Below are 72,089 nucleotides of genomic sequence, written 5' to 3' on the forward strand. Positions count from 1 at the left end.
ACAAATATTATTTGAGAAAATCACATTTAATAAACCAGGAAATAAATTGTCGTAGACAAAAAATTTAGCTTAATTTTCTTAACAACTGATACTGTCACTAAATCATATATATAATACTACGTAACCCATCACAGTCTAAACAGACACGAACAACCTATATTTTTATCATTAACGTTAGGGTGGGATGGAGAAGTAGAATTTTAAAACATGCCTACACTTCACGGCAAATAAAATTGAAAGTGAAGCGTTACTTAGAGACATTGATGAACATTTTATAATTTCAGATTTATTCAAATTGACTGGATGCGTATGACCCCTACCAAGAGGATGTTGTGTCCCATGATTGTTTACTTCTAATTGGAATATAGTAATTTTGATGTACGCAATACCGGACGTTATGAACTTGAGAAGGGAAACGTATGTAAACCATGTAACTTTGCTTCCTGCCATAATTAATAACATATCACCACAATAATACATACAAGTAAAACTCAATATGAATTCCTTAAAGAAATATATTCGTTGCATAAAACGTAAAATCTCCGTAAAATAATGCAAATACGTATTATAAGTATAAGTTGTTTTATGCAATTTATGTTGTTAACATGAATCAGCATATCAGGGGATGCTCATTATCTATAATTCTACTAAGTTTAAGAGAGAGCACAGAGGACAACAGCAACAAAATTGACGTTTACACTTATTAATAAACTTCAGTCTGGCGCGTAGGAATTTCTGTTACATTTTGGGAACTTATGTTTTTACAAACTGATGCAAATCAAAAACGATATGCCATTTGAAGGTGTAAATGTTAAAATATCTAACGGGAATGGATAAGACAACTTTATATCTGTTTTACTTCTTTGATATGTCTTTTGTATAATCGTTGGACTGTTCTTACCTTGTAATGAGTTTTCAGGTATCCTGGCGTTATAGCTACTTTGTACAAACTTCGGGGAATTGTCATTCTCGTCCTTTTAATCGAAAAGACACAGAATATAAATTTGGATAAATAACAGTCCTGTATATAAGAAAAGAATAACAGTCCTGTACATCAGAAAAGAATAACAGCCCTGTACATCAGAAAAGGATAACAGTCCTGTACATTAAATGTAAAAACCCATTTTTAAAAGGGGAAAAAAATACGGAAGACCCTTGGGGGCCCTTTGAAGCAAAAAAATTTTAATTTCATTTTTTCATTTTAAAAACGCAAAAATTTCGACTAAAACTCCCCAAAATTTTCAAGATAATAACTCGAAATTTCGAGATAATAACTCAAAATTTCGATTTAAAAACTCAAAATTTCGAGGATAAAAACTCAAAATTTTCATTTCCTTACTGAGATTCGAGAAATAACCAAAATTTCGACTTACAAACCCCAATTTCGACTCCCAAATCGAAATTTTCGGGGTTTTAAGTCAAAAATTTCGGGGATAATAATTTATTTATGGAGTTTGGGTAATGCCCAAATTTTTAGAAAAAAAAAAGTTTCTTTTCCTGTCAAAAAAGGAAATATATTTTTTTGGTTGAAAAAAGGGACAAAATTTTAAATGGGAAAATGCCTGATGTATATTTAATTTTGAAAAATAAAATTAACATGACAACTGTGGTGTTTTTTTAAACTTTTTCCGGCCCAAGGGCCATTTTTCAGGCGATTCATTTATTCAACGTCTGGGTTTTACCCCCTTATGACTTTAAAATTACGGGCCCTGTGGCCCATCTTTCAACTTTTATGAAGTTTAAGCAAAATTTTTAAAATTTTCATTTAATAAAAATTCTTGGGAAGCATTGTACTTCTAACCCGTGATTTGTCAAAGACTGAAACATGATAAAACCCCCCTCCTATATCATTGTTCCCCCACTATAAATTTACTATATCTTCGAGTTTTTCCCCCCTTTTTAAAGGGGCCTCCCACATAAAATATTACACAAGAATGGGAAATAAAACTTCATCTTCCAAATTTTTTTGGGGTCAGGATGATTTATACCCAATTCGTCTGAATAACCAAAAGAAAAAATTTCCGATTTTTTATCTCAAAATTTTCGATTTCCAAGGGCCGAAATTTTTGATTTTATCTCAAAATTTCGAGTTATTAAGTCGAAATTTCGATTAGTAAGCAAAATTTCAAAGGTTATTATCCAAAATTTTCGAGTTATTTTCAAAATTTTCGATTTAGTAAGTCGAAATTTCGAGTTTTTTACCCCAAAATTTCGGTTACAAAAGGGTCGAAATTTCGATTTAATTATCTCGAAATTTACGTGTTAGTAAGTCAAATTTATTTAGAAAGTCGAAATTTGATTTTATTATCTCGAAATTTTCGAGTTATTTCTGGGAAATTTCGATTTAGTAAGTCGAAATTTCGAGTTATTATCTCAAATTTTCGATTTTACTAAGCAATTTCGATTTATTACTGAAATTTCGAGTTAGAAGCGAAATTTCGGGGTTAGAAAGGGCAAAATTTTCAAAGGTTATATCCGAAATTTCGGGGTTATTATTTTCGAAATTTCGAGTATTATCTGGGAAATTTTCGAGTTAGAAGTCAAAAATTTCGAGTTTTACTCAAAAATTTCGATTTAAAGCAAAAAATTTCGATTTATTATCTCGAATTTCGTTTTTGGGAAAGTGGGGAAATTTCATTTTAGTAAGTCAAAATTTCGATTTATTATCTCAAAATTTTCGAGTTAACTCAAAATTTTTCGATTGGGAAGGTCAAAATTTCGATTTATTTTTCCAAAATTTCGATTACAAGGTCAAAATTTCGATTTATTATCTGAAATTTCGTTTAGTGGGGGTGAAATTTCGAGTTTAGAAAGGGTCAAATTTTCGAGTTATTATCTCAAATTTCGGGGTAGTAAGTCAAAATTCCGATTTTTATCCCCGAAATTTCGGGGTTATAAGTCGTTTTTTCGATTTTTTACCCTTCAAAATTTCGAGTTATTAATTTAAAATTTCGATTTATTTAATTTGGGAAATTTTTGACTTTAATAAAAAATGAAAAGGTTTTTTTTTTTGCCTGGCCCTAAGGCTCTTCCGTAGAAAACAGGTTTAAAAATTTAAAAGAAAATCATATGCGGTGTGCCTTTTTTTGAGCTGTTTTTTGATCAAAAGGGGGGAAATTTTGACATAATATTGTTTTAGGGTAAAATTCTGCTGTTTTCAACTTTGGCAGTAAAATTGGGACCATTTTTTTTTTTTTAAAATTCCCTTCTAAAAAAAATTTAACTTAAAAAAAAGGGGTTTAAAATTTTGACATTTTTTTCAGATACAAATTTCCCAAAAAAACTGTTTTTTTTGTTATACTTAAAAAACCAATTTTATGAAAGTTTTGAAAGATACTTAAAAGTGATTTAAAACCTAAAATCCTTAAAAAACATTTTTTGGGGGTCATTTTTTGGGTGTTTTGACTACTGGGGCTGAAATTTATTTTTAAAAATCACTGGATTTACCCCCCTACTACTTATGGGGCCCCTTCCCAACAATTATTGGTTTTCCTTATTTTAAACCCCAAAAAAGGGATAATTTTTTTTTTCTATTATTTTTTTTTTGCACCTCTGAATGGGGGTTTTATCCCCCCAAAATCATGAAATTTCTAGCAACTTTTTTCCCAACAGTATATATTCCCTTTTTTTAAAGTTTAACAACATTTTGGGACTGTCTAATTTGCTTATAAAAAGCATGATATCGAAAACCCGGAGTTTTCCCGGGTTTTTCATAAACACATTTTTTGTCCTGTTTTTCCGGGGTCATTACCCATGTCTGTCGGGAAATCAAAAAAATGGGAAAAAAACCCCCGGGACGTATAAATCAATTGAGACTTTAAAGATGACTTTTCAAAATAATGATCCTATCTTACAGTTTAAAGCTGAAAATTTTACCTTTTCCCTTTATTTTTTAAAAGTAAATACAGAGTAAAGAAGATTCAATTTTATCCAAACGCCTTTTGTCAAAAGTTTCGGGTTTGCGGGCTTTTTAAAAAAAAAAAAATTTAATTTCCACTCTTGAAAATTCTACTTTTTCTTTTGGCCCATTTTGGGCAGTTTCTGAAAAACCAATAAAATCAAAGAGAAACCCAAAATTTAGGTATTGGTATACGTTAGATGGTAAAGAAATGCATTACTTTTTTTAACTGCATTTTTTAAATTATTTTTTTGTTTGGAATCCTAAAATTTTCTGGACTTCGGGGAAAAATTTAAAGGGGCGTAGGTTTGATTTACGTTTTTTTTCCAAAAGGGTTTTAGAGCTGGACGACGGAAACCCGGTTACATAGGTTTCATTGGTATTAAACCCTCTACAAATCATTTTGGGATGTTTGCTTTTTTCAAAAATTTTTGGTTTTAAAAACCTCATTTTTTTAGGTTTAAATTTAAGATATCTTTTTAAGCACTGAAAATCCCCATGTCGTGACTAATATTATTTTCCCATGATATATTGGTTTTTATCATGGAAGGTCTTTAAATATTTTTTAAAAAAATTCATAAACGTAAGTTCATTTTGGGTTTATAAGGGGAGGGTTACAAAAACTTTTTATTTTTTTTATTAAAAAAAAGGATTTTATATAGAATGTTTATAAACATTTTTGAATGATTTTTTAAATTTTTTTTCATAAGATAAACATACTTTTGGGGTAACATCGTTGCAATGAAAAAACTTATGGGACTATGCTAATTATACCCCAATCGAAAAAAAGAGGGAGGATATTTTCCCAAAAGTTTTATGAAAAATTTTTAAATTTGGCCTTCCCTGTGAAAATTGTTCTGGGGCCCTCATTTATAATAAACCATAGCTAACAGCGGGTTCTTTTCGTAATAATCCCACTTTAGCCTAAAGGGCTCAGGATCTTACCAGAATGGCATGGCCGTTTTCTCTTTGCTGGTTAGTTTGTAGGAAAGGATAAGCCCTTTGGAAAGGGAAAAAACTACCACTTTTTTAAATTTTATCCTATAAAAGCCTTAAAGAAAAAATTGGGCTAATCTTTGGGACGCCCTAGCCCAAAATTTATGATTATCAAAGATATCTTGATTCGCCTATGTTGACGGATGAGATCATTGATGAATGCCCTTTTCATAGGACTGGTCAAAACACTTCCAACAACCACGCGGGGAATAGGGTTTGGGGGCTTAAATGACCGTTCATTTTGATGAGAGCGGGAAAACAAAGTCGGATTTGGGACTAGTTATCAACCCGGGTTCCCTTTCAAATCGGGTTTTGTGCCCAGGCCGTCCGGAAAAAGAAAAAAAAATAAAATTTTTGTTCCCAATGAACCCCCAAAAAAAAACCCAACAAAACCCTTTTTTTTGTAAATTTTTATTTTTTTGATAGTTTAAAAAGACATTTTAAAAGATAAAAAACCATACATTTTAAATTCCAGGGACAAGGACATAAAATTTAAAGTTTTGCTGATGTTTTAGTTTTTGTTTTTTCCTTTATAAAAAAATTTTTAGTGATTACAAAAACCAAACCCGGCAAAAACAGGGGCCATAGGTTTTTTTCGTCGTTTGGTGAGGATGTCGCAATGGCGATTTTACCAGTAATTTGTTTTAAAACCCAAACCGTCCCAAAAGATTTTCGCTGGTAAAAGGGGATTGGTTTTATTGGGGGACAAAGGAATTATAAAATGGGGTGGGTAAAACACATAATAAAAATTTGTAAAAGAAATATGATAACAGGGAACACATTAATTTAAACCCGTTTTTAGGGGAATTTGAATATATTTTGCCCGGGTTTTTCCCACACTGGAATATTGTTTGAAAACAAAAAGGGAAGATTAACCGGAAATGAATACCACAGACTACTTTTCAAATAGGGAATACATAGAAAATAAAAAGAATATTCAAAGATAAAATTATAAGAAAATAACCCCTATCAGAGACAGAAAACTTACATTTTAAATACGAAACCCGGGACAAAATTGATAATCAATCCGTAATTCCCCAAATTTACCCGTTTTTTCCCCGTAGTCAGAAAAAAATGCAATAAAGTTTATGGAGGGGGGCCCGGGGGAAGGGGGGAAGGGGGGAAAGGGGAGGGTTTTGTTTTTTTTAGTGGGGGAGGGGTTCCCGGGGTTTGGGAGGGGGGGGGTTTGGGGGGGGGGGGGGGGGGGGGGGATTTGGGGGGGGGGGGTAAGGGGTTTGTAAAATAATGAAAAAAAAAAAATTATCAATAGTTTGATGTATGCACTAATATAATATAGCAAAAAAAAAGTAAATAAAAAACGCTTTACTTTCCCTTTAACCTCAAATGTACTAGAAAATTCAAAGAACAAAGTTGGGGGGGCTTCGATTTGTTAAAAATTTTTTTTTTTTTTCTTTCATTTTTTTGTTAGTGGAAAAAACCCTTTCTTTCCTTTAAAAAAAGCCCAAATTTTTTATGTTAATAACGTTTTTGTAAATTTTTAATCAATATACTTACATGATAAATTTTTTTGGGTTGATTACCACTTTTTTAAGAATTTTAAATATTTTATTTTCTATATGATGAATGCTATGGCTTTATGCAATATTTTGTATACTTTTTTTAAAATTTTCACTAAAAATGTACTATGTAATGTTAAATTTTTAACTCCCACTAAATTTTTTGGGTTACGTAAATATACAATAATGTATTTTATATTATACACCCTGTTGGTAAATTCCATGTAAATAACATTATATGCGTTTTTTATTTTAAATATCCCAAAAATTGGGAAAACATTTACGTATAAAATTTGGGAATTGTCGTTAAACCCCACCAATATACCGTTTCCTGTGCTGAAAAACCCATGTTTGTGCGGTGATGGGGTCTGTCTTTTTTAGAAAGATTTCGGGGAAAGGAACCTCATACACCCTTTTATTTTAAAGGGTCGGATTGTTTTAAAAAGAAACTTTTATTTTGGGGTTAGTAATGATTAATTTTCCCTGTTTTTTTCAGTTTTTACACTTTTAAAAACCAATAGCTTATGTTAGCGCTTTTTTGGGGCAAAGGGGATTTTTGTTTAAAGGATTTTGCCCCCTTTTGCGTTTCTATATTTTTTATTCCTAACAAATATCAGCGTCCCCAAATTTGAGGTTTGGCCCTTAAATGCGAGTCTGCTTTTAGTTTGATTTTGCAGAAAATCTTTTTTTTTTCATTTTCGGGGTTTTCATTGTATCCCCTTTTATAAAATCAAGGTGATAACTTGACTGATTTTCATTATATGTGTTTTTAAAGAAGATTTTTCGAATTTCTAAAAAAACTTTTGTTCATTCTATGAGTTTGGATAAAAAAAAAGTATAAAATATTAGAACGAAAACGTTTTCCATGGATTGAAAAGAGGAAGAAAGGGGTTTTTTGGGCCCGGGGGGTTGGGAAATGATTAAACAAAAACACAATTTTAAAATCATCAGATAAAAACGGACGTTTTCAGAAAAAAATGCTATGGTAGGGGAAAAATAATAAAAAAAAAACCCTAAGCTCTAAATTTTTCCCTCGAGAAACCCCCCTGGGAAAATTGACCTTTCGAAAAACCAAACGTTTATTTCCCTGATCAGCTCACCATGCTTTTAAACCCCTTAAAATGTTAGAAATAAAAAGGGTTTATATAAATTATCACCATATCAAAATTTAAAAACATAATTTTGGTGAACCTATGGTAAATTTACCTGGTTTTTTTAAAGTTTTACTTTAAAAACGAATTTTTGCACTGAAAATTTTTACCGGGTTCTGAGGGTTCATATTTTACGCGGTGTTTCGGATTTTTTATTAACTTGCAGGGCTCAGGGCCCGGGTTTTTTAATTTTAAATATTTTTTTTCGTGTAAATTTTTTAATCTTGCTTTAATATCGCATCTACTTTTGATCTGGGGGGACTTTTTTAGAAAAATCAGTTTTGGGGAAAAATGGGTTAGTAAATAAAAAAATAAAGTAACTACTAATATAGTAAAAAAAATAGTGTATACCTCTGGCAGCAATTCAATCCCCCCAAAGGTTTATTCTTTTTTAAAGAAGTTTATCTGATTTATAGGGGGTGTATATTTCCCCCTTAAATTTAAATTCCACTCCCTTTAGATGTCGGGGGACATGCCAGCACACATGGTGTCGTTAAAAAAAAAGAAATCACTATTTGACTGGCTTTTTTCTCGGCCCAAGACTGTAAATCAAAACACAAAACCCAGGGGTTTTCGTTGTACATCAAACCTGTTCTACAAAGTGAAAAGGAGTCGGAAAAAATAAGCAAGTGGGTATATAAAAAAAAAAAAAAGAAAAAATTCCAAAAATTACGCTATTTTTAATGTTTTATGCTTTGGGAATTCACCCTGGTTCCAAGTGGTGAGGAAAATTTCCTTTTTTTTAAAACTCTTTAAATTTTGAGGTTGAATTTTTTACCAGACCGTTGGTTGACGGGTTTCCATTACCTTCACCAGACTGATGTTGCCCGGGAGCATTCCCTTTAACAACTGTTTTGACTGGACATCCCTTCACCAGACTGATATTGACGGGACTTTAACCTTCACCGACTGATTTTGGGACGGGACATCCCTTTCACCAGACTGATTTTGACTGGGCTTTCCCTTTTTCCCCGTGATGTTGCCCGGCTTTCCCCTTCACCAGAGGATTTTGAGGCCCTTCCTTCCCAGACTGTTTGATGGCCCTTCCCTTTTCACCAGACTGATTTTGACTGGACTTTCCCCTTTTCATCAGCCCGAAAATTGACTGGACATTACCTTCACCAGACCGATAGGGGACTGGACATTCCCTTCACCAGACTGATATTGACTGGACATTACCTTCCCAGCCCGATTTTGACGGGGACATTCCCTTCACCAGACGGGATGTTGACTGGACATTCCCTTCCCAAAATAAATTTGCGGGACATTACTTCCCAGATGATGTTGGGCGGTTTCATCACCTTCACCAGCAAGGTTAAATGGATTTTTCCCTTCACCAACTTTTTTTGACTGGAATTACTTCCCAGACTGAGGGTTGACGGTTGTTCCTTTCCCTGACGGATGTAGAGGTTTTATTTTCCTGACTGATGTAGACTGGTTGTCCCCTTTTCCCCAAACTGTGTAAAAGGGGTTTTTACCCCCCCCCCTGATGTAGACTGATTTTTAAACCTTTCCCCACACGATTTTAAGACTGTTTGTTACCTTTCCCACACTGTTTGTGACGGTTGTCACCTTCCCTGACTGTTTCGACGGTTTTTGAAACCCTTTTCCCGATTTGATGTCGCCGGGTTTTTACCTCCCCGGGAATGATGTCGACTTTTGGGTTCCCTTTACTAAAAAAATAATTAAATTTTAATTTTCCAATTGGGGGTTTTGGGTTTTTTTCTCTATATTATACTTTTTCCCGGAGATTACCTTAAAAGGGGTTGCTTTTTGACAGGGCCACCTAAAATCATGTATCCGTCGCTAAATATGTGATAAATTTTGTATTTTAAAATTTCTGTCCTCATCAGCATCAGAAGCATTGCATGTTTTGATTTTTTCCGACGGAATGTTTTTTTTTCACTTTCCCCCCTAGAGGTTTGGGTTTGGGCCCAATGGGGAATTTTGTCCGGGACATCCGTAAATTTGGGCCCAAAAAAAAGTTGGGGCTTTTTTGTACTGGAGGAGTTTCCCATGTCAGCAGCTATCACCGGGGCCAAAAATTTTACAAAATCTGGTTTTTCTATCGAATTTTTACATTCAACAAACAAAAGAGGGCCTTGATTGCTTCATTTGGAACTTTTCGGGTCCTCCATTTTCAAAATAGTTTGTATAGGTTTTTGGGGTGGTGGCAAACATCATCTGTTTCGACACCAAATTTTTTCGACCCGGTTTTTCCTTTTAAAAAGATCCCCTAAAAACAAAATTTAAAAGTTTTTTCCGAAAAAAACACATTGGGTTTGAAAAACAACACACAAAACAATGCAACTTAAAAAGACAAAAAAAACATTAAACTATGTAAACGGAAATTTTGTGTTTGGGGGTTTGGGGCACCTTTATCAGGGTGACAGGATTTTACGATTTTCCCCCAAAAAAAGTCGAATTTTGTTTTCAAAAAAAGGGCTGACAAAAATAAAAGCTTTTTCCCCCCAAAAACTTGGGGTTTTTCGAAAAACAAAACTGGAAAAAATATTCAAAATTTTGACCCCAAAAACTGTTTATTTTTCTTAAAATTTTAAATTTTAAAATTTAACCTTTGGGTTTTTATGAATAATATAGTAGCATAACAGTTGTAGATCTTACAAACAATGGATTCTAACTTACTTAAAACACATTGAAATCAAGAATCACCGAAAGACGATGTAAAATTAAATTGCATGTCACAAGATGAAAATACCTATATATGTAACAGATGCTATTCAAGGATTGACATGACTATATGTTTGATGTATGGAGTCATAGTCTCACAGGTTTGTTATCAGAACGATTTGGTGTATATATCATTGTTCACCTTTCTGGATATCTGATTTTCGTCTACAGACACAGTTTCATTTTCAGATGGAATGCATTGAAAACAACCCCAATATCATAAATTTATTTAACCAAACCGACATTACATTTCACAGCAAAAGTTTTTGCACGTTTAATGGACAAAACCGCTGTGTGGTGTAGTTGTATCTCCTCCTTCTTTGTCAGGACTCAGTATTCTAACTAAATACATGTTTATGAAAAGAACTGTAAAACTATTGAAATATTGAAAAAACGAACAACTGCTAAAATCGTACGAATGTCAGGGTAACTACAATTACAAAATAAAAGGAGGCGAGGGAAATCATAGGTCAGCAAGTTTGTTCAAACGTAACGTGGAAACTATGAAAACGATAGTAACAAGAAGACAATGAATCATTAGGGAACATGAATCTATTACATTGTAGTAGTAACAGTCGTCATGCAGATGCAAGGTAGAAAGTTCATTAAGGAAGCATTCTGCAACACACTGTTGATAAACGAATTGGAAAACCCGAAAGACCCACCAGGATAGGGTTATAGCTAAGGTTTATTACTGAATTATCATTATACGCAATAAGGCGTAAATTATATGTGAAAGGTATATTGCATTAAATGTTTACGTAACATATTCATAATTATTACAAATATTATTTGAGAAAATCACATTTAAAAACCAGGAAATTAAATTGTCGTAGACAAAAAATTTAGCTTAATTTTCTAACAACTGATACTGTCACTAAATCATATATATAATACTACGTAACCCATCACAGTCTAAACAGACCCGAACAACCTATATTTTTATCATTAACGTAGGGTGGGATGGAGAAGTGAATTTTAAACATGCCTACACTTCACGGCAAATAAAATTGAAAGTGAAGCGTTACTTAGAGACCATTGATGAACATTTTATAATTTCAGATTTATTCAAATTGACTGGATGCGTATGACCCTACCAAGAGGATGTTGTGTCCCATCGATTGTTTACTTCTAATTGGAATATAGTAATTTTGATGTACGCATACCGGACGTATGAACTGAGAAGGGAAACGTATGTAAACACATGTAACTTTGCTTCCTGCCATAATTAATAACATATCACCCAATTAATACATACAAGTAAAAACTCAATAGAATTCCTTAAAGAAATATATTCGTTGCATAAACGTAAAATCTCCGTAAAATAATGCAAATACGTATTATAAGTATAAAGTTGTTTTTATGCCAATTTATGTTGTTAACATGAATCAGCATATCAGGGGATGCTCATTATCTATAATTCTACTAAGTTTTAAGAGAGAGCACAGAGGACAACAGCAACAAAATTGACGTTTACACTTATTAATAAACTTCAGTCTGGCGCGTAGGAATTTCTGTTACATTTTGGGAACTTATGTTTTTACAAACTGATGCAAATCAAAAACGATATGCCATTTAAGGTGTAAATGTTAAAATATCTAACGGAATGGATAAGACAACTTTATATCTGTTTTACTTCTTTGATATGTCTTTTGTATAATCGTTTGGACTGTTTCTTACCTTGTAATGAGTTTTCAGGTATCATGGCGTTATAGCTACTTTGTACAAACTTCGGGGAATTGTCATTCTCGTCCTTTTAATCGAAAAGACACAGAATATAAATTTGGATAAATAACAGTCCTGTATATAAGAAAAGAATAACAGTCCTGTACATCAGAAAAGAATAACAGCCCTGTACATCAGAAAAGGATAACAGTCCTGTACATAAGAAAAGAATAACAGTCCTGTACATAAGAAAAGAATAACAGTCCTGTACATAAGAAAAGAATAACAGTCCTGTACATAAGAAAAGAATAACAGTCCTGTACATAAGAAAGGAATAACAGTCCTGTACATCAGAAAAGAATAACAGTCCTGTACGTTAGAAAAGAATAACAGTCCTGTACATAAGAAAGGAATAACAGTCCTGTACATCAGAAAAGAATAACAGTCATGTACATAAGAAAAGAATAACAGTCCTGTACATCAGAAAAGAATAACAGTCCTGTACATAAGAAAGGAATAACAGTCCTGTACATAAGAAAGGAATAACAGTCCTGTACATCAGAAAAGAATAACAGTCCTGTACGTTAGAAAAGAATAACTGTCCTGTACATAAGAAAAGAATAACAGTCCTGTACATAAGAAAGGATAACAGTCCTGTACGTTAGAAAAGAATAACAGTCCTGTACGTCAGAAAAGAATAACCGTCCTGTACATAAGAAAAGAATAACAGTCCTGTACATAAGAAAAGAATAACCGTCCTGTACATAAGAAAAGAATAACAGTCCTGTACATAAGAAAGGAATAACAGTCCAGTACGATAGAAAAGAATAACAGTCTTGTACGTTAGAAAAGAATAACAGTCCTGTACATAAGAAAAGAATAACAGTCTTGTACGTTAGAAAGAATAACAGTCCTGTACATAAGAAAAGAATAACAGTCTTGTCGATAAGAAAAGAATAACAGCCCTGTACATAAGAAAAGAATAACAGTCATGTACGTTAGAAAAGAATAACAGTCCTGTACATAAGAAAAGAATAACAGTCCTGTACATAAGAAAAGAATAACCGTCCTGTACATAAGAAAAGAATAACAGTCCTGTACATAAGAAAGGAATAACAGTCCAGTACGATAGAAAAGAATAACAGTCCTGTACATAAGAAAAGAATAACAGTCTTGTACGTTAGAAAGAATAACAGTCCTGTACATAAGAAAAGAATAACAGTCTTGTCGATAAGAAAAGAATAACAGCCCTGTACATAAGAAAAGAATAACAGTCCTGTACATAGGAAAAGAATAACAGTCCTGTACATAAGAAAAGAATAACCGTCCTGTAAATAAGAAAAGAATAACAGCCCTATACATAAGAAAAGAATAACAGCCCTGTACATAAGAAAAGAATAACAGTCCTGTACATGGGAAAAGAATAACCGTCCTGTACATAAGAAAAGAATAACAGTCCTGTACATAAGAAAAGAATAACAGTCCTGTACATAAGAAAGAATAACAGTCCTGTACATAAGAAAGAATAACAGTCCTGTACATAAGAAAGAATAACAGTCCTGTCCATAAGAAAAGGATAACAGTCCTGTACATAAGAAAAGAATAACAGTCCTGTACATAAGAAAAGAATAACCGTCCTGTACATAAGAAAAGAATAACCGTCCTGTACATAAGAAAAGAATAACAGTCCTGTACATAAGAAAAGAATAACAGTCCTGTACATAAGAAAAGAATAACCGTCCTGTAAATAAGAAAAGAATAACAGTCCTGTACATAGGAAAAGAATAACAGTCCTGTACATAAGAAAGGAATAACAGTCCTGTACATAAGAAAAGAATAACCGTCCTGTAAATAAGAAAAGAATAACAGTCCTGTACATAGGAAAAGAATAACAGTCCGGTAAATAAGAAAAGAATTACAGTCCTGTACATCAGAACAAAATAATAGTCCTGTACTTTAAACAAGAATAATATACCTGTACGTTAGAAAAGAATAATATACCTGTACGTTAGAAAAGAATAATATACATGTACGTTAGAAAAGAATAACATACCTGTACTTTAAACAAGAATAATATACCTCTACTTTAGAAAAGAATAGTAGTCCTGTACGTTAGAAACAAAATAACAGCCTTGTACATTGGAAAAAAATAGCAGTCCCGTATGTTAGAAAAGAATAGTGCACGCGGTACTATGTTGATATTTAGAACCACAGATGTGTTTTTCTGATGCAGAAGTGTGAATAGTATTTGTAGAAATGTTGTGGCTCTGACGAGGACGAGTAAAATTAGTAGACGGGTCATTTCGTCCTCGATTCGCAGCAACTTATTCTGGTTTTTGATTTCTTTGCAGGCGTCTATATACCAATCAACGGTTTTATTTTAAAGATCGGTATATCCCACATTCTGTATGGTTATTCATGATATCATAAGTCATTCGGAAATGAGCAAACCACGGCATAAATGTCGCTTCCTTTCTCTGTCGCCATTGTTGACTACAGTCTGGGGAGTTGGTGAACAGCAATATGGCGTTGGAATAACTGTCGGTGCTACCGCCTTTAGCAGAGTGGGATTGGAGCCAAATGAAACAAGAACGAATTAGAATAGACAGCTATGGCGATCCACGTTTCATTTTTTTGAAATAGAACATCTGCATGAACTTGAATTTGACTTGACAAATGATTTTCCGTTGATGATATTCAGGTTTCGTGTCCGAGGAAAGCGATATTGTTAACATATCGTCCACATTTCCGACAGCTCAATATCGTCCACATTTCCGACAGCTCTCACTATCGTCCACATTTCCGACAGCTCTCAATATCGTCCACATTTCCGACAGCTCTCAATATCGTCCACATTTCCGACAGCTCTCAATATCGTCCACATTTTCGACAGCTCTCAATATCGTCCACATTTTCGACAGCTCTCAATATCGTCCACATTTCCCCTTCGCCTCAAAACTTATGTAAAGGAGCGGCAACGTAAGTTTTTTTTTTTTTTTCAAATACATGGATATCAATAACAGACGAATGGATCGTACGGCCTCCATTGTGAATTGTTTAACCATGTTCATAAATGTAGTTGTTGAGACTCGCGGTAGATCTCGTCAAGTAGCAGTGTCCTGGTGCGCCCGACATTAAGTCTGAGTATATCTACTTATTAACCTGGTACAGGGTGCGCTGCGATGACCTCTCTAATCCGGAATTCAATCCGAACAGTGTGGCACAGCAACAACCTGTATTGTCCTTTTAACAGCATCCATTGTAGGTGTAATCTGCATTAGGTTGACCTGATACACTAGGATTACCAATCCTGAGGCAAATCAAATTAATAAAGTTGGTACATATTGTAACAAATTAATAGTAGCTCTATTGAACTATCAAAACCGACTCACGCAGTAAAATATGGACAGATACAGAATAAATAAAACATAAAAAAAACAACATAAAAGTGTTTTAATCTGATTTGTGAGATTTGATTTGAAAGATATTTGAATGTTTGTTAAAAATAATGAAATACAAAATGAATATAAAGGACAAGTTTTGGACGATATAGCACAGCCAGAGTTTTCTCAGGGTTGTGGATAGCCCTGTCACCACTTCACACATTAATTTGGTGTATTTCAAATTAAACAGGTTTTAGTACTTCAAATAAAACAGAGATCACCCTGTATTCCAATTTATTAATGATAAACAGATTCATATTTACGGGTGTTTTTTTTTTCAAGTCACTATACTATATATATATCAAAATACTACAAAAAAATATATCTAAATATCGTCTATTGTACTAGGAGTTGCCTCCCCTGCACTGAAAGTCTCACTAAATTCAGGTATGAGGAAAATGTTGATTTATTACTGCTTGTCGCTGATTAACCTGCAATTGTTCAATCATAATGCTTGCAATATGTATGCCTTGCTAGGCTCGTTTTGTTTACAAAACAAACATCGTGTAGCTAGAACAGTATAACCCTGTTACTTGTGAACACTGGACAGTTTTTAGTCTAACGTTACATCATGATAATGGTTTAGCATGGACAGTGCTGTGTGTTGAATATACACGAGGTTTGATCCATATAATATATGCAAGATAATCCTTGTCTTCATCAGAGACAAACAATACATAGGACGCTTAACCCCCCAACAAAACTGCGACAACACGTAATAAACATATCCTGATAAACATAGCCGTGTCGACGGTGACGTGTCTTTTCGTATAGGAAGGGAGGCAACTCTTTCAATGTTGGTTTAGCGTGTTAACTACGTATCCTATGGCGACAAAAAGCATGGTTGATTTTACAGTCCTTTTTAAATGAATAAACATACAGCAGTAAGTGTGAAAGTCACAATATCGTCATCAACCTGTTCATAAATTGTATTTTTCTGTTATAAGCAATAAAGTAAAACTTTTAATGTCATCTTCATAACGGGTCCTATGGTGTAATGGTTAGCACTCTGGACTTTGAATCCAGCGATCCGAGTTCAAATCTCGGTAGGACCTCTTTTATGTTTTTTTCTTTTTATTTGTTTTTCTTATAAATTGTTTTTCTGTGTAAATACCAAATGTTTTATTGATTGTTTGTGCCCATTTTAAATTATTTTGACTCCTTAAATAAAGCATTCTTGTTTTAACTTGTTAATTGCAATTTTAATTACATGTACATGTAAACAGTATATTTCCAGGAAATCATAATTTTTCGTGGCTTCATTAAAACTAGACTTCTACCTCAGTTTTTCTCCTAAAGTCAGTAACTAGCAAATTTAAAAACTAGTTGACGATTTTCATGATTTTAGTTAACAGACTGTTACCTACATGAATATGCATGTGTTTGTTTACAAGACTACCGCAGCTTGCATACAAACATCCCTACGGCTTGCCTGTCGTCTCCTAAATGTGTACCTGTTTGTGGCCAGTTTAGATTCCATCTTTCTGGACATGACCTCATCTCTGAGGAGCAGCAAACCAATGTATTATGGCAAATATAAGCTTACATAATTACCAAAGGCGATGGGTGTCACGTTGAATTGCCAGGTTTGGGTTTACAAAGGGAAATTCCCGGTGGAAAATCCATCAAAACAAACCACTTCACAGACAAAGCCCTGGAACACGGTCGGGACTAGGTCGGGACTAGGTCAGTATGTTTTGTGGTTTTCCCAAATATTTGCGGTTAACATCAATAATGGTTTCTAAACTCATAAGAAACAAAACAGCGAATTGTGCACGATCAGCATTATATTGAACTTACGGTAAAGTGTTGTAGCTCGAACTGTTTCTAGGTCAACACTTTATCATTTTCGGTTGAATACTCAAAATCGTTGCTATTCAAAGCTCACTAATTTCCTGTTCTTTCTGAAACAAAATGGATTGAAAATACTTCTACAACATGTCTCGGGGAACATTTAAACCTGCCCGCATCTCTTACGCAATGCGTTATATATATACTCACACATACTAAGATTATATCAATATAAAGTGTATTCATAAGTGTTCGTTTATAAGGCTTAAAACGTAAATCTCCCAGAATGAATTGACAAAGAGTATCGTTTTGAAGACTGACATACCATGTCATACTTAGGTTGTACGAGGAAGCTTCGCCTGACACCAGTGAATAGGTATGTGGTCACCTCCCCAACCACGGGGTTTCTCCAGTTTCTTCCCACAGTACATAACAACAAATATGATTAATATAAGTAACTCATGTTTCTTATACTGAGGACTAAAGTATATACGTAGGATACAGGGATGAGGCTGCTGTACAGCAGCATATGTCATTCCTGGTATGATAACATGATATTGATTGCCTATATATTATATTAAATAGTATATTATATTAACTTTTCCTATTATAGTTAAGAATTTTATTCTGTTCTAAGGGAGTGTGCGTCGCCTCATATTAATTAATTGCATACAGCTGTTTGAAGTTCGCTAACATTCGACAACAACAACATTTAACATCCTAAGTTAAAAACTTAAAAGTCGTATGTCGAGCTTCTGATGTTGTTTATTTCGTATGTCAAATGTAAGCCAACATCACACCGCCAACGTACAAACGATTTTTATGATAATTTAATCTCTTGGTAATTTCTTTTTTCAGTTATGATCGTTTGTAATAATTTTATTATGATAAAAAGGTTTCAAATTAAGACTTGCAAAGGTAAAAAAAACAAAAAAAAACAATGAATAATGATGGATAAGTTTAAGGTGGGGCAGTAATATAAAAGAGTTGGTATGTAAATGAAAATGTTGTAAATATGCTTAGATTTAAGACTAAATAACATCACACGTATTTCTTGGAAAGAGACTTGGTGATAGGACAGTTCTTCCACATCACAGTATACGGACAAAGGACAGAACGGGTTGTAGTCCGACCCTCCTACAATATAGTAATATACGGACAAAGGACAGAACGGGTTGTAGTCCGACCCTCCTACAATATAGTAATATACGGACAAAGGACAGAACGGTTTGTAGTCCGACCCTCCTACAATATAGTATTATACGGACAAAGGACAGAACGGTTTGTAGTCCGACTCTCCTACAATATAGTAATATACGGACAAAGGACAGAACGGTTTGTAGTCCGACTCTCCTACAATATAGTAATATACGGACATATGACAGAACGGGTTGTAGTCCGACTCTCCTACAATATAACATTATACGGACATATGACAGAACGGGTTGTAGTCCGACTTTCCTACAATATAGTAATATACGGGCATATGACAGAACGGGTTGTAGTCCGACTCTCCTACAATATAGTAATATACGGACATATGACAGAACGGGTTGTAGTCCGACTCTCCTACAATATAGCATTATACGGACATATGACAGAACGGGTTGTAGTCCGACTCTCCTACAATATAGTAATATACGGACAAAGGACAGAACGGGTTGTAGTCCGACTCTCCTACAATATAGCATTATACGGACATATGACAGAACGGGTTGTAGTCCGACTCTCCTACAATATAGTAATATACGGACAAAGGACAGAACGGGTTGTAGTCCGACTCTCCTAGAATATAGTAATATACGGACAAAGGACAGAGCGGGTTGTAGTCCGACTCTCCTACAATATAGTAATATACGGACAAAGGACAGAACGGTTTGTAGTCCGACCTCCTATGATATAGTAATATACGGACATATGACAGAACGGGTTGTAGTCCGACTCTCCTACACTATAGTAATATACGGACAAAGGACAGAACGGTTTGTAGTCCGGACCTCCTACAATATAGTATTATATGGACAAAGGACAGAACGGTTTATAGTCCGGACCTCCTACAATATAGTATTATACCGACAAAGGATAGAACGGTTTGTAGTCCGGACCTCCTACAATACTGTATATAACGGACAAGGACAGAAGGACTGTTTGTTAGTCGGACCCCTACAATAGTATATACGGACATAACAAAATTTTTAACGGACATAGACAGGTTTTGTAGTCAGACACCCTACATCATATATACGACTAGACAATTTATACGGACATAGGACAGAAGGACTGTTTGTATCAGGACACCCCTACAATACTGTAATATACGGACATAGGACAGAAGGACTGTTTGTATATACGGACATAGGACAGAAGGACTGTTTGTATATACGGACATAGGACAGAAGGACTGTTTGTATCAGGACACCCCTACAATGCAGTAATATACGGACATAGGACAGAAGGACTGTTTGTATATACGGACATAGGACAGAAGGACTGTTTGTATATACGGACATAGGACAGAAGGACTGTTTGTATATACGGACATAGGACAGAAGGACTGTTTGTATATACGGACATAGGACAGACGGACTGTTTGTATCAGGACACCCTTACAATACAGTAATATACGGACATAGGACAGAAGGACTGTTTGTATATACGGACATAGGACAGAAGGACTGTTTGTATATACGGACATTGGACAGAAGGACTGTTTGTATCAGGACCCTCCTACAATACAGTGATATACGGACATAGGACAGAAGGACTGTATGCATATACGGACATAGGACAGAAGGACTGTTTGTATATACGGACATAGGACAGAAGGACTGTATGTATCAGGACACTTTTACAATACAGTACATATATGTAATATACAAATGTTCAAAGCATATACACAATGAGTTAAGATATGTATTCAAGTACATATTTAATTGCACATAGTAGTAGATCTTTACATATAAAAATAATAATAATAATTTTGATTAAATCACACACAGTTTTATTTTCAATATTACAATTGTACCACTACAGTATACTTTAGTTTAATTGTCGCCTACTAAATAGTACAATTGTAATAAATCGATATGTATTGATTGTTTACTGCTGGTGACTTGGCATACGTTGTGATGAACACTATAATACGTAAGTATCTAGCATAAACCGTAACAGGGATACACATGCAGAGTATCGAAACAATAGGACAAGTACACGGGTAGGGTTCGTGACGTGATATCAATGTCACATTGGGACATGCACACAGGTAGAGATCGTGACGAGACATCAATGTCACATTGGGACATGTACACAGGTAGAATGTGTGACGTGACATCAATATCACATTGGGACATGTACACGGGTAGAGTTCGTGACGAGACATCAATGTCACATTGGGACATGTACACGGGTAGAGTTCGTGATGAGACATCAATGTCACATTGGGACATGTACACAGAGTTCGTGACGAGACATCAATGTCACATTGGGACATACACACAGGTAGAGTTCATGACGAGACATCAATGTCACATTGGGACATACACAGGTAGAGTTCGTGACGAGACATCAATGTCACATTGGGACATGCACACAGGTAGAGTTCGTGACGTGACATCAATGTCACATTGGGACATACACAGGTAGAATGTGTGACGTGACATCAATGTCACATTGGGACATACACAGGTAGAGTTCGTGACGAGACATCAATGTCACATTGGGACATACACAGGTAGAGTTCGTGACGAGACATCAATGTCAAATTGGGACATACACAGGTAGAATGTGTGACGTGACATCAATGTCACATTGGGACATACACAGGTAGAGTGTGTGACGTGACATCAATGTCACATTGGGACATACACAGGTTGAGTTCGTGACGAGACATCAATGTCACATTGGGACATACACAGGTAGAGTTCGTGACGAGACATTAATGTCACATTGGGACATACACAGGTAGAGTTCGTGACGTGACATCATAGAATGTGTGACGTGACATCAATGTCACATTGGGACATGTACACGGGTAGAGTTCGTGACGTGACATAAATGTCACATTGGGACATGTACACAGGTAGGGTTCGTGACGTGACATCAATGTTACATTGGGACATGTACACGGGTAGAATGTGTGACGTGACATCAATGTCACATTGGGACATGTACACAGAGTTCGTGACGAGACATCAATGTCACATTTGGACATGTGCATGGGTAGAGGTCTTGAAGAGACATTAATGTCTCATTGGGACATACACAGGTAGAATGTGTGACGTGACATCAGTGTCACATTTGGACATGTACACAGGTAGAGTTCGTGACGAGACATCAATGTCACATTGGGACATGCACAGAGTTCGTGACGTGACATCAATGTCACATTGGGACATGTACACAGGTAGAATGTGTGACGAGACATCAATATCACATTGGGACATGTACACGGGTAGAGTTCGTGACGAGACATCAATGTCACATTGGGACATATACACAGGTAGAATGTGTGACGAGACATCAATGTCACATTGGGACATGTACACAGGTAGAGTTCGTGACGTGACATCAATGTCACATTGGGACATGTACACAGGTAGAATGTGTGACGTGACATCAATGTCGCATTGGGACAATGTCTCAGTACGATATCAACCTTGCAGACAAAAAAGCTGTAAATGCCATTGTTGTGTTTTGACAAACCGTATGGTATCTATATTTATTTTAGATAGATCATTTCTAATTATATCGATGTTAGATTAATATACATATACATAATCATGTGTGTATCATTAACGTACCACGGAGAGGACATATATTGTTAATAAGATATACGGCCTGTTACCTTGTATGGACTACATTAGCCAATGTCATAATTTTGTATGTATCACTATTGTCGTACTATATACTCTTGGGCCATTTCTGCGCGTGTTGCTTGGCAGAAATCGATCGTGTTTTCATGATAATACGGACAAGTACGTTACTTTATGGAACCTGTCAGTTTTTTTTGTTTTTGTTTGGGTTTTTACTAGTACATGTAAAAATCGTAGGTAGGGATAGGAACACTAGATATGAATGAAAAACAGAGAAAATCTGCAATTTCCCTGCTGGTAACCATGTAAGTTAAGATCGAGGTAAGCAGTAGATTATGATTTGCTTTTTCATCAATATCTAAATACTGCCACTTTTTTTTTTATTATTATTATTAAGTTTAGAGGGATTTCATTAATTTATTATAATCCACAACATTAAGAATGATCGTTTCAAGTTTATCGGGATTATATTGGTAATCACATATAGAGGAACTATTTAAGCAACTTACATGTATCAACGTTAACGATATTGTATTAACAATGTATCGTATATAGAGTGAGTATATACGTAACCTGCATGTATCAAGTTTAAAGTGATTCTATCAATTATGTATCCTATGTATAGTGAATATATGCTTCTGTTTCCGGTTCCGGTTCCGGTTGCCGTTTAGAACGCTGAGAATTTAGTGAGAGAAGAAAACAACACAATTGTTTAGTCTCAGATATTATTGCGCATGATAGTACAAAATGAAATGAACATAGCATGTACCTGGAACAAAGGAGGATAAAGGAACGTTTCGGCAAGGAAATTAAGAATGAGACATTGGCTTGTGTTATAGTATCAGCGAGCAGAACATATTAAAGATGGCGACGTCCTTAGAGACGGAACAAAGAAGCGAAGAGAAAGAGCAGCCAATCTCTAGCAGCTTCGATACAAACTTTCCCTTTGAGTTTGACAGTGAGGAGGAAGAGGATCAATGAAAGTGTTAAAATTGCTCCAAAGTATTTACGGATGTTGACGATAAAAAGTAAAGAAGTGGTCAGAAAACTAATCTCAGAGTCGTAAACAAAAGGAAATCAAAAAGATATTCAAAGACATCAATCTGATACCCTAATAGCTCAGCCAAATATCACTTACATCATGTCAGACACCAATGATCGCAAAATAGAGAGCGTAATATTGTTGTTTATTGGATCCCTGAATGTCAATCAACATCGAAACAAACTGGGCATGACACTGAACTAGTCAAAAACATAATGAAAAAGTTCCATGTTGATTGTGATAATGAGGATGTAGCAAAAGTTTGGAAACTATATTAAGAGAAATCAACAGGACAAGGGTGAACCCAGACCGTACCTGGTATCTCTGTACAGTTTAAAAAATTGAAATTTAAGAACTATCCAGGAACATCAGAAAACCAGGAGAAGATCAAAATCTGTAAAATGATGATAAAAATAATAAAATCAACAATTTTTTCACAAATGCAGAAAGGGATCAAGAAAGTTAACTCTGGGAGGAAGCAAAGAAGAAAAGGAGAACACTTTCCATCTGGGGAATTAACGTTCAAAGTAGGTGGTCCTGCTGTCTTTCTGTTCTTCTATTAAATTAGGACCTTCGTACATGCATCCAATCAGGAGAAATTATTTCCATATCTTGACCGAGATTATTTCATCAAATTTACATTGTACTTCTACTCTGTGGTATCTAATCTTTATATACAAACCTACTCATCTGCAAAACCATATAGGCATGTACTACTTAAGGGTGATAATGATCAACCTAAAATAGATTGGGAATCACACCAAAAACGACACGGAAAGCGAAAACATTATAGAATGTCTGAGGGATAATGTCTTATACCAACATGTTACAAATAACACCCGAGGTAGAAAAGGCAGCTATCCAAATATTATTGATATGGTAGTAACAAATGAAGAGGAGAGGATTCATGAAATCAGATATGAGTTTTCCATAGGGATGCAGCGAACATTTAGTCTTAAGCTTCAATTTTAATTGCAAGAAAACCAACAATAATAATGAAGTAAAACGGTTTAGGTTTAGCCATGGAGATGATGGTATGAGACAGAAAGTCCCCAGAGACTGGAAGGAAATCCTTGACGGGAACATGGAGGACATGTACAAGACATTCACAGATATTATTGAGGCTAGTGCACCTAAATACATTCCAAAAATAGTTAAAAAAAAAAACCACATTCATCCGAGGAAGAAAGGCCACCAATCAACGAAATAATACGTAAACAAAAATCATCAAATAACACAAAATGTGGCAACACTTTTTGGAAAAATGATGTCAGACAAAATACACTTTAGCTAGGATTGGTTTATTTTGTGTAATATCCTATTGACAACCAGGGTCATTTGGCCCACGTGGGTTTGGAACTAAAGCTAGGAATCGGTTATAATGGAAATAACTGCACTCACGAAGGGATAGAGAAAGAAGAAACACAGAAGATATAAAGCTAAAACCAAAACGATATTGGAATTATGTTAATTCAAAACAAAAAGTAAAAAAGCGAATTTCGAACTGAAAAAGATAAAATGATGATGAAAAACAAATGACTGTGGAGTATGTTGATAAAGAAGACGTTTTAACCAATTCTTCAGCAGTGTATTCACACAAGAACCCTCTGGCAAAACCACAGACTTTGAAAATAGACACATTCACCTAGTTGAAGAATTACATGTAAGGAAGACAAGTTACCAGGATCAGATAGAATGCGTCCCAAAGTTGTAAAAGAACTCAGAGGGAAAGCATTAGTGTACCACTTAACAGATACATTTAATAAATCTTTTCTAGAGGGAAAAGTACCATATACTTGAAAGGAGGCCAATATAACAGCAATGTGCAAGAAAGGGCCAAAATCGGACCCAAGAGTATAATTGTCAAAACAATAAGAAAAGTAGTGAATAAAAGCATTGTTAATCAAATAGGTCAAATAATCGTTTGAGAAACCAATAATTTGGCGTTATATCTGGGAGATTAACGCAACTCAAACTGATAACTGTATAAGAAGAATGGACTGAGATCTTTAGTTAACGGGGAACTTTATATAATATATAGGGACTTTATGAAGGCCTTTGATAAGGTGCCTCATCAACGCATTATCAGGTTATGGATTCAGCAATCGAGTTGTTAAATGGATCGAGGATTTTCTTACAAACAGATGTCAACGTGTATTGGTGAATGGAGAATCTTCTTCAACATACCCTGTAATAAGTGATGGATATCGCATAGGAAGTGCACTGTAATAAGTGGTATACCCATAGGAAGTGCACTGTAATAAGTGGTATACCCATAGGAAGTGCACTGGGTCCAATTTTATTCCTCCTGTATATGTATGACAGATATCAATTACTGCGTCCCTTTCACCACTATTTGCTGATGGTATTGGATTATTCAAGCAGGTTAAGACTAAAGAGGATTTGGAAAAAAGTGATCAGATACCTGGCTACTAAATATAATTCTAACAAATGTGAAGTATCATCCATAAGAGCTTCATAAAGAAGAAGAGTCGTCAGGGCCGAAAGAAGGACGGCTTCAACTAGGAAAAATCACCAGTAAAATAGACATTGGCGTAACGATAGGTGATAACTTTAATTATATATGCATCCGATAATTAACAAGGCAAACAGCATAGTTTGTAGGAGGCCATTTGTGCATCTTGATACAGGAATATTAAAATGATTATCTAAAGCACTAGTAAGACCCATTTTAGAGTACGTCGTTAGCGTTTGGAGCCCTTACAACGCTAAAGACATCGATCTCATCGAGAACGTGCAAAGAAGAGAAACTAAGCTACAACATGTACCTGGCATTAAATATCTGTCAAACACCGAACGTTTAAAGTGATTAAATCTTCCAACACCAAAGCACCGACGGAGGAGAGGAGGAAGACACGATAAGCGTTTTAAAAATTGTCAACAACATTATGTTTTAAGAGAACTAGAGAATATCTCCAAATGGGCAATACAAACAGGACCAGAGGCCACTTCAGGTGACGTCTGGATATAAGAAAACACTCTTATAGTCAAAGAATGTTAGGTACAGAAACCAATCAACACAATCTGCTGTAGAGGAGGTATCAGTACTTTTGTAGTATACATACTCAGTATAGTGGTATAGTGAGGACACCAAATACTAGTGTAGTATACATACTCAGTATAGTGGTAGTGAGGGCACCAAGTACTAGTGTAGTATACATACTCAGTATAGTGGTAGTGAGGGCACCAAGTACTAGTGTAGTATACATACTCAGTATAGTGGTAGTGAGGGCACCAAGTACTAGTGTAGTATACATACTCAGTATAGTGGTAGTGAGGACACCAAGTACTGGTGTAGTATACATACTCAGTATAGTGGTAGTGAGGACACCAAGTACTGGTGTAGTATACATATTCAGTATAGTGGTAGTGAGGACACCAAGTACTAGTGTAGTATATATACTCAGTATAGTGGTGGTGAGGACACCAAATACTAGTGTAGTATACATACTCAGTATGGTGGTAGTGAGGACACCAAGTACTAGTGTAGTATACATACTCAGTATAGTGGTAGTGAGGACACCAAGTACTAGTGTAGTATACATACTCAGTATAGTGGTAGTGAGGACACCAAGTACTGGTGTAGTATACATACTCAGTATAGTGGTAGTGAGGACACCAAGTACTGGTGTAGTATACATACTCAGTATAGTGGTAGTGAGGACACCAAGTACTAGTGTAGTATACATACTCAGTATAGTGGTATAGTGAGGACACCAAGTACTAGTGTAGTATACATACTCAGTATAGTGGTAGTGAGGACACCAAGTACTAGTGTAGTGGTAGTACTCAGTATAGTGGTAGTGAGGATACCAAGTACTAGTGTAGTATACATACTCAGTATAGTGGTAGTGAGGATACCAAGTACTAGTGTAGTATACATACTCAGTATAGTGGTAGTGAGGGCACCAAGTACTAGTGTAGTATACATACTCAGTATAGTGGTAGTGAGGACACCAAGTACTAGTGTAGTATACATACTCAGTATAGTGGTAGTGAGGACACCAAGTACTAGTGTAGTATACATACTCAGTATAGTGGTAGTGAGGACACCAAGTACTAGTGTAGTATACATACTCAGTATAGTGGTAGTGAGGACACCAAGTACTAGTGTAGTATACATACTCAGTATAGTGGTATAGTGAGGACACCAAGTACTAGTGTAGTATACATACTCAGTATAGTGGTAGTGAGGACACCAAGTACTAGTGTAGTGGTAGTACTCAGTATAGTGGTAGTGAGGATACCAAGTACTAGTGTAGTATACATACTCAGTATAGTGGTAGTGAGGATACCAAGTACTAGTGTAGTATACATACTCAGTATAGTGGTAGTGAGGGCACCAAGTACTAGTGTAGTATACATACTCAGTATAGTGGTATAGTGAGGACACCAAGTACTAGTGTAGTATACATACTCAGTATAGTGGTAGTGAGGACACCAAGTACTAGTGTAGTATACATACTCAGTATAGTGGTAGTGAGGACACCAAGTACTAGTGTAGTATACATACTCAGTATAGTGGTAGTGAGGACACCAAGTACTAGTGTAGTATACATACTCAGTATAGTGGTATAGTGAGGACACCAAGTACTAGTGTAGTATACATACTCAGTATAGTGGTAGTGAGGACACCAAGTACTAGTGTAGTATACATACTCAGTATAGTGGTAATGAGGACACCAAGTACTAGTGTAGTATACATACTCAGTATAGTGGTAGTGAGGACACCAAGTACTAGTGTAGTATACATACTCAGTATAGTGGTAGTGAGGACACCAAGTACTGGTGTAGTATTCATACTCAGTATAGTGGTATAGTGAGGACACCAAGTACTGGTGTAGTATACATACTCAGTATAGTGGTAGTGAGGACACCAAGTACTGGTGTAGTATACACTCAGTATAGTGGTAGTGAGGACACCAAGTACTAGTGTAGTATACATACTCAGTATAGTGGTAGTGAGGACACCAAGTACTAGTGTAGTATACATACTCAGTATAGTGGTAGTGAGGACACCAAGTACTAGTGTAGTATACATACTCAGTATAGTGGTAGTGAGGACACCAAGTACTAGTGTAGTATATATACTCAGTATAGTGGTGGTGAGGACACCAAATACTAGTGTAGTATACATACTCCGTATAGTGGTAGTGAGGACACCAAGTACTAGTGTAGTATACATACTCAGTATAGTGGTAGTGAGGACACCAAGTACTGGTGTAGTATACATACTCAGTATAGTGGTGGTGAGGACACCAAGTACTAGTGTAGTATATATACTCAGTATAGTGGTGGTGAGGACACCAAGTACTAGTGTTGTATATATACTCAGTATAGTGGTAGTGAGGACACCAAGTACTAGTGTAGTATACATACTCAGTATAGTGGTAGTGAGGACACCAAGTACTAGTGTAGTATATATACTCAGTATAGTGGTGGTGAGGACACCAAGTACTAGTGTAGTATATATACTCAGTATAGTGGTAGTGAGGACACCAAGTACTAGTGTAGTATACATACTCAGTATAGTGGTAGTGAGGACACCAAGTACTAGTGAAGTATACTCTGTAGCAGTATAGTATGATAATTCATTGAAAACTAATTCCTAGTGAAACAGGAGTGCGAATTATAATGTATATTCCCTACATGGCAGGCATGGAATCCATCTTGGATTTGGTGTGGACCACATCTGTATCATACCAAGCAAGTTAGAATTTAATCTTTCTTACGGAATTTGAGCAGTTAAATCCGGAACGTTGAAAAAATGTTATAATAGTAACCTGATCATTATATAAAAACAAAATGTGTTTATATTCGTTTTTTGAAAAAAATGAAATCGTACTAATATTAGTGCTGATATGAAATGGATTACTTGATATTGTATGTTGCATTGTTACATTTGTATCTTTATTGTGTATATTATAATCAGATATAAATTATCTGTATTATATATTAACCCATGTGCATCCCATTCATATCATGATATCTGTTCACCCACCGGTTCGTTGTTTACGTTGACCTAATTAGGGACATTTGATCGTAATGCCGTTTGATAAAATCTCCCAATGTTTGAAAGAATTCCTTATTCTTTAAACTTGAACTATTCACATATAATGCATTACCATTCATTAGATCATCATTCTCTCCAAATTGTATATCAACACAAAAAATATGTTTGGTCTTTACTGTAGCTTGTTTTTACCTTCTTAAATATTGTATAATTCCTCACATATCGTACATAATGAAATCCTTCAGAAAAAAATATACTTCTCAAACAGCGCATTACTCCAACATTAAAGTACTTCTTACAAAAATATATTATTACTCAAACATCTCGTTACTCAAACATCTCATTACTCAAACATCTCATTACTCAAACATCTCATTACTCTTCAATCATCTCCTTACTCAACAAACATTAGATTACTTCTTATAACAATGTATTACTTCTCAAACATCTCATTACTCCAACATTAATGTACTTCTTATAACAATGTATTACTTCTCAAACATCTCATTACTCCAACATTAATGTACTTCTTATAACAATGTATTACTTCTCAAACATCTCATTACTCCAACATTAAAGTACTTCTTACAACAATGTATTACTTCTCAAACATCTCATTACTCCAACATTAATGTACTTCTTACAACAATGTATTACTTCTCAAACATCTCATTACTCCAACATTAATGTACTTCTTATAACAATGTATTACTTCTCAAACATATCATTACTCCAACATTAATGTACTTCTTACAACAATGTATTACTTCTCAAACATCTCATTACTCCAACATTAATGTACTTCTTACAACAATGTATTACTTCTCAAACATCTCATTACTCCAACATTAATGTACTTCTTACAACAATGTATTACTTCTCAAACATCTCATTACTCCAACATTAATGTACTTCTTACAACAATGTATTACTTCTCAAACATCTCATTACTCCAACATTAATGTACTTCTTACAACAATGTATTACTTCTCAAACATCTCATTACTCCAACATTAATGTACTTCTTACAACAATGTATTACTTCTCAAACATATCATTACTCCAACATTAATGTGCTTCTTATAGCAATGTATTACTTCTCAAACATCTCATTACTCCAACATTAATGTACTTCTTACAACAATGTATTACTTCTCAAACATCTCATTACTCCAACATCAAATTGCTTCTTACAACAATATAATATGGATCAGATTATTTAACTTTCAGATTTACAGATCTGATATGTGACCTATCATATTGTGATCGGATATCGGGGATAAGAATATAAATTTGTTATATTACAGATTTGGAGATGTGACCTATTATGCAATGTGGAAATATCGAGGATAATTTGATAATAGCAGATAGTTCTAGCGATTCCAACGCATCTCTTTCGGACGATAATTTAGAGAGGGCGTACAACAGCTCACTAAAAGAAGGAAGCAGCTTACCTTTACTGAAGGAAGAACTGCGTCTCAAGATACAACACGGACGGCTGGAAAGTGGTCGGGAGGAACTCGTAGTAGCACAAAGTCCACCAAAACCTGACATTGTGAGTAAATCGGTACACCAGTTAATGTGTTAGGAATGTATTGTGTATGTTGTGGTGTTTTGTATTAACGCTGAAATCTTTGCCGGCCCAAATTCACTGTTATCAATGTGTACGGTTAGAGTAAAAATGTATTGTACACCAACAGTTCTCGAAAACTAAATAATGATAATAATATATTCTACGCATTGGCAAAGCAATGTATCATACACTTGCCATTTCAATATTCATTATATACCATTTTAATATAAAGATTTATATATATATATATATAAATAAATAAATAAATGTTTAAAATCTGGATATGCATCAACACTACAGATTCATTAAGAAATTACTGCATGATTGTTAAAGTGAGTTGGAATGATGTCTCATACGGATAATAATAAATAACAATGGAAATGGTTCACTTTTGTTTTATAGTACTCTGCTTGTTTTGATTTACATGTGATTCTCTACAGAACACTTCTGTTTCCGATTATCTTATTTTCAAGTTGACGTTAGCAGAAGTATTAAAGAAGAATCGCCGACGTTACCAAAATCGCCAGTCAGCGGATCGGTCGAGACACCGTGGAAGAGAATACGAAAAACAACTTATAAAGGTAACGACATTTCATTCATTTATGGCATTCATTAACCAAGCTCTCAGGCTTTAGGTAAGCAACGTAATTCGATAATGAGATGTTCCATTATATAAAGATCGTGGCGAGTCTGGGATATTTCTCTTAAATATGAATAAAGAAGTTAAATGCCAATTTGGGGCATGGGTATACGACCAAACCGATGATCGTGTGACAACCACCCCTTTTTAAAGTCACAAGCATAAGAGATAATAGTACAATGTTGCATAAAATGATAGAGATGTTGCTCTGTTCATCCTTACTTCGTAACCATGAAATATGAAGTGTACAATATACTCCTCCAGCCGGTTGCAAGTTATAACGCGTAACTCCGTGTCACCCAACATAATGTCGACTTAAGCGTCATAGTTATGGTGTTATTAGTCATAGTTATGGTGTTATTAGTCATAGTTATGGTGTTGTTAGTCATAGTTATGGTGTTATTAGTCATAGTTATGGTGTTGTTAGTCATAGTTATGGTGTTATTAGTCATAGTTATGGTGTTGTTAGTCATAGTTATGGTGTTATCAGTCATAGTTATGGTGTTATTAGTCATAGTTATGGTGTTGTTAGTCATAGTTATGGTGTTATTAGTCATAGTTATGGTGTTATCAGTCATATTTATGGTGTTATTAGTCATAGTTATGGTGTTATTAGTCATAGTTATGGTGTTGTTAGTCATAGTTATGGTGTTGTTAGTCATAGTTATGGTGTTATTAGTCATAGTTATGGTGTTATTAGTCATAGTTATGGTGTTGTTAGTCATAGTTATGGTGTTATTAGTCATAGTTATGGTGTTATTAGTCATAGTTATGGTGTTATTAGTCATAGTTATGGTGTTATTAGTCATAGTTATGGTGTTATTAGTCATAGTTATGGTGTTGTTAGTCATAGTTATGGTGTTATTAGTCATAGTTATGGTGTTATTAGTCATAGTTATGGTGTTATTAGTCATAGTTATGGTGTTATTAAATACATTGACAGAAACATGGCACACTCTTACTGCTTCTGTTTGAATTTCCAGACAATTGACGCCCAGGAAAAGCGCAAGGCCGACTTGGAGCAACTTAGAGACCGCCTAATGGCAACAAAGAAGATGCTTACAGAGATGTTAGCTCAACATTCTAAATGTTCCATAAGTATTGGTAGAGATTTGAAGGCGCAGAAATATAAATCTCTTCTGGACTCCGATCGGCGTAAATAGATAACATCGTATTTGTACACATGACAACTCTAAATGGCTTCAAACCTTTATGTGATTATATATTGATTTTCGATAAGTTTTTACGGTATATTCAATTAGCATGTTGCGTGTTATGTTTCAAAGAAAATTTTTTTGCTAACCTTTTTTTTCGTTAAAATAACATACAGCAGACCCACGAAAGATTGTATACTATATTTAAACAATAATATAAACAATTAAACACTATTTTGTGGAAATGTTGAATTAGAAAAATGTGACTTATGAATTGTAATAAAAAATACGGCTTTACCGTATGACAACAAATGCTGATTTTTTTCAGTCCTACAGTTATATCAGCATTTCGATCTTTATCAAGGCCTTGATTTGGAACTCATTTATAAGATAGGTATAGGTCAAATGTCTCGATATACATTAGCCTGTGATGTACATGTAACAGGTTAATGTTGTTGTGCCGTGCATTTCTCTACAACTTTGTAATGAAAACTAGCTTGTCTCGCGTGTCAATCTGCTGGACTTTCCGGTATATCATTCACCATGGTGCGTAGGTTTACCCTCCCACGACACTTACCATCGGTGGTACCGTCCGTCGTGCATCAGGTCTTTTGTAATGACTAATAAGTAGTCCTAACCATAAATAACTATTTCTATATTATTTGAAGTGAAAGTGAAATTCAAGATGACTGTCATGATACCATCTTTAAAATATACTTTGAACTTATAAATCCAATACTAATAGCTTCATTAGATAAGACTATATACATATCCAGGTGACCTTTATGCTGAATAACTTGTTTTTAAAGGTTCATCTTAATTACAAGATGAACACCACATACAGGTACTAAGTATATACAAATGATGTGTACCACATAACTGACTTATGAATTTGACCTGTGACATTAGATGTTACACATTGATAAGAACCAGTTTGACCTGCTTTATATTGTAACACATTTATTGACATTTGAAAAAAAAGAAACATTGAATTGTTATACGATTATACAAATTCTAAGTACCATATTGCTAAGAATCGATTACAAATTAAATCTGTCACCTTTATTGAACTTTATATTGACGAGTGGAAACTTTTGTTATTTGATATACAAATAAAGATCGTACTTGAGTATTGATGACCGACTTATGCTTTGTGATGTTTTATGCTCTATATAAATCGACAATGTGTCTTCTGCCTCTAGGTGTATACTATAAGTGTATCAGTGTTACCCTAGCTCCCATGTGTAATCCATTCAATAACAAACGTTTAACTATCCTATCACAAAGAGGTTACCCAGATACGTAGTGTGAATCTGTTCCCCCTCTTATCACAATGAGAATACTCGTATACATATTGTGAATCTGTTTTCCCTCTTTTAACAATGAGATTACCCGTATACGTATTGTAAATTGTTTTCCCTCTTTTAACAATGAGATTACCCGTATACGTATTGTGAATCTGTTTTAGGGGACTACAAAAATGCGTTTTGTGAACCTGTTTCCCTCCTATCACAATGAGATTGCCCGTATACGTAGTATGAATATGTTTTCCCTCCATTTTTGGTTTGTTTTTGTTTAACGTCCTATAAACAGCCAGGGAACTCGCAACCCAGTGGTGGAGGGCTAGTGATAAAGTGTCGGTACACCTTAACCACTCGGCCACCGCGGCCCACCATCCACAAACAGATTACATAGATACGTAGTGTGAATCTGCTATTTCCTCCTATTTCAAGGGGACTACACGTATACGTAGTATGAATATGTTTTCCCACCATTCACAAACAGATTACATAGATACGTAGTGTTTATCTGTTTTCCCTTCTTTCAAAAACAGATTACCAAGATACGTATTGTGAATCTTTTTTTCCCTCCATTTACAAAGAGATTACCAAGATATGTAGTGTGAATATCCTTTCCCTCAACTCACAAGGATATAAACCGTATACGTATTATGAACATGTTTTCCCACGTTTCACAAGGAGATTACACGTATACGTAGTGTGAATCAGGGGATTACACGTATACGTAGTGTGAATCAGGGGATTACACGTATACGTAGTGTGAATCAGGGGATTACACGTATACGTAGTGTGAATCAGGGGACTACACGTATACGTAGTGTGGATCAGGGGATTACACGTATACGTAGTGTGGATCAGGGGATTACACGTATACGTAGTGTGAGTCTGTTTTAGGGGACTACACGTATACGTATTGTGAATCTGTTTTAGGGGACTACACGTATACGTAGTGTGAATCAGGGGACTACACGTATACGTAGTGTGAATCAGGGGATTACACGTATACGTATTGTGAATCTGTTTTAGTGGACTACACGTATACGTATTGTGAATCTTTTTTAGGGGACTACACGTATACGTATTGTGGATCTGTTTTAGGGGACTACACGTATACGTATTGTGAATCAGGGGACTACACGTATACGTAGTGTGAATCAGGGGACTACACGTATACGTATTGTGGATCTGTTTTAGTGGACTACACGTATACGTAGTGTTAATCTGTTTTAGGGGATTACACGTATACGTATTGTGAATCAGGGGACTACACGTATACGTATTGTGAATCTGTTTTAGTGGACTACACGTATACGTAGTGTGTATCTGTTATAGTGGACTACACGTATACGTAGTGTGGATCTGTTTTAGGGGACTACACGTATACGTATTGTGAATCTGTTTTAGGGGACTACACGTATACGTAGTGTGGATCTGTTTTAGGGGACTACACGTATACGTATTGTGGATCTGTTTTAGTGGACTACACGTATACGTATTGTGGATCTGTTTTAGTGCACTACACGTATACGTAGTGTGAATCTGTTTTAGTGGACTACACGTATACGTAGTGTTAATCTGTTTTAGGGGATTACACGTATACGTATTGTGAATCAGGGGACTACACGTATACGTATTGTGAATCAGGGGACTACACGTATACGTATTGTGAATCTGTTTTAGTGGACTACACGTATACGTAGTGTGGATCTGTTTTAGGGGACTACACGTTTACGTATTATGAATCAGGGGACTACACGTATACGTAGTGTGAATCAGGGAACTACACGTATACGTAGTGTGGATCTGTTATAGTGGACTACACGTATACGTAGTGTGGATCTGTTATAGTGGACTACACGTATACGTAGTGTGGATCTGTTATAGTGGACTACACGTATACGTAGTGTGGATCTGTTTTAGGGGACTACACGTATACGTATTGTGAATCTGTTTTAGGGGACTACACGTATACGTAGTGTGGATCTGTTTTAGGGGACTACACGTATACGTATTGTGAATCTGTTTTAGGGGACTACACGTATACGTATTGTGGATCTGTTTTAGGGGACTACACGTATACGTAGTGTGGATCTGTTTTAGGGGACTACACGTATACGTATTGTGGATCTGTTTTAGGGGACTACACGTATACGTAGTGTGGATCTGTTTTAGGGGACTACACGTATACGTAGTGTGAATCAGGGGACTACACGTATACGTATTGTGGATCTGTTTTAGGGGACTACACGTATACGTATTGTGGATCTGTTTAGGGGACTACACGTATACGTACTGTGTATCTGTTTTAGGGGACTACACGTATACGTAGTGTGGATCTGTTTTAGGGGACTACACGTATACGTATTGTGGATCTGTTTTAGGGGACTACACGTATACGTAGTGTGGATCTGTTTTAGGGGACTACACGTATACGTATTGTGAATCTGTTATAGTGGACTACACGTATACGTAGTGTTAATCTGTTTTAGGGGACTACACGTATACGTATTGTGGATCTGTTTTAGGGGACTACACGTATACGTAGTGTGAATCTGTTTTAGTGGACTACACGTATACGTAGTGTGTATCTGTTATAGTGGACTACACGTATACGTAGTGTGGATCTGTTTTAGGGGACTACACGTATACGTATTGTGAATCTGTTTTAGGGGACTACACGTATACGTAGTGTGGATCTGTTTTAGGGGACTACACGTATACGTATTGTGGATCTGTTTTAGTGGACTACACGTATGCGTATTGTGGATCTGTTTTAGTGCACTACACGTATACGTAGTGTGAATCTGTTTTAGTGGACTACACGTATACGTAGTGTTAATCTGTTTTAGGGGATTACACGTATACGTATTGTGAATCAGGGGACTACACGTATACGTATTGTGAATCAGGGGACTACACGTATACGTATTGTGAATCTGTTTTAGTGGACTACACGTATACGTAGTGTGGATCTGTTTTAGGGGACTACACGTTTACGTATTATGAATCAGGGGACTACACGTATACGTAGTGTGAATCAGGGAACTACACGTATACGTAGTGTGGATCTGTTATAGTGGACTACACGTATACGTAGTGTGGATCTGTTATAGTGGACTACACGTATACGTAGTGTGGATCTGTTATAGTGGACTACACGTATACGTAGTGTGGATCTGTTTTAGGGGACTACACGTATACGTATTGTGAATCTGTTTTAGGGGACTACACGTATACGTAGTGTGGATCTGTTTTAGGGGACTACACGTATACGTATTGTGAATCTGTTTTAGGGGACTACACGTATACGTATTGTGGATCTGTTTTAGGGGACTACACGTATACGTAGTGTGGATCTGTTTTAGGGGACTACACGTATACGTATTGTGGATCTGTTTTAGGGGACTACACGTATACGTAGTTTGGATCTGTTTTAGGGGACTACACGTATACGTAGTGTGAATCAGGGGACTACACGTATACGTATTGTGGATCTGTTTTAGGGGACTACACGTATACGTATTGTGGATCTGTTTAGGGGACTACACGTATACGTACTGTGTATCTGTTTTAGGGGACTACACGTATACGTAGTGTGGATCTGTTTTAGGGGACTACACGTATACGTATTGTGGATCTGTTTTAGGGGACTACACGTATACGTAGTGTGGATCTGTTTTAGGGGACTACACGTATACGTATTGTGAATCTGTTATAGTGGACTACACGTATACGTAGTGTTAATCTGTTTTAGGGGACTACACGTATACGTATTGTGGATCTGTTTTAGGGGACTACACGTATACGTAGTGTGAATCAGGGGACTACACGTATACGTATTGTGAATCTGTTTTAGGGGACTACACGTATACGTATTGTGGATCTGTTCTCCCTCCTATCACAAGGGGGGAACATGTAGTGTGATTCTGCCCTTGTTTCCTAACAAAAATGATTGACTGAAACTACGACACGTCTTTCGCAGTGTGCAATTTGATGGTATATCGAAACACATGTAATCAGATATAGACCAATCAACATCTGATACAAAACTGAAAATGGACAAATCTAAAATAATGGCACTTTGCTTCGATTGATATGATGATTTATGGAGCGAAGATAACCGATATGGCCTTAAGAAGGCCAGTTTGGAGGGAAATTACATTTCACGGACAGTTTCATAAATGTCATATAGCTGTTTAATGAAATCCATGATGACCACATATCAAGATCAAGGGTGATATGTTCCTTAATTAAAACCTTATTGATATATTTATTTATATCAATCCTTCAATAAGTATATATTAAACTATATTCCATGATCATTTCTTCCAGTGACTGGGAACATTTTTTTATTTACAATTCATGTTCTGTTGATCTGAATTCTGACGTCATACGTGTTTTTGGAAATTGTACACGGACACTTACACAGGCTGGTGCTCTAAGTAGTCTTTCCGTGTTCAGTTCATTGTTATCGTCAGTACTTCTGTTAATCAAATATCATCTAAATTTAATACACATATCTTAAACACTGCACATTTTTACATCGAAACTGGAAATCCCTGACGAGGTCTTTCATAGTCGGCCACCGGAAATAAGCTGTTTGGGATTTCCTAAATCCTGTCGTCGTAAACTGCAAGCAAACAAAAAGTAACACAACATATCTGGGCATCACCATTGAGCACGGTGTACAGGTAAGGTAATACTTGTTTTAGACAACTTAACATGGTCTAGACGGAAGGACCGTCAATATACCACCTTACAGGGTCTAGACGGAATAACCGTCAATATACAACCGTACAAGGTCTAGACGGAATAACCGTCAATATACAACCTTACAGGGTCTAGACGGAATAACACTCATTATACAACCTTACAAGGTCTAGACGGAATAACCGTCAATATACAACCTTACAGGGTCTAGACGGAAGGACCGTCAATATACAACCTTACAGGGTCTAGACGGAAGGACCGTCATTATACAACCTTACAAGGTCTATACGGAAGGACCGTCAATATACAACCTTACAAGGTCTAGACGGAATAACCGTCAATATACAACCTTACAGGGTCTAGACGGAATAACCGTCAATATACAACCTTACAAGGTCTAGACGGAAGGACCGTCAATATACAACCTTACAAGGTCTAGACGGAAGGACCGTCAATATACAACCTTACAGGGTCTAGACGGAAGGACCGTCAATATACAACCTTACAGGGTCTAGACGGAATAACACTCATTATACAACCTTACAAGGTCTAGACGGAAGGACCGTCATTATACAACCTTACAAGGTCTAGACGGAAGGACCGTCAATATACAACCTTACAGGGTCTAGACGGAAGGACCGTCAATATACAACCTTACAAGGTCTAGACGGAATAACCGTCAATATACAACCTTACAAGGTCTAGACGGAAGGACCGTCATTATACAACCTTACAAGGTCTATACGGAAGGACCGTCAATATACAACCTTACAAGGTCTAGACGGAATAACCGTCAATATACAACCTTACAAGGTCTAGACGGAAGGACCGTCAATATACAACCTTACAAGGTCTAGACGGAAGGACCGTCAATATACAACCTTACAAGGTCTAGACGGAAGGACCGTCAATATACAACCTTACAGGGTCTAGACGGAAGGACCGTCATTATACAACCTTACAAGGTCTAGACGGAAGGACCGTCATTATACAACCTTACAAGATCTAGACGAAAGGACCGTCAATAGACAACCTTACCAGGTCTAGACGGAAGGACCGTCATTATACAACCTTACAAGATCTAGACGGAAGGACCGTCAATAGACAACCTTACCAGGTCTAGACGGAAGGACCGTCAATATACAACCTTACAAGGTCTAGACGGAAGGACCGTCAATATACAACCTTACAGGGTCTAGACGGAAGGACACTTATCACATTACACAGTAAACATCAACATACATTTACAACATTGCAGAGCAAAAAGAAAAAAAACAAGAAAAAAAAACATTGACCAAATTACACAGTAAACATTAACAGACATTTACCACATAACAGAGTAAACATCTACATAAATTTACATCATTACAGAGTAAATATCAACCTACATTCACATCATTACACAGTAAACATTAACCTACATTCACAACATTACACAATAAACATCAACCTACATTCACATCATTACACAGTAAACATCAACCTACATTCACATCATTACCAGAGAAAACATCACCACATTCACAACATTACACAATAAAACATTAACCTAGCATTCACAATCATTACACAACTAAACATCAACCTACATTCACATCATTACACATAACATCAACCGACATTCACAACATTACAACAATAACCATTAATCTAGCATTCACAATCATTACACAATAAACATCAACCTACTTCAACAACATTACAACACAATAACACATCACCGACATTCACAACATTACAACAATAAACATCAATCGACATTCACAACATTACACAATAAACATCAACCTACATTCACAACATTACACAATAAACATCAACCTACATTCACAACATTACACAATAAACATCAACCTACATTCACAACATTACACAATAAACATCAACCTACATTCACAACATTACAGAGCAAACATCAACCTACATTCACATCATTACACAATAAACATCAACCTACATTCACAACATTACACAACAAACATCAACCTACATTCACATCATTACACAATAAACATCAACCTACATTCACAACATTACAGAGCAAACATCAACCTACATTCACAACATTACAGAGCAAACATCAACCTACATTCACAACATTAGCAAACATCAACCTACATTCACAACATTACACATAAACATCCACCTACATTCAACATTACACAGTAAACATCAACCTACATTCACAACATTACACACTAAACATCAACCTACATTTCACAACAGTACACAGAAACATCAACCTACTTCACATCATTACACAGTAAAACATCAAACCTACATTCACATCATTACACAGTAAACATCAACCTACATTCACAACATTACACATAAACATCAACCGATATTCACAACATACACAATAAACATCAACCTACATTCACACATTACAGAAAACATCAACCTATATTCACATCATACACAGTAAACATCAATCTTACATTCACATCTTTACAGAGCAACCATCAACCTACATTCACATCATTACACAGTAAACATCAACCTACATTCACAGCATTACTCAATAAACATCAACCTACATTCACAACATTACACAATAAACATCAACCTACATTCACAACATTACACAGTAAACATCAACCTACATTCACAACATTACACAGTAAACATCAACCTACATTCACAACATTACACAATAAACATCAACCTACGTTCACAACATTACACGTAAAACATCAACCTACATTCACAACATTACACAGTAAACATCAACCTACATTCACAAACATTACACACAAAAATCAACCTATATTCACAAACATTACACAATAAAACATCATCTACATTCACATCTTACAGAAGCAACCACCAACCTACATTCACAAACATTACACAATAAACATCAACCTACATTCCACATACACAATAAACATCAACCTAGATTCACAAACATTACACAATAAACATCAATCTACATTCACATCTTTACAGAGCAACCACCAACCTACATTCACAACATTACACAGTAAACATCAACCTACATTCACAACATTACACAATAAACATTAACCTACATTCACAACATTACAGAGCAAACATCAACCTACATTCACATCATTACACAGTAAACATCAACCTACATTCACATCATTACACAGTAAACATCAACCTACATTCACAACATTACAGAGCAAACATCAACCTACATTCACAACATTACACAGTAAACATCAACCTACATTCACAACATTACACAGTAAACATCAACCTACATTCACAACATTACACACAAAAAATCAACCTATATTCACAACATTACACAATAAACATCAATCTACATTCACATCTTTACAGAGCAACCACCAACCTACATTCACAACATTACACAATAAACATCAACCTACATTCACAACATTACACAATAAACATCAACCTATATTCACAACATTACACAATAAACATCAATCTACATTCACATCTTTACAGAGCAACCACCAACCTACATTCACAACATTACACAGTAAACATCAACCTACATTCACAACATTACACAATAAACATTAACCTACATTCACAACATTACAGAGCAAACATTAACCTACATTCACATCATTACACAGTAAACATCAACCTACATTCACATCATTACACAGTAAACATCAACCTACATTCACAACATTACAGAGCAAACATCAACCTACATTCACAACATTACACAGTAAACATCAACCTACATTCACAACATTACACAATAAACATCAACCTACATTCACAACATTACACAATAAACATCAACCTATATTCACAACATTACACAATAAACATCAATCTACATTCACATCTTTACAGAGCAACCACCAACCTACATTCACAACATTACAGAGCAAACATCAACCTACATTCACAACATTACACAATAAACATCAACCTACATTCACAACATTACAGAGCAAACATCAACCTACATTCACAACATTACACAGTAAACATCAACCAACATTCACAGCATTACACAATAAACATCAACCTACATTCACATCATTACACAGTAAACATCAACCTACATTCACAACATTTCACAATAAAGATCAGCATACATTCACAACATTACAGAGCAATCATCAACCTACATTCACAACATTACAGAGCAATCATCAACCTACATTCACAACATTACAGAGCAATCATCAACCTACATTCACAACATTACACAGTAAACATCAACCTACATTCACAACATTTCACAACAAACATCAACCTACATTCACAACATTAAACATTACATAGTAAACATCAACCTACATCAACATCATTGCACAGTAAACATCAACCTACATTCACATCTTTACAGAGCAAACATCAACCTATATTCACAACATTACACAATAAACATCAACCTACATTCACAACATTACACAATAAACATCAACCTACATTCACAACATTTCACAACAAACATCAACCTACATTCACAACATTAAACATTACATAGTAAACATCAACCTACATCAACATCATTGCACAGTAAACATCAACCTACATTCACAACATTACAGAGCAAACATCAACCTACATTCACAACATTACACAATAAACATCAACCTACATTCACAACATTACACAGTAAACATCAACCTACATTCACATCATTACACAGTAAACATCAACCTACATTCACAACATTACACAATAAACATCAACCTACATTCACAACATTACACAATAAACATCAACCTACATTCACAACATTACACAGTAAACATCAACCTACATTCACAACATTACACAATAAACATTAACCTACATTCACAGCATTACACAATAAACATCAACCTACATTCACAGCATTACACAATAAACATCAACCTACATTCACAACATTACACAGTAAACATTAACCTACATTCACAACATTACACAGTAAACATCAACCTACATTCACATCATTACACAGTAAACATCAACCTACATTCACAACATTACACAATAAACATCAACCTACATTCACAACATTACACAGTAAACATCAACCTACATTCACATCATTTCACAGTAAACATCAACCTACATTCACAACATTACACAGTAAACATCAATCTACATTCACATTATTACACAGTAAACATTAACCTTCATTCACAACATTACACAATAAACATCAACCTACATTCACATCATTACACAGTAAATACCAACCTACATTTATAACATTACACAATAAACAGTATAATATAATAGACCTGATGTGTACGCGAGAATATGGAACTGGTCGAGAGTATATTCGTCGAGGCCGAAGGTAATCAACAATCGAGATCAGGGCCAAGTACATACATAATCGCCAATACTCTCAACGATAAATAGACGCCAAGGTCATACAGAGTCTCCAAAATTCTCGGTCAGGGACAAGTACATTCAGAATCACCGAAACTCTCACTCAACAATCGAGATCAGGGTCAGGAACATACAGAATCACCAAAACTATCATCCAACAATCGATGTCAGGGTCAAGTGCATACAGAATCACCAAAACTCGGAATCAACAATCGAGGTCAGGGTCAAGAGCATACAGAATCACCAAAACTCTCATTCAACAATCGAGGCCAGGGTCAAGTTAATACAGAATCACCAAAACTCTCAATCAGCAATCGAGGTCAGGGTCAAGTTAATACAGAATCACCAAAACTCTCAATCAACAATCGAGGTCAGGGTCAAGTTAATACAGAATCACCAAACCTCTCAATCAACAATCGAGGTCAGGGTCAAGAGCATACAGAATCACCAAAACTCTCAATCAACAATCGAGGTCAGGGTCAAGTTAATACAGCATGACCAACACTATCAATCAACAATTGAGGTCAGGGTCAAATACATACATAATCACTAAAACTCTCACTCAATAATCCAGGCTGGAAACAAGTAGACTTACTGATATATAAGGTTTAAATATATCAATCAGACCAGCAGTCGTTATAATTCGGCTAACTTACTGCTTCTGTTCAAATAGTTACTGAAAATGAACATAAAGGCGATGCCATATTCAGGTTTTAATGTAGTGTAAAAGACAATAGAAATAAGTAAGTAAGACTCATTGCTTAATCATATACACAAAGGCAGAATGTAATGTTTCTGATAAACATTAATGAAACCAATTAATTAAAGTACGAAAAAGAAACAATGCGGCATGACAGTATGAACGACGTTAGATATTTATAATTTCCTTTGTTTTTCCTCGTTGATTTGTAAGCTTTGAATGCTTTATTTAAAATATAAAATAATAAATAGTACAAACGTATTTTAATGTAATCAGTACTCAGTGATTACAAATAGAATGTTATATGATTGTCTTGGGTAGTTTTGAAGCCGTGTTAAAAATGTTACCAATTTACCTCCTTTTTCTTGTCTCCATAATTATCAAAACATTGATATTTTAACAAACAACGTAGACTATCCTTATAAATAAACACAGAAATATCCATCATTAATGATCATTTTATTTATTTATTTTATGTATTTATTTATCTGCCAATCGTTATCATAGTGTATCGGTAACTTAAATCTTTGTGATTCATACAATTATTAAACATTAAACTGTTTTCTTCGTAAAGTGATATATTGTCCTATAAACCTCACATAATTGCAGACAAATAGAGCTAGCGCATTATGAATAATCTGCAATCCTCTGAGAATTACAGTACAATGACATTCGACAGAAAGTAGTTTAATGCTTATATTTCCGTTTAGATTTCAGTTTTTTTATAGTCCACTGCAACAGTATTTATGCATTCCGAATTCAAATTTTTTCCGCTCAACGGGACCTGTTTTTGTGACCTGGCGAGCATACGCAACCTTTCCCAACAAAAATAGAGTCCGTGGAATTAAATACCAAATCGTCAATTTCAACATCTTAATCAATACATTACCGGGAATATTTGTGACATAAAAAATACACTAGTAATCACGTCAGACAAAAAGAAGTCATTAAGGGCGGCGAACATTTTCTTCATCTCACTTCATCTCACTTCATCTCACTTCACCAATGGGAACTAGGTGAGAATTATCATCTGGTAACTTTTTATTTCCTTTTGCAAGGCGACAATGCAGAGCAAATGGAAATATTAATCTCGACATAAATAACAATTATACTAGTAAACATACTTTGCTTTCCATTGACACATTATCCTGATTATCCATTTCGAACTATGGGAGACCTTATCTAAAATTGGTGCTACAAATACATGTTTCAAAATGAAAAACAAATAAACTGTTTTGTAATATTGTCTGGATCCTCAATTTTCAAATACAATTTGCACCAAACGGGTCACACACAGACACACACACACACACACACACACACACACCCACACACACACACACACACACACATATTATAATCGACAAATATTTGGCACATAAGAGACCTCTACGTAGACAAATGTGATCAATACTATCCTAGGAATTCCCTGCCTTTAGTCACGTGTGTAGACTGGAAATCCCATGATCTACTTGTGGAAATTTCCACTTTGGCCCGCTGACAATAACATAATGTTAATTGTGGATGAGTGATACATGTGTTTTCTATATAAATACCGGGGGCACTAGAGTGTGGAGTTGGGATCTGTTTGACTAATAAAGGCTCTATACTGGTATATGAGTCGCGCGAGATTTAAGTCTTAAAAGTATCAAAGCAGTTTTATTAACTTGCGGAATCGTGTACCTAATTTACCTATTTTGCCAATATTATGAGCTCAGCTTACTTCATTACTGCGTCTGTGACTTGTTATTTGTATGAAAAATTTCAGTTTACCGCCAATGCTCTAATGCAGTCAATGTTTATCCGTACGCTTTAATTTCGCTAGGCTTTGCTTTAGTCGTGTCCCTCTTTTTATTGCTTTTTATCCTTCTTGCATTTATTTGCCCTGATATACCTTATTTAACTATAAGTGTAATTTTTAACTATCGTTATTACTATGATCATTAGTACACTTATATTGTTTTTGATGGACAAAAAATATTCATACTTGCTTTTGCACGGTGGTATGCTTCTGTGTTTGCGTGCCTTGTTGTAAATGTATGACGGCTGTTTTAATGTTTGCGTATCTTGTTGTAAATGTATGACTTTCTATGTTTGCGTATCTTGTTGTAAATGTATGACTTTTTTATGTTTGCGTATCTTGTTGTAAATGTATGACGGCTGTTTTAATGTTTGCGTATCTTGTTTTAAATGTATGACGGCTGTTTTTTTGTTTGCGTATCTTGTTGTAAATGTATGACTTTTTATGTTTGCGTATCTTGTTGTAAATGTATGACTTTTTTATGTTTGCGTATCTTGTTGTAAATGTATGACGGCTGTTTTAATGTTTGCGTATCTTGTTTTAAATGTATGACGGCTGTTTTTTTGTTTGCGTATCTTGTTGTAAATGTATGACGACTGTTTTTATGTTTGCGTGCCTTGTTGTAAATGCATGTCTGTGTTGTTGTTTTTTTTGCGTTCTTTGTTGTGAATATATATTTTTTTTATGTTTGCGTTTTTTATCTGTAAATGTATGATTGTTTTTTAATGTTTGCGTAACTAATCTGTAAATGTTTGCTTTGCTTTGACGTTATAATAACAGATATTATGTTTACTGTCTATAATACGCGACCTTAGATCAATATTCGTGTATCTTGTACAGGGTTAGGTAACGTCTATTGATTCCCTGTTCAAATCAGAAATCTTAATCGAACATGGGTTAATTGATCGATTTTACACTTCCATATAAGGTAATTAAGGATTAGGTACCGCTTTCAGAAGGTTTTTATTATTGTTTAAAAGTTTCGATTACATGTTTGTGAATAAATACAGATACACATTAATTTATATGTTGTGAGGATAACCTCGTATTTACTGTCTACGGCGTCTTCAGTAGATATATTGATTATAAGTGTTCACTTGGTGGTGCTTCCAATACGGAAAGCAGTTCTTATCCTCTGTTCCTCTGGACATCACAATTAATTCGTTGACAAGGAATCAAACTGTTATAGTTTAATTAAGTGTTTAGGTCATTGCAGTACATGGTAAGGTCTCATTGACCTAAGGAAAACAATACTGTTTATCTAATCTGTTTTGTGGTTGTCCAAGCCAGAACTAGTCCTCGGGTATCAATTTTTAAGTAAATCCTCTGTGAATATCACCAACTACTTATTACGTACACCTTTACTTATAAGTACCGAATGTCAATTAATCTTAATTTTTTTTGTTTTAGAAAAATAAAGGTTTTCCCTCATTTTATTATTTTTATGGACTAATATCAATAGGAACAACAAATAACAAGAAGAAACAAATGGAATGGTGACAAAAACCATTCAACAAAACTATAGCATTAGAGCTCGGTCCTCCCAGATGTCGTATGCTTCCTGCATTTAAATAATGAACGTTAATTGTGGCGCCAACGTTTTCTGTTATCCAGGCGTTTGATATATAGACGAATCCACTATACGAATAAAGTATGTGTGTCTATTTATAAGCCACTAAACTGAAACCAAAATTTCCTGCAGGTCAGCAATGTTTCACCTAGGTAAGCAATGATATGTACATTTTTTATAGACACGATACAGGGCACTTTATATATTGTAAGCATGAGTAAATCTTTACTGCAGTCGACCAAGCAAGTTATGCACACAATCTTTTGAAAATGTAATGCACTTCCATACTCTGTTGTTCATTGTTTCTAAAGGATAAGCATGGCTAACTCTACAATCCGGAATGTCAATACAGAGGGGTTTGAGGAAATTGATGATGCCAATTTGGTGAAGGCTATCGAAGAAAGTCGGAGAGATCGGTCCACCATGCCACTGATCAAACAGGAGCTGCGGTATACCATACTATACCGGCGGATGTCATCTGGTCAGGAGGAAATGGTGGTGGGGGAGACATCACAGCCGGAATACAAGGTAAACGACCTGTCAGTAAAAGTCCGTAGAGCGATTACAATGGAAATATGATAAACAAAAGAAACATAGCAATATTAGGCTAAAAAGTGATGACATTATGGACATTACATAACATACCAAATGGGGATGACAATCGAAACTTCATCGAACATAACTCTCTTGTGTTGCCGCTTTGATATATTTACATCATTGTGCTGACCCTGTGATATATGTACATCCTTGTGTTGACCCTGTGATATATTTACATCATTGTGCTGACCCTGTGATATATTTACATCATTGTGCTGACCCTGTGATATATGTACATCCTTGTGTTGACCCTGTGATATATTTACATCCTTGTGTTTACCTTGTAATATATTTACATCCTTGTGTTGACTCTGTGATATATGTACATCCTTGTGTTGAACCTGTGATATATTTACATCATTGTGTTGACTCTGTGATATATTTACATCTTTTTGTTGAGCCTGTGATATATTTACATCCTTGTATTGACCCTGTGATATATTTACATCTTTTTGTTGACACTGATATATTTACATCCTTGTGTTGAGCCTGTGATATATTTACATCCTTGTATTGACACTGTGATATATTTACATCCTTGTGTTGACACTATGGTATATTTATATCTTTTTGTTAACCCTGTGATATATTTACATCCCTGTGTTGACCCTGTGATATATTTACATCTCTGTGTTGACGTTGTGTTATATTTACATCTTTGTGTTGACCCTGTGATATATTTATATATCTTTGTGTTGACGCTGTGATATATTTACATCTTTGTTGACCCTGTGATATATTTATATATCTTTTTGTTGACGCTGTGATATATTTACATCCCTGTGTTGACGTTGTGATATATTTACATCTTTGTGTTGACGCTGTGATATATTTACATCCTTGTGTTTATGCTGTGATATATATTTACCATTTGATCATTGTAGGTCTATCTATCTATCTAGATGTATGTTTCGGCCTTGTTGAGTATGGTAATAAACCGCACATGATTTATGATAAAGTTATTATTCTGTATACTAGTATACTATTATTGTCTCTGTTTTAATGGTTGTATTGTTAAATTCCGACCATTAAATGAGGCTAAAATCCTGAAATAATTTCATGATATTTCCTGAAACTAATATAATCACGAACGTCCGGTTATGTATCCGCATTATGTGCAATGCAGCTGATAACACAGCATGATAACAACAGGAAATCCAATATCATTAAAGTACATATATCCGTGTCAAACGACGCAGATTTTGTACTGATAAATGCTGTAATAAACATGGCCAGTTATATAAACATGACAAATAGAAGCACATGTTTTGATTGCAACTTTGTAATATGTAGTTATTATTACACAACAAAAGACCCTACCCGATAACGAAATGTCACCTGATATACAGATAGTTGCTTTTGTTAAAACAAATGATTCTAGCGTTTCTGGGTATCAAGAAGTCTGATAAAAGTTTAGCCCACTTCGTTAATTAGGACCCCTTCCCTCAATCCCTGTATGTAAGTATATAGGCTAGGTCGAAATTTGTATACCATTAAATTGTCAATATATGCATCATTCCAAACAAAAATGGAGTATTCCTCATTAGAAATCAACAAAATAAACATTTCACGCTGCTTCCAGCGCGGGGTTGTCTAAAGTACAGTAGGGAATTTTGTTAAAGCATATGACGTACCTTCTTTTTATGAAAGGTATTTGATGAAAGCGTATTTAGGTCTAAAGAAGAGGTTTATTGAAATTCAATTCTAATGTTCATACTAAAATCATGCATCAACATTCAGTACCAGTCTAAATTCTTCCTATCTGAACATCACCAAACAACTCCCAAACGCGTCGTTTTCCTATCTTAATGTAAACAATAGCTAACATCTTCCTGAGGGAAATGTGGCGTCTGGGGGCATTGAAAAATAACAGTGCACATATTTTCGCCCAATTGATAGAAAATAAAGGGAACATACCGCTATGAAAACTAAATCGTAATTCTAAATCAAAATCGATAAATATATAGAGGATAAGACAAGGGGGTCTGGAATGGTAAAAGTTTGCTTCATCGACGACACTCAAATTCAGGTCACATCCTCAAAATGAGATCTAGTGTATCAACAAGCATAGAACATGTCTGCCTTCATATCATAGGAAATATAATCCTTCCTGATGTCGACCTTGAACCACTCCTATGGTATTCATCTCTATGGATCTTTCGAATCAATGCTTGGTTTAATCGATCGATTTGGTCGTTGAACATTTTTTTGTTATTAATGAAAACATATCATGAATATATCTATGGGTGAAATTGAGGGTCTCTGTTACATATTTTGAGTACCTCTTCACTCAACAACGTTGTTGGCTAGGAATATATTCACAATTCCCTTACCAATGTGGAGCCTGGGGTAACATACACATATCAAGTCCCATCAGTTTTTGCTGCATTTTGCATTTTATGGTCACATAAGGTCTAGTTCACGTTACCCGGGTAAAAAAATGTATATCTTCCGGCGAGACATACATCGCGTGTATGGTAAACATGACCGTGAAATCTGTCACATCTGCAGAAATTTGATGAGTAATGTACAGATATGTGGTCTTTCGATTTATGTGCATTATCGATACATTAGCTACGGATGAAAAGTGAAAAAACAAACAAAAAAACATTCTCAGACAAGCGCACCAAATGCCGGGTCGGAGAAATTTGGCGTTTTCACATAGGAAGGAAATCTGACTCTATTCGCCCCTAGCAGTATATTAAAGCGGATAGATAGCCCGAATAATAATGAGTAAGCTACCTTGTGGCGTAAAACAATAATGTAGATAATATATTATGATTATAACCACTAGAAATAAAAAGGGAGTTCCTCAGGTTGGTAAACAAAGAATAATAACCTCAAATATAGCATTCATAGTTGTATGATTATAGGAACAAACATGATGGGCAATACATTGTATATTTATTGTTACGGGCTTTATACATTACATGTAGAATATGTATCTTACATTTCTTTATTTCTTTGATATATTTAGCTGAGAAATGAAGAAGTACGAAAGCTCTATCGACGGCGGGAACAGAATAGGCAATCATCTGTACGATGTCGACGGAGAAAAAAAGAATACTGCAAGGATCTTGAAAAGGTCTGAGATCTCCCTTAAAAATTAAAATTCACAGATTTTTTACATATTCTTATCATTCAAAGAATGTTTCAAATCATGGATATATTCCGTTTAACAAATAACCTTCTGATACGAAATGAGTTATTTAACCTTCTTCTCATTATTCAACCGTATTTTAGTTGTGTTTTATGTTTGATACAGACGATCACGGAGCTGGAGATAAAACGGTGTGATTTACAATCGGATATGAAGCGATTAGATCATGAGAAGAAACGTCTTGAGAAGCTGGTTACAAGGCATTTAAAGTATGGAGAATGCAAATACAGAACAAGCATACAGTCGGCAGTAAAACAAGGTCAAAATGGCGCCGGTAGTCATGTCTTCGAAGACACTTTCTACGTTCAAAGCATACATCATCCGCCTAGCTACCAGGTGTAACGGAAAGCGAAAGTAGGTCTTTTGGCGGGAAATAGAAAACGAAACTAGACCTCGTCAGGCAGAAGCTTCAAAGTTACGTCCCAGAAAACATATAAAAGACACAGATATATGAAATCACGTGGTACTTTACGGTTGTATTAATACAGGTGAGCTCAGCTGCTCGGGTTCCATGTGTCCTAGGCTCGGTTATAACCGGAACAAGGACGTTAAGCCCCATCAATCAATCAATCAAGCTCGGGTTCCATTCTGATTTCTGATTTCGAGGAGAGAAGATCAAGCAACGCTGGAAGGTTTCTGCTGTAGAATTATATAGAATTACAATATACATAGAAAACAGTGTTGGCCTGAATAAGGCCGGAATACAAACACACTGTGGGGTTAGCGGATTGACAGGGTTACGGTACTGTACTTGTATTATCACAGCGGTAATAGGGAGCCTGACAGTTGACTGTTGGCAGTGTACTGTTGGCAGGTCAGTGTATAGGTAACTCTGGGAGGCATATGTGCGCTGACAGGAGCTCGCTGCAGACAGCAGTGAAAATGGCGGTCGGACGGACTGGTGCTGTATGCGTGGTTTAACATATACACAGACTCTAGCGGAGTGTGTATTGCAGCGGTTTTACTAGTAACGCAGTTGCGGCATTCAGAATCCCTATTGTTGGTAGTAGAGATAATTACGTAGTAGTCAGACAACCACTGGATACAATCATACTCATTGTTGTACGCCCGGGCGGCGTTACGCTCTTATAGCAGAACACATATATGTATATTTTGTACTTAGGGTAATATGTCGTAAATATCTCGAATCCCAAGACGTGACTTGGTAACGAACCCCTTACACGTCACAAGATTGTGGTGGCAGCGTTGGGATCCGATAATCTATGTATTTTTTTACCCTTGGCTTTAGATAAAAGCTGTAATTTATATAAAATATCAGTGCTTTGCTGTATTGCTAATTGTTGTTAAAATGGCTGAAGGAGGGTACGATAGTAAATCTGTTGAGGCTGAGATAGAGAAACTTCGTGGGGAGCTTTCTCAAATACTGGATAGCGGTGTAGCAACCAACACAGCGCTCACTACTTCTACACCTTATAGCAATCGGACCGGAGATGGGTGTAGACAGGAGATGGATAACCCGGGCAGTGGTCGGAAGGACTATGCCAACTGTTAAAGTAGCCCGAATTTCGGAAGTTACGAAAGGGATGGAGCGCGTTCTGGCCAGTATGATACGGAAATGTATCAAGGAGTTGGTCCTGCACCACAGGATAGCTATCGTCATAACAGCCCTAGCAGGGGCTATCGTGTAGAGTAGCGTACGGATACCGGGAGAAAAACTGTTAATATAAAACCCGGGGCCTGCGATTACCAGTCACAGTTTGAGGCGTGTGCCAGTATTAACCAATGACTTATGGAACAGAAAGGATTGTTCTTGGCAGTATCATTGAGAGAACAAGCATAGGGAGTACCGGATAATTTGCCTGATGACCGGCAGCAACACTACTCTGTCCTGATTAAGTCTCTGGAGGACAGGTTTGCGCCACCCCACCAGACGGAATTGTACCGTGCCCAATTGCGCTCAAAAAGACAAAAAGCCGGAGAAACGTTGCTAGAGTTAGGACAGACAATACGGAGATCGACGACACTTGCGTATTCTACAGTACCGGTGGATGTGCTTGAAACACTGGCAAAAGAGCAGTTTATTAATGCTTTAAGTGACGGGGATACGCGTATCAGAATAAAGCAATGCCGACCAAAGACCCTGAATGAAGTTGTACAGCTGGCGGTAGAGCTAGAGACATTTAAGCGAGCAGAAAAGCGGAAGGATGACGGTACTGGTTTTCTGTGCCAAACCCTTACCGAAAATAACGAGAATGAGGACAGTACGGATGGTAGCGAGCTGAAGTCCACGATAAAGACATTGACGGAGCAGATGGAATCATTGCAGAAGGATGTCTCTAACCTGAAGTCTGGCACCGCTTCTGGAGAACGTAAGCGACCAAGGAAAGAGAACGGTGGTGCTAAAGGCACACAAACCTTCCGTTGCTACTATTGCAACAAGGAGGGGCATATCAAGCCCAATTGTCCCAAGTTAAAGAAAAACTCCAACAAACAAGTCCCCGCCACTACCAGTGATAGCGATGATGCACGTCCAGTTGGAGCTGCCTCTTGTACTAAGGAGGCTGGTATGTTCATAAATGTGTCCATTCAAGGCAGTAAGGCTAACCTACAACTGGACACTGGGGCAACCGATACGCTTATCACGACCTCGCTTTATGAGAAAATGATGGCTGGGCCAGCATTACACCAAGTTTCCCAGACAATCATTACAGCCAGAGGAGAGCCTTTAGATGTTAAAGGCAGAGGTAGATTCTCGTTAAACTTTGGTAACAACGAGAGGATGACAGATGCGGTTGTAGCCAAGATCAACGTTAATGGAATCCTGGGGTTGGATTTTCTCATGGATAATCGTTGCAGTGTAGACACGGACAAGAGTCAGATGATAATGAGCGGCGTTATTGTGCCTACCAAATTTCGAGGAAAAGTAGGGTGTTATCGAGTGAGTGTGACTTCTAAATTGGAGCTCCCCGCGCGCAGCGAATTAATAATTCCTGGTCGTATCATAGTGCCCGATGGCACGCTGGAACCAACAAATGACCTTGTACTTGAGGCATTAGAAAGTTTTCTGAAATCGGATAGAGGACTGGTAGCCAGGTCTCTGGTCAAATACCAGCCTACTGTTCCGATTCGTATATTGAATACGGCTGATACACCACAGACAATCTTCTCGGGTACTTGTATTGCTAAGGCGACAGAGGGAGAATGCTTACAACGGAGGACAGACCCGGAGGAAATGGATGAGTAGCAACCAGACATCAAACAGTTGCTGGAACGATCAAAAACTCATTTAAGCACAGAGGACACAAGCCGGGCGGAGGAATTATTATTCCGGTACAAGGGTGTTTTTGCCGCCACAAACGCTGACTTCGGACGTACTGAGTCAAAACACCAAATAGACACGGGTATCGCGCGACCTCTCAAACAACCAATGAGGCGCATTCCTGTGGGTGCATCAGTCAGAGGAAGTAGACAAACATGTAAAGGATATGTTGGAAAAGGGAGTCATTGAACACTCAACCAGCCCATGGTCCTCTGGTGTGGTATTGGTCAAAAAGAAAGATGGAACCACTCGTTTCTGCGTCGACCATCGTCGCCTTAACGATGTGACTGTCAAGGACGCATATCCACTGCCGCGGATTGACGATCCGCTTGATAAGTTAGCAGGTTGCCATTGGTTCCCTACGCTTGACCTTTGCTCGGGCTATTGGCAGGTTGCAATGGACGCTTCGAGATAAACCAAAAACAGCATTTACCACCAGAAAGGGCTTGTTTCAATTTCGGGTGATGCCTTTTGGCTTATGCTGCGCACCAGCCACGTTTGAAGGGCTGATGGAATCTGTCTTGGCCGAGTTACAATGGGACATATGTCTGGTATATTTAGACGATGTGATTGTTTTAGGTAAATCATTCAATGAGATGCTGTTGAACCTGGAGAGAGTGTTTGATAGATTTCAGGCGGCAGGGCTAAAGTTAAAAACGAGAAGTGGCATCTGTTTGCCAAACGCGTTGAGTTTCTTGGCCATATAATTTCCGAAAAGGGGGTAGAAACAGACACCAAGAAAACAGAGATCGTGAAGAAATGGCCAGAACCCTCAAGCGTAACGGAGCTTCTGTCATTTCTGGGCCTGTGCAGTTACTATGGAAGGTCTATTGAAAACATTGAGGGTATTGCCAAATGCTTGCATAAGCTCACTGAGAAGGGCAAGGCGTTTGACTGGAGCAAGGAATGCCAAGACGCCTTTGATACCTTAAGGAACAGATTGGTGACAGCTCCGATTCTTGCACAGCCACACTTTGACAAAGAATTTATTCTGGATACTGATGCCAGTAACAATGCTCTGGGAGTCGTTTTGTCGCAGCTTGTTGATGGTAAGGAAATGGTCCTTGTATACGCCAGCCGCACATTGACCAAGAGCGAGAGACGTTACTGCGTCACACGGAAAGAGCTTTTGGCAGTAGTAGACTTCGTGAAGTATTTCAGACACTATCTGTACGGTCGAGCATTCCTTGTGCGCACGGACCATAACTCTCCGCGGTGGCTGCTTAACTTCAAAGATCCGGAGGGCCAACTTATCCGATGGCTAGAAGCGAGCACCTACGACATGAGAATCGAACATCGGCGTGGAGTCCATCATGGCGATGCTGACGCCCTTAGCCGTATCCCATACAAGCAGTGTGGGTATCGTTCGGATTCGGAGGAACAGTCCCGGGGTGTAGTAAATACCGCAGTAGCTGTCAGCAGCAAGAATATTGGACCTCAATCATCGGAAACATCTTCCGTCATACAACAGAGACAGGCAGCCGACAAAGACCTGTGTACAAAGCTACAAGCGGTCGTACCACTTGGTGAGAGAAGGGACATACTTCAACAATACCATGACTGTAGAACTGCAGGGCATTTGGGAGTTCGTAAGACTCTCTGTAAGATAAGGCAGGGGTATTACTGGCCCGGTCTGCAAGGGGATACTAGGAGGTATGTTGCCGGCTGTGAAATTTGCACCAGACGCAAAAATCCAGTTCGGAAGAACAGAGCGCCAATGTAAATAGTCCAGTCAGGCTTCCCGATGGAGCGTATAGCCGTTGATATACTGACTGACTTACCTGAAACAGAAAACGGCAACCGGCATGTGTTAGTAGTTAGTAGTACTATACGAAATGGATGGAATGTTTCGCAATGCATAACATGGAGACAACCACTATTGCGACTCTGATAGTGGAGGAAGTCATATCAAGGTTCGGCATGCCGCACGCAATCCATTCTGATCAGGGCGCTCAGTTTGAGAGCAGGTTATTTGCAGAGATGTGCCAACTCCTTGGTACGAGAAAAACACGTACTTCACCGTATCATCCCCAGAGTGATGGTATGGTGGAAGTTCAATAAAACCTTGGTGACAATGCTTAGTGCATTTGTCAACGAACATCACACAGACTAGGATGAAATGCTGCCGTACGTGACCATGGTATATCGCTCGGTTGAACAAGAAACCACGGGTTGCACTCCAAATTACCTGATGTTGGGGCGAGAGGTAACAACACCACTCGACATACAATATGAGATGCCAGTAGACTTTAAATCCATACCTCAGAATGAATTGGTGTGGACACTTCAAGAACGCATGGAAGAAGCACATCGTTTTGTGAGGTTGCATACCGATGGCGAAATGAGGAGGCAGAAGAAATACCATGACCAAAAGGCTTACTGGAACCAGTACAAGCCAAATGACAGTATTTTTATCTTCTTTCCAAGAGTCAAACCAGGCACATCTAGGAAACTAACGTCCATGTGGCAGGGACCATTCAAGGTAATGGAGAAATGCACAGACGTTACGTACAAGATACCTTGTGGATACAGCGGAAAGCCGCAGGTAATACATGTGGACAGTATGAAGCGTCAACAATCACAAGTACTACGCGGCGAGAAGAAAGTTGAAACTTCAAAGCACCAGTCAGATGAGGCTGGTCTTGAGTTATCGGAACACGAAACCGTTCCAGAATGCCAGGATTTAGCGGAGGACACTGATGTCGATACAGCCGTTGACTCGGGACAAAGACCAGAACATGGTCGCCCGCGTCGCAGCAGACATCCTCCGAGCTGGCACCGCGACTTTGTAGTATAGTCATGTCAATAGAATAATGTACAATCCAGTTATATACATGTGTTTTTTTCCATGTCATTGAAATGTACGTTTTGGTTACATCAATACTTTGTGAAATGGGATATTTCCATTATATATTTCAGAAGTATGGTGAAGACAAAGACAACTCCGCGACAGGCAGGCAATCGCTGTCCGATGTGTGCTGGAAGATTTGATGATGAAGCTGAATGGGCGAAACATCTGGTTGACTGTGGGAACCGGCAGAGGGCAATGAAAAAATATGAGTGCTCTGGTTGCGATTACGCAAGCATAAAGAAATGTGACTTCGACCGGCACATTAAACGTACTGGACATGGGGAAGCGCAGACCATCTCGGAGAGCGAAGATGAGTGGGAGATGCAAGACCCTGGCAGTCTTCTGAGTCCACTGTCGACGGACCAGGAAGAGATTGGTGATAGTATTGCTCCACAAGACGCCAGAGACATTACTAATGTAGATGATGATATTAACCGTCCCGACAACTTTCCTGCTAAATCACCATTGGCTGAAAAAGTGGCAAAGCTGCAGAGTTTGGAGAAAGCTCCTGTTGAGAAGCAAGTGGCACAGGACTTTACGATCAGAAAGCGCACTTCTCCATTGCCGGTATCGTCGTCTAAACCCAAGGCAGCCAGGCCTTGTACTTCCCTTGTTAACAGCAATAAGGGCACAATTGACAACTTCACCATGACAGGTGCGCATGGATTCCTCTACGCAAGGCTCAGTTTTGACGCAAGCACGCAGACTGAAGCACCTGTGAAGACCTTTACTAAGAAACAGACGGTCACCTACGATAAGGATGGGAGAAAAATCATCAAGGAAGTCATTACCGAACAGTGGGTAGAATAGGTTATCAACGAGAAGTTGGACATTCAAATCCAGTAACAGTTAACAAAAGACATTTGTTTAAGGAGCAAGTAGTCCTTATAGTTGTTTAATAAAATGTAATGCATGAAACTTTCACTTGTTCATAATTGGTATGTGGGGACACTTATACCCGGAGGCGTGGGTAATGTAACGGAAAGCGAAAGTAGGTCTTTTGGCGGGAAATGGAAAACGAAAGTAGACCTCGTCCGGCAGAAGCTTCAACGTTACGTCCCAGTAAAACATGTAAAAGACATAGATATCTGTTATCACGTGGTACTTTCGTTAGTATAAATACAGGTGAGCTGAGCTGCTCGGGTTTCATTCTGATTCTGATTTCGAGGAGAGAAGATCAAGCAACGCTGGTAGGTTTTCTGCTGTATAATTATATAGCATAGCAATACATAGAAAACAGTGTGGGCCTGAATAAGGCTGGAATACTAACACACTGTGAGGTTAGCGGATTGACAGGGTTACGGTACTGTACTTGTATTATCACAGCGGTGATAAGGAGCCTGACAGTTGACTGTTGGCAGTGCACTGTTGGCAGGTCAGTGTACAGGTAACTCTGGGAGGCTGACCGATGTATAGCTAGCGGTCGGGTTGTTGTGTATATATGTCCGCATACAGGAGCTCGCTGCAGACAGCAGTGAGAACGGCGGTCGGACGGACTGGTGCTGTATGCGTGGGTTAACATATACACAGACTCTAGCAGAGTGCGTATTGCAGCGGTTTTACTAGTAACGCGGTAGCGGCATTCAGAATCCCTGTTGTTAGTAGTATAGATAATTACGTAGTGGTCAGACAACCACTGGATACAATCATACTCATTGTTTTTACGCCCGGGCGGCGTTACGCTCTTATAGCAGAACACATATATGTATATATTGTACTTAGGGTAATATGTAGTAAATATCTCGAATCCCAAGACGTGACTTGGTAACGAACCCCTTACACGTCACACAGGCACCAAACCAACAATCAGCCAATCACCTAGCACCAAACAAACAATCAGCTAATCACCTTGCAGCCAACCAACAATCAGCCATTCATCAGATACAAAACACAGCGATTCCCGTCCGTAAGTGTGTGATGAAGAAGTGCTCGTCTATTAGGACCAACAGTAGCCAAGTAAACAAGGTTTCCCTGTTAAGTGTACAGTAATTTCTCTCCAAAAAACGAATGTCCGATTTACGATGTATGTCAAACGTATTGTTAATATTATCGACGTAGCAGGGTAAGAGTTTCACATAATTTATGGAACGACAGAGCCTCACTTTTGTCAAGAAAGATACCGAGGTATTACACCATTGTTTACGAAGCAAGTATTATTTGAAGCGTGATGGACATACATTGCTGTTTTGGCCGAGGAGACATGGAACTCTAACAATTAAATCAAAGTGACTGTTTTCAAAACAATACATAAAATATTTTTTGAAGATATATTCAGCATTGAAAATCATTTTAAAGTTGTTTAATTGCAATATAACACCAACACAACCATCAAGACATACATATTACATACATGGCCAATGTCTTAGAATATACGCTGTTTTTTGCGAGGATATAGAAAGACAAAAGTGACGAGCCGCTTGTGTTTTTCTTTTCAGAGCCTGAAATACAGCTAATATTTTTAGACACTACCATGTAGTCTATTTATCTTGCAACAGTTATGCAAAATAAGCATTTTTAAGTGAAACGGTATTAGCAATGTTCAAAATATGTTCACCTTTCTCTTGTAAGTAAGTTAGTCGAGTTGACGCATGTACTAATATGCTATATATTATAATGTGGTTGGTATATTCCGACAAAGCTGATGCCAGTTGCAGGATAAAAACAAATATATTACTATCGTATGACAGAATATACCGATTTAGTTTCACTATTGGAATCATCAATGATACTTTATTTGGATTTCAATGGAAAACGCTTGTTTACCGGTCTGGCGAGAATTTCAGTCTTGGTTACTGGACAGACAGGGATCGTGGACCTGGTCAATGTTTTGACGAGATGAGACGTCGAAGACAATATAACACCATTTCAAAGATTACGTAACTTTACCAATGATATACAGTTATAGCCTTTTAATACGTTCGATACGTGGTAAAATTAACATGAAAACAAGGACCGAGGATGATGTAGAAGATATGATTCATTATATCTTTTAAACCCATCAAAATCAGATGTAAACTGACGCATAAAATTGCATTCAGTACAATAATTTTTATATTTTAGATAATTAGTATTCTATTAATCGAAGTTGTCGTAATTCTATTGCATGCAAGTTGTTTGACACAGTCTGACAATACCAAAGGGAATTAATTCATAATTTATATATTTAAAGAAACACCCAGTTAACCAGCATTTTTTGCACGGCCGGATAATATGATGTTTTGTCGGGAATCACGTGCGCTATTGTAGCAAATCAGAAAGTGTAAAAAGTATAATTTTATAATATCAAATATATTATCACTTTAAGTGCTATGAAAAGGGGATGATACATACAAATATATCGATAGCGCGAGAGATTTTTCCGTCTAATGTAAGAGTGACTATCATTCATACATCTGCTGATTAATTCATATTTCCCCGATATGAAACCCTGAGGTAGACGTGTGCATTTATCTGATTTGGTATTGTAATGCAAGAGAAACAGCACGGTAGAATTCTTATGTCCAGCCTGCAGGGCCATTATCAAACAAAATGGAATGTTGTTTTTAAAGAAAATAACGCAGTGATCTTCAATGATATTGAGCTTAGAATGTTAGATAAAATAGCATACGAATTATGATGCGACTTACGCACACCAACGTGTACATTTTCAATATGGGTTGGGAAAATATAAGCATCAGGTAAGAAAATACCAACCTAGGCAATGGGATTCTAAGTCAATTCTCAATTGAACGTATGGCTATATAATTAACTCGGAGTGAGATCCATCCGTTTTGCCCTGACAAAACGTCCCATTAATCCTATTAAAATGCACTCTATAACCCTACGTTTGTATGGATCTCCCATTAATCCTATTAAGATGCACTCTATAACCCTACGTTTGTATGGATCTCCCATTAATCCTATTAAGATGCACTCTATAACCCTACGTTTGTATGGATCTCCCATTAATCCTATTAAGATGCACTCTATAACCCTACGTTTGTATGGATCTCCCATTAATCCTATCAAGATGCACTCTATAACCCTACGTTTGTATGGATCTCACTTCCAAATATTCAGTTAGATGTTCTCTGATGTGATGTACTTTCTAATTAAACATTATATAAGTAATAACACGCCATATAGGTAATATAGGCCGCGGTGGTCAAGTAGTTAAGTTGTCCCGACACTTTATCACTAACCCTCCACCTCTTGATTGCGAGTTAGAATCCAACGTGGGGCAGTTACCTGGTTCTGGCCGTAGGCCGGTGGTTTTCCTCGGGGTACTCCGGCTTTCCTCCACCTCCAAAACCGTGCACGTCATTGAATGACCCTGGTTGTCAATAGGACGTTAAACAAAATAAACCTAACCAAAAAGATGTAATCAATAAAACGTTATATAAGTAATAAATCTTTATGTAAGTAATAAAATACTATTTAAGTAATAAAATACTATGTAACAATTAAAACGTTATGTAAGTTATCTGACGTTAAATAATAAAACGCTATATAAGTAATAAATCTTTATGTAAGTAATAAAATACTTTTTAATTAATAAAATACTATGTAACAATTAAAACGTTATGTAAGTTATCTGACGTTAAATAATAAAACGTTATATAAGTAATAAATCTTTATGTAAGTAATAAAATACTTTTTAAGTAATAAAATACTATGTAACAATTAAAACGTTATGTAAGTTATCTGACGTTAAATAATAAAACGTTATATAAGTAATAGTAAGTTATCTGACGTTAAATAATAAAACGTTATATAAGTAATAGATAATAAATCTCACTAAGAAAATACCTGATGTAACTACTTCGCTATCATTAATGAAATCAAAGTAGGTTCAATCTTCAACGCTTTTGTAGATTTCGCCAGCGACATGCATAGATATGTATGTTCGTTCCTGATTTCGCGTATCATCAGCGCTATTTTTTTTTACGAAACCACTATTTTTATTATACACGTATTTTAAAGCAAAAGAACACATTTTGAACCTTCGACAATAAATTTTACCACACTGGAAAACACTCTTAAAATATGCATGAATCGAGATTGGATTGTAAGCCTATAGAGACTTCAGACGTCTGGGTGAACGCGTATATGTAATTACCTGTTGTCTTGTTTATACCTTACCAGTCGAGACACTGCTAGTCTAAGGCTAGTCTGAGACACTATTTACATATAAGTGGTAAGGGCGACATGTTACCGCATTTGAGGGATGTCGCAACATGTATCTGATGGGATATTTGATTCAAACCGTCTATTGCCTTTTATTAGTAAGGGGTTGGGCACAAGTTGTATAACTTATTCAAAGCACTTTCCCTACAATTAAACATTGGTATACACAAAAAACAAGATGGCATAAAATATATATTATTTTATACTCTCATACATCCACACTTACAAATCACAATTGTTTTATCCGACTTATTTCCAAAAGAGCATGCTAAGGATATTCATGTGACAGTTCTTTCGGGAACGATAAAGTCAATCATCTCAAGTACATGTCAAAACACCTGTTGAGAGGAGGTTTACCTAACGCTAACTTCAAAATAGATTAATTAGAAATTGGTGAGTTGAATATAATTTGCAACACAACAATTATATATGATCTTATCGCCATGTTTACCTTTTCATTCATTTGGTAACTTATCCTATCAAAAGTAAACTAGACCTTGTATGGGCATGTATTACATACTAATACATACTAGTAACAATTGATATATATGATCATGTCAGTAACAGCGTATTGGCGATCAATACACACACAGCCGGTATAGACTGTAGGTATATTGTGTTATCGTAGGTGTATATCATATTGAACCTAATCTGTGGAAGTTTCCAGTGATCTGTGAGTATTTCTGGTTGGGTATTTCCACTATATTTATATACATACGTGTAATGGAATGTTTCTGATTGTGACACTGGCGTGTTTCTGTGTATTGGTTTCTGCAAACTAGATGTAAATGTAATGTAAATATACAGGTTATTACATATGTAGTAAAGAATTAAGCATTAAACAGCATACTGTTCCGTGTTGTGGTCCTATATCACGGAACAGGATTGCAAACAAAGTGATTAATGAGCGTTTGTATGTTATGATTATTTGTCTGTAATTCTGATTCGTGTTATAGGACCATAACACGTAACAGAATACTGTTTAATGCTTGTATTAACAGATTTCGTGTCTTTAACATTCGTATTTTTGTTTTCAAGTAATTTTTAATTAAGATTTTTTGATGTCTGTTCAACAATTTCCCTGTACAAATGTATCACGTGAAAAACAACTTTGAAGACATTGATATCATTTATAAAATTTAATTGATGAATATTTGCGATTCACATTTTAAGTTCGTTCCTGTCATATGATAAGAACATTTTGGCCGCGCTGTTTTTATTTACAAGATGCTAGCTGTTGCAGGGTACTACCGAGTCCTTAGTTAGTCGTACCATGTAAAAGTATGTGAGATAAAAAGTGACTATGGACCTGTACTGTCAGACAGAATGATTCACCATATTGACCTTTGACCTGATTTATATACCTGCTTACTTGTATATCACGTGTCATTACATCCTGAATAAAACAACAAATGGTTTATGTCAAGCGGACAGTTCTGAGATAAATGTGAGATAAAGGTGTGATAAAGGTGTGATAAAGGTGGGATAAAGACTATTAACACAACCATCAATAAATTCCATTTTAATATTAGATAAAGGTGTGATAAAGGTGAGATAAAGGTGAGATAAAGGTGAGATAAAGGTGTAATGAAGGTGAGATAAAGGTGTGATAAAGACTATAACACAACCATCAATAAATTCCATTTTAATATTAGATAAAGGTGTGATAAAGGTGAGATAAAGATGAGATAAAGGTGTGATAAAGGTGTGATAAAGGTGTGATAAAGACTATAAACACAACCATCAATAAATTCCATTTTAATATTAGATAAAGGTGTGATAAAGGTGAGATAAAGATGAGATAAAGGTGTGATAAAGGTGTGATAAAGGTGTGATAAAGACTATAAACACAACCATCAATAAATTCCATTTTAATATTAGATAAAGGTGTGATAAAGGTGAGATAAAGGTGAGATAAAGGTGAGATAAAGGTGTGATGAAGGTGAGATAAAGGTGTGATAAAGACTATAAACACAACCATCAATAAATTCCATTTTGATATTAGATAAAGGTGAGATAAAGGTGCGATAAAGGTGAGATAAAGGTGAGATAAAGGTGTGATAAAGACTATAAACACAATCATCAATAAATTCCATTTTGATATTAGATAAAGGTGAGATAAAGGTGAGATAAAGGTGTGATAAAGGTGAGATAAAGGTGTGATGAAGGTGAGATAAAGGTGTGATAAAGACTATAAACACAATCATCAATACATTCCATTTTAATATTAGATAAAGGTGTGATAAATGTGAGATAAAGGTGAGATAAAGGTGTGATAAAGGTGTGATAAAGGTGAGATAAAGGTGTGATGAAGGTGAGATAAAGGTGTGATAAAGACTATAAACACAATCATCAATACATTCCATTTTAATATTAGATAAAGGTGTGATAAATGTGAGATAAAGGTGAGATAAAGGTGTGATAAAGGTGTGATAAAGGTGAGATAAAGGTGAGATAAAGGTGAGATAAAGGTGAGATAAAGGTGTGATAAAGACTATAAACACAATCATCAATAAATTCCATTTTGATATTAGATAAGGTGAGATAAAGGTGTGATAAAGGTGTGATAAAGGTGTGATAAAGACTATAAACAGAATCATCAATACATTCCATTTTAATATTAGATAAAGGTGAGATAAAGGTGAGATAAAGGTGTGATAAAGGTGTGATAAAGACTATTAACACAACCATCAATAAATTCCATTTTGATATTAGATAAAGGTGTGATAAAGGTGAGATAAAGGTGAGATAAAGGTGTGATAAAGGTGTGATAAAGGTGTGATAAAGACTATTAACACAACCATCAATAAATTCCATTTTGATATTAGATAAAGGTGAGATAAATGTGAGATAAAGGTTTGATAAAGGTGTGATAAAGACTATTAACACAACCATCAATAAATTCCATTTTGATATTAGATAAAGGTGAGATAAAGGTGAGATAAAGGTGTGATAAAGGTGTGATAAAGGTGTGATAAAGACTATAAACACAACCATCAATAAATTCCATTTTGATATTAGATAAAGGTGAGATAAAGGTGTGATAAAGGTGATAGATACTGTTGGTTATTTAATAGGTGTGATAAAGACTTGGTTATTTTATAGGTGTGATAAAGACTGTTGGTTATTTAATAGGTGTGATAGAGACTGTTGGTTATTTTATAGGTGTGATAAAGACTTGGTTATTTTATAGGTGTGATAGAGACTGTTGGTTATTTTAAAGGTGTGATAGAGACTGTTGGTTATTTTATAGTTGTGATAAAGTCTGTTGGTTATTTTATAGGTGTGATAAAGACTGTTGGTTATTTTATAGGTGTAATAGAGACTGTTGGTTATTTTATAGGTGTGATAAAGACTGTTGGTTATTTTATAGGCGTGATAGAGATTGTTGGTTATTTTATAGGTGTGATAGAGACTGTTGGTTATTTTATAGGTGTGATAGAGACTGTTGGTTATTTTATAGGTGTGATAGAGAATGTTGGTTATTTTATAGGTGTGATAGAGATTGTTGGTTATTTTATAGGTGTGATAGAGACTGTTGGTTATTTTATAGGTGTGATAAAGACTGTTGGTTATTTTATAGGTGTGATAGAGATTGTTGGTTATTTTATAGGTGTGATAGAGACTGTTGGTTATTTTATAGGTGTGATAGAGACTGTTGGTTATTTAATAGGTGTGATAGAGACTGTTGGTTATTTTATAGGTGTGATAGAGATTGTTGGTTATTTTTTAGGTGTGATAAAGACTGTTGGTTATTTAATAGGTGTGATAAAGACTGTTGGTTATTTTATAGGTGTGATAAAGATTGTTGGTTATTTTATAGGTGTAATAAAGACTGTTGGTTATTTTATAGGTGTGATAAAGACTGTCGGTTATTGTATAGGTGTGATAAAGACTGTTGGTTATTTTATAGTTGTGATAGAGATTGTTGGTTATTAATAGGTGTGATAGAGACTGTTGGTTATTGAATAGGTGTGATAAAGACTGTTGGTTATTTTATAGGTGTGATAGAGACTGTTGCATATTTTATAGGTGTGATAAAGACTGTTGCATATTTAATAGGTGTGATAGAGACTGTTGGTTATTTTATAGGTGCGATAGAGACTGTTGGTTATTTTATAGGTGTGATAAAGACTGTTGCATATTTAATAGGTGTGATAGAGACTGTTGGTTATTTTATAGGTGTGATAAAGACTATTGGTTATTTAATAGGTGTGAAAGGTGATTGTTGGTTATTTTTTAGGTGTGATAAAGACTGTTGCATATTCTATAGGTGTGATAAAGACTGTTGCATATTCTATAGGTGTGATAAAGACTGTTGGTTATTTTATAGGTGTGATAAAGACTGTTGGTTATTTTATAGGTGTGATAAAGACTGTTGGTTATTTTATAGGTGTGATAAAGACTGTTGGTTATTTTATAGGTGTGATAAAGACTGTTGGTTATTTTATAGGTGTGATAAAGACTTGGTTATTTTATAGGTGTGATAAAGACTGTTGGTTATTTTATAGGTGTGATAAAGACTGTTGGTTATTTTATAGGTGTGATAGAGACTGTTGGTTATTTTATAGATGTGATAAAGACTGTTGGTTATTTAATAGGTGTGATAGAGATTGTTGGTTATTTTTAGGTGTGATAAAGACTGTTGGTTATTTAATAGGTGTGATAGAGATTGTTGGTTGTTTATTAGGTGTGATAAAGACTGTTGGTTATTTCATAGGTGTGATAAAGACTGTTGGTTATTTTATAGGTGTGATAGAGACTGTTGGTTATTTTATAGGTGTGATAAAGACTGTTGGTTATTTAATAGGTGTGATAGAGATTGTTGGTTGTTTTTTAGGTGTGATAAAGACTGTTGCATATTCTATAGGTGTGATAAAGACTGTTGCATATTCTATAGGTGTGATAAAGACTGTTGCATATTCTATAGGTGTGATAAAGACTGTTGGTTATTTTATAGGTGTGATAAAGACTGTTGGTTATTTTATAGGTGTGATAAAGACTGTTGGTTATTTTATAGGTGTGATAAAGACTGTTGGTTATTTAATAGGTGTGATAAAGACTGTTGGTTATTTTATAGGTGTGATAAAGACTGTTGGTTATTTTATAGGTGTGATAAAGACTGTTGGTTATTTTATAGGTGTGATAAAGACTGTTGGTTATTTAATAGGTGTGATAGAGATTGTCGGTTATTGTATAGGTGGGATATGTTTATCATGAGTCAATATAAGATTTCACGGACCTGACAAAACAGTATCTTGTCTTCTCTAACGTTTTATTACTGTTTGTTTGATTTTAGTTCAAACTTTAAACTGTCCTTAAAATTCCCATTAAGCTTCGTATGAATATACGTAACATTCATAAATGGTATAATTTATTTGATTACGTTTCAAACGAAAAGTATGGTTATATGAAAAAACCGACACCGAATAGCTTAAACATTGTATTACGGATGTACCATGGGAAACCCGATTTGTGTGTTTGTCTGATAACTTCTATACTTAATAAGTCATGCATACCGTCCTAACATGTGCAGATAAGAAATCACTTGAAGCCCTTGTTTGATAATTTAGTCTGTAGACAAATACGGACTAGAGCTAGGTTTAAACGGACACTTATGGATAACAATAAACAATTAAAAAATAAAACAATATCGTAAAACGTACCAAAGAAGATTGTTTACTAAAATATAGACTCTATCGTTTGAGGAACCGTGCCAGCTCACTCACCTATGACCTTTTATAGAGATGATTTAATGAATTCTCCTAAATGTTGATGTGGTATTTCATGTAAAGACTTCTATCAATGTGCCCATCCCTTATATAACCATATTTGTTACCTGTTAATCAGAGGGTTACATATCTTTTCCGCGAAAATCTAAACATAGACTTGCTCCTATTTGGCGATTTCCTATTTATATATTTACAGCAATGAGAACATAACAATTGTTATTCTCCAGAGAATCACATATTGTGAAAATTGTGTGATACGTTGTGGAAAAATTATGTCCAATTCTATTGTAAAGAATTATTTTCGATAGATTATGTTTAAACAAAACAAAAAAATTATTCGGCGAGTTTCGGTTGAGCTGCACGGACCCTCGACCGTCTCTAGTCAAGCAGGAGGAGATCGCCTTTTTGTAGCACGTCTTGTTCAGATCACTAGGTAAAAGTTATCGGTTCTTCGTTCGGGCCACATCAATCACTGTTTCGATTGAATTTCACTTTAGGCGCGATTTATTTTCAAAAAACTTCGGCCCTAATAAATTTGGTGATAACTACAGACTTGCCCTTTCGGTCTGGATCCAAATTGTGACACCTGGGGTGTATTTGGGTTGTTCTAGAACACTGGAATAAATGGCTTTATTTTGTTTGCTAACAGCATTCGTCTCCCTTTGTCCATGTTATACGTGTATCAAAGTATGTCATACTCCATCTGTACCATAGTATGTCATGCTACATCTGTACCACAGTTTGTCATACTCCATCTGTACCACAGTATGTCATACTCCATCTGTACCACAGTATGTCATACTCCATATAGATCACAGTATGTCATACTCCATCTATACCACAGTATGTCATGCCCCATCTATACCACAGTATGTCATACTCCATCTATACCACAGTATGTCATACTCCATCTGTACCACAGTATGTCATACTCCATCTGTATCACAGTACTCCATCTGTATAAGTCATACGCCATCTAGTACCACAGTATGTCCTACTCCATCTGTACCACAGTATGTCATACTCCATCTAGTACCACAGTATGTCATACTCCATCTGATACCACAGTATGTCATACTCCATCTATACCACAGTATGTCATACTCCATCTGATACACAGTATGTCATACTCCATCTATACCACAGTATGTCATACTCCATCTGTACCACAGTATGTCATACTCCATCTGTACCACAGTATGTCATACTCCATCTGTACCACAGTATGTCATACTCCATCTATACCACAGTATGTCATACTCCATCTATACCACAGTATGTCATACTCCATCTGTACCACAGTATGTCATACTCCATCTGTATCACAGTATGTCATACTCCATCTATACCACAGTATGTCATACTCCATCTATACCACAGTATGTCATACTCCATCTGTACCACAGTATGTCATACTCCATCTATACCACAGTATGTCATACTCCATCTATATCACAGTATGTCATACTCCATCTGTACCACAGTATGTCATACTCCATCTGTACCACAGTATGTCGTACTCCATCTGTATCACAGTATGTCATACTCTATCTATATCACAGTATGTCATACTCCATATAGATCACAGTATGTCGTACTCCATCTATACCACAGTATGTCATACTCCATCTGTACCACAGTATGTCATACTCCATCTGTACCACAGTATGTCATACTCCATCTGTACCACAGTATGTCGTACTCCATCTGTATCACAGTATGTCATACTCCATCTATATCACAGTATGCCATACTCCATCTGTATCACAGTATGTTACACTCCATCTGTACCACAGTATGTCATACTCCATCTGTATCACAGTATGTCATACTCCATCTGTACCACAGTATGTCATACTTCATCTATACCACAGTATGTCATACTCCATCTGTATCACAGTATGTTACACTCCATCTGTACCACAGTATGTCATACTCCATCTGTATCACAGTATGTCATACTCCATCTGTACCACAGTATGTCATACTCCATCTATATCACAGTATGTCATACTCCATCTGTACCACAGTATGTCATACTCCATCTGTACCACAGTATGTCATACTCCATCTGTACCACAGTATGTCGTACTCCATCTGTACCACAGTATGTCATACTCCATCTATATCACAGTTTGTCATACTCCATCTGTATCACAGTATGTCATACTCCATCTATATCACAGTTTGTCATACTCCATCTGTACCACAGTATGTCATACTCCATCTGTACCACAGTATGTCATACTCCATCTATACCACAGTATGTCATACTCCATCTATAACACAGTATGTCATACTCCATCTGTACCACAGTATGTCATACTCCATCTGTATCACAGTATGTCATACTCCATCTGTACCACAGTATGTCATACTCCATCTATATCACAGTATGTCATACTCCATCTGTATCACAGTATGTCATACTCCATCTATACCACAGTATGTCATACTCCATCTATACCACAGTATGTCATACTCCATCTATAACACAGTATGTCATACTCCATCTATACCACAGTATGTCATACTCCATCTATATCACAGTATGTCATACTCCATCTGTACCACAGTATTCATACTCATCTAATCACAGTATGTCATACTCCATTATACACAGTATGTCATACCCATCTGTAACACAGTATGTCATACTCCATATCTATACCCAGTATGTCATACTCCATCTATACCAACTATGTCATACTCCATCTGTATCACAGTATGTCATACTCCATCTATACCACAGTATGTCATACTCCATCTATACCACAGTATGTCATACTCCATCTGTATCACAGTATGTCATACTCCATCTGTACCACAGTATGTCATACTCCATCTATACCACAGTATGTCATACTCCATCTGTATCACAGTATGTCATACTCCATCTATACCACAGTATGGTCATACTCCATTGATCACAGTATGCATATCCATCTGTACCACAGTATGTCATACTCCATCTGTACCACAGTATGTCATACTCCATCTGTATCACAGTATGTCATACTCCATCTGTATCACAGTATGTCATACTTCATCTATACCACAGTATGTCATACTCCATCTGTATCACACTATGTCATACTCCATCTGTAACACAGTATGTCATACTCTATCTATATCACAGTATGCCATACTCCATTTATATCACAGTATGTCATACTCCATCTGTAACACAGTATGTCATACTCTATCTATATCACAGTATGCCATACTCCATTTATATCACAATATGTCATACTTCATCTGTATCACAGTATGTTACACTCCATCTGTACCAGAGTATGTCATACTCCATCTATACTACAGTATGTCATACTCCATATGTACCACAGTATGTCATACTCCATCTGTACCACAGTATGTCATACTCCATCTGTACCACAGTATGTCGTACTCCATCTGTATCACAGTATGTCATACTCTATCTATATCACAGTATGTCATACTCCATCTGTACCACAGTATGCCATACTCCATCTATACCACAGTATGTCATACTCCATCTGTA

General features: G+C 36.3%; 3 protein-coding genes and 1 non-coding gene across 5 annotated transcripts in view; 3 read left to right on the top strand and 1 right to left on the bottom strand.

Moving 5' to 3' along the window:
* LOC117321036 (protocadherin Fat 4-like) overlaps positions 1 to 6,760 on the bottom strand; it is an 11,670-nt gene extending 4,910 nt beyond the window's left edge. Inside the window, exons 1-2 of the mRNA XM_033875811.1 lie at positions 6,737 to 6,760; positions 902 to 974 (exon numbers count right to left, since the gene is read on the bottom strand). Coding sequence (XP_033731702.1) covers positions 902 to 974; positions 6,737 to 6,760 — 97 coding nt within the window. The remainder of the gene's footprint in view (positions 1 to 901; positions 975 to 6,736) is intronic.
* Positions 6,761 to 16,344: 9,584 nt separating this feature from the next.
* Trnaq-uug lies at positions 16,345 to 16,416 on the top strand. Its single transcript has one exon. It is a non-coding gene; the product is annotated as a tRNA-Gln (tRNA).
* A 396-nt stretch (positions 16,417 to 16,812) lies between these two features.
* Positions 16,813 to 33,543, top strand: LOC117324399. 2 transcript variants are annotated; one of them, XM_033880247.1, is made up of 4 exons: positions 16,813 to 17,047; positions 30,347 to 30,594; positions 31,086 to 31,193; positions 32,236 to 33,543. In XM_033880247.1, the coding sequence occupies exons 2-4, from the start codon at positions 30,367 to 30,369 to the stop codon at positions 32,413 to 32,415; spliced, it is 516 nt and encodes a 171-aa protein (XP_033736138.1). In that variant the 5' UTR covers positions 16,813 to 17,047; positions 30,347 to 30,366; the 3' UTR covers positions 32,416 to 33,543. The 2 variants fall into 2 exon arrangements, with proteins under 2 accessions (XP_033736138.1, XP_033736144.1); XM_033880253.1 differs by lacking the exon at positions 16,813 to 17,047 and adding an exon at positions 17,426 to 17,528.
* Positions 33,544 to 38,316: 4,773 nt separating this feature from the next.
* Positions 38,317 to 59,966, top strand: LOC117324416 (proto-oncogene c-Fos-like). Its single transcript, XM_033880265.1, has 5 exons — positions 38,317 to 38,398; positions 48,092 to 48,308; positions 51,355 to 51,462; positions 51,643 to 51,873; positions 59,460 to 59,966. The coding sequence occupies exons 2-5, from the start codon at positions 48,099 to 48,101 to the stop codon at positions 59,655 to 59,657; spliced, it is 747 nt and encodes a 248-aa protein (XP_033736156.1). The 5' UTR covers positions 38,317 to 38,398; positions 48,092 to 48,098; the 3' UTR covers positions 59,658 to 59,966.
* The last annotated feature ends 12,123 nt before the right edge of the window (positions 59,967 to 72,089 follow it).

This window comes from Pecten maximus, chromosome 1 (assembly GCF_902652985.1).
Source record: "Pecten maximus chromosome 1, xPecMax1.1, whole genome shotgun sequence".
Lineage (NCBI taxonomy): Eukaryota > Metazoa > Mollusca > Bivalvia > Pectinida > Pectinidae > Pecten > Pecten maximus.

Excerpts from the sequence above, each read along its gene's own strand:
- LOC117324399 (XM_033880247.1), top strand. The coding sequence starts at position 30,367 with ATGCAATGTGGAAATATCGAGGATAATTTGATAATAGCAGATAGTTCT. Across the intron at positions 30,595-31,085 it reads GTCCACCAAAACCTGACATT|TTGACGTTAGCAGAAGTATT; the intron begins GTGAGTAAATCG and ends CTTATTTTCAAG. Across the intron at positions 31,194-32,235 it reads ACGAAAAACAACTTATAAAG|ACAATTGACGCCCAGGAAAA; the intron begins GTAACGACATTT and ends TTGAATTTCCAG.
- LOC117324416 (XM_033880265.1), top strand. The coding sequence starts at position 48,099 with ATGGCTAACTCTACAATCCGGAATGTCAATACAGAGGGGTTTGAGGAA. Across the intron at positions 48,309-51,354 it reads CATCACAGCCGGAATACAAG|CTGAGAAATGAAGAAGTACG; the intron begins GTAAACGACCTG and ends TGATATATTTAG. Across the intron at positions 51,463-51,642 it reads ACTGCAAGGATCTTGAAAAG|ACGATCACGGAGCTGGAGAT; the intron begins GTCTGAGATCTC and ends TGTTTGATACAG.